This window comes from Rhinolophus ferrumequinum, chromosome 11 (assembly GCF_004115265.2).
Source record: "Rhinolophus ferrumequinum isolate MPI-CBG mRhiFer1 chromosome 11, mRhiFer1_v1.p, whole genome shotgun sequence".
In the NCBI taxonomy this organism is placed as follows: domain Eukaryota; kingdom Metazoa; phylum Chordata; class Mammalia; order Chiroptera; family Rhinolophidae; genus Rhinolophus; species Rhinolophus ferrumequinum.
This window is the reverse complement of record NC_046294.1, coordinates 83967303-84039391: the sequence shown is the minus strand read 5'-3', so window position 1 is coordinate 84039391 and position 72089 is coordinate 83967303. Positions and strand designations below refer to the sequence as shown.

At 37.6% G+C, this 72089-nt stretch overlaps 1 protein-coding gene across 1 annotated transcript; it reads left to right on the top strand.

The window, feature by feature from the left end:
- The first annotated feature begins 37506 nt into the window (after positions 1-37506).
- On the top strand, positions 37507-67913 carry LOC117029784 (NXPE family member 1-like). The gene is given in 13 exon segments (XM_033118961.1): positions 37507-37829; positions 37890-38014; positions 38385-38452; positions 45353-45708; positions 46349-46457; positions 51739-51781; positions 53222-53407; positions 53410-53929; positions 55873-55938; positions 60199-60407; positions 62882-63187; positions 63190-63353; positions 67851-67913. Coding segments are annotated over 13 exon segments (2538 nt in total).
- Positions 67914-72089: the final 4176 nt, after the last annotated feature.

Sequence of the window (72089 nt, the reverse complement as noted above, 5' to 3'; positions counted from 1 at the left end):
ATGTTACACCTTAAAGAACTAGAAAAAGAAGAACAAGTGAAACCCAAGGTCAGCAGAAGAAAGGAAATAACAAAAATCAGAGCAGAACTAAATGAAATAGAGAACAAAAAGACAATAGAAAAAATTAATGTGACAAAGAGCTGGTTCTTGGAAAAGATTATCAAAATTGACAAACCCTTGGCTAGATTCACTAAGATAAAAAGAAAGAAGACACTAATTAACAAAATCAGAAATGAAAAGGGGAAGTTATCACGGACACCACAGAAATACAAAGGATCATCCAAGAATACGATGAAGGACTACATGCCACCAAATTCAATAACCTAGAAGAAACGGACAAGTTCTTAGAAACATATAGCCTTCCAAGGCTGAACCATAAAGAACTGGAAAATCTAAACAGACCGATCACCAGTAACGAAATTGAATCAGTCATCCAAAACCTTTCCAAAAGCAAAAGTCCGGGACCAGATGGCTTCACTAGTGAATTCTACCAAACCTTCAGAGAGGATCTAATACCAATCCTGCTCAAACTCTTCCAAAAAGTTGAAGAAGAGAAAATACTCCCTAACTCATTTTATGAGGCTGACATTACCCTGATACCAAAACCTGGTATGGACAACACAAAAAAAGAAAACTACAGACCAATATCTCTGATGAATACAGATGCAAAAATCCTAAACAAAATTCTAGCAAATCAAATGCAACAATGCATTAAAAAGATTATTCATCATGATCAAGTGGGGTTCATCCCTGGGGCAAAAGGATGTTTCAACATCCGCAAATTCATCAATGTGATACACCACATAAACAAAATAAAGGACAAAAATCATATGATTATATCAATTGATGCAGAAAAAGCATTTGACAAGATACAACATCCATTTATGATTAAAACACTTAATAAAATAGGTATAGGAGGAAAATACCTTAACATAATAAAGGCCATATATGACAAGCCCTCAGCTAATCTCATAATTAACCATGAAAAACTGAAGCCCTTTGCTCTACATTCAGGAACACAACAGGGCTGTCCCCTATCACCTCTGTTTTTCAACATAGTGTTGGAAGTCCTTGCCAGAGCAATCAGGCAAGAGAAAGAAATAAAAGGCATCCAAATTGGGAATGAAGAAGTTAAATTATCACTCTTTGCAGATGACATGATGCTATATATAGAAAACCCTAAAGACTCCACCAAAAAGCTATTAGAAACAATCAACGAATACAGTCAAGTTGCTGGCTACAAAATCAACGTACAAAAGTCCATTGCATTCCTATATACTAACAATGAAATCTCAGAAAAAGAAATACAAAAAACAATTCCTTTTGCAATTGCAGCAAAAAGAATAAAATACCTAGGAATAAACTTAACCAAGGATGTGAAGGACCCATATGCTGAAAACTATAAGACATTTTTGAAAGAAATTGAAGAAGGCACAAAGAAATGGAAAACATTCCATGCTCATGGATTAGAAGAATCAACATAGTTAAAATGGCCATATTACCCAAAGCAATATACAGATTTAATGCAATCCCCATCAAAATCCCAATGGTATTTTTTAAAGAAATAGAACAAAAAATCATCAGATTTGTTTGGAACCACAAAAGACCCCGAATAGCCAAAGCAATCTTAAGAAAAAAGAACAATCCTGGAGGTATCACACTCCCTGACTTTAGCTTGTACTACAGGGCTACAATAATCAAAACAGCATGATATTGGCAGAAAAACAGACACGTAGACCAATGGAATAGAATTGAGAACCCAGAAATAAAACCACATAAATATGGACAGATAATTTTTGACAAAGAAGCAAAAAACATACAATGGAGGAAAGAGAGCCTCTTCAATAAATGGTGCTGGGAGAATTGGAAAGCCACGTGCAAAAGAATGAAATTGGACTGCTATCTCTCACCGTGTACCAAAATTAATTAAAAATGGATCAAAGATTTAAGCATAAGACCTGACACAATAAACTGCATAGAAGAAAACATAGGTACTAAACTTATGGACCTTGGGTTCAAAGAGCATTTTATGAATTTGACTCCAAAGGCAATGGAAGTAAAAGCTAAAATAAACGAATGGGACTATATGAAACTTAAAAGCTTCTGCACAGCAAAAGAAACCATCAACAAAATAAAGAGGCAATCAACTGAATGGGAGAAGATTTTTGCAAACAGTGCCTCTGATAAGGGGCTAATATCCAAAATATACAAGGAACTCATGCAACTCAACAACAAAAGACAAACAACCCAATTGAAAAATGGGCAGAGGACATGCAGAGACATTTTTCTAAATAGGACATAGAGATGGCAAACAGACATATGAAAAAATGCTCAACCTCACTAATCATTAGTGAAACGCAAATAAAAACCACAATGAGATACAACCTCACCCCAGTCAAAATGGCTTTCATCAATAAATCAATAAAAAAACAAGTGCTGGTGAGGATGTGGAGAAAAGGGAACCCTTGTGCACTATTGGTAGGATTGCAGATTGGTGCAGCCACTATGGAAAACAGTATAGAGGTATCTCAAAAATCTGAAAGTGGAACTACCTTATGACCCAGCAATTCCACTCCTAGGTATTTATCCGGAGAAATCCAAAACTCTAATTCGAAAAGTTGTATGCACCCGATGTTTATTGCAGTACTATACACAATAGCCAAGACATGGAAACAACCGAAATGCCCATTGGTAGATGACTGGATTAAGAAAATGTGGTACATTTATACAATGAGGTATTACGCAGCCGTAAAGAAGAAAGAAATCTTACCATTTGCAACAATATGGATGGACCTAGAGGACATTATGTTAAATGAAATAAGACAGAGAAAGACAAATACCATATGATCTCACTTACATGTGGAATCTAAAGAAAAAAAATGAATGAACTAATCAGAAACAGTCTCAGAGACATAGAGGAAAAACTGAGGGTTGCTAGATGGGAGGGAGGTGGGGAAAGCACAATCGGTAACCACAAGATTACCACGGGGATACGAAAGTCAATTTGGGGAATGTAATCAATGTTGCAAAGGTTTTGTAGGGTAACAAATGGACACTTGTCTCATTGGGGAGATCACCTCAGGGATGATGTAGATGCCTGATCACTGCACTGTACGTCTGAAGCTGAAGCTGAGCAATAATGAATGTCAACTACAATTTTATATATATTTACAAGAAGTGGAGTACAGCATTAGGAATAGAGGCAGTGGAAATGTAATGGCTGTATGCGATGTCAGAAGGGTAGTAGATAGGGGGGTTATCACTGTGTGAGGGATATAAATGATAAATGTTTAACTATTACATTGTTTTGTACACCTGAAACTAATAAAAAAAAGTTAATAAAAGAATTTTTAAAATTTTAAAAATAAATAAATAAAGGTACTGGAGGCAAAGTCTGGTGGCAACTATTTGGCTTGGTATCTTAGACTCAAGAGGTTATTAAAAGTTTAACCTGGAGATTCCTTAAGTAAAGTTCCAGCAAAGAAGATTTAAAAGAGCCTATATGATCAATTGCTATACTTTCTGCCTTTATATAAATAATCAGGCCAAGTATGTTGAAACTAGACTTAATTATAGTAAAACTAGTTTGTTCGTTTTTTTTTTCCAAATACCTTTGGTAAAAATAGTGATAATTGTAAAAAGAGAGAAAAATTATGTTTCAGTGAAAACTACAATACAACTTGTGGATTTTAGTTCTGTCTTTGAGTTTGTTTTCCATCTGTAAACCCTGAATTCATCTAGTTTCTTTAAACATTTGGCTACAACTCTCCAAACTAACATTTCCAATTTTTCTCCCACTTTGCCTTGGAATCATTGAGAACGAAAGCTGCACTTTTCACTGAAGCCCTGCAAACTGAATGTAAATGACTTGATATAAACTTTAGAAAAATCATCACAATAGTTGAAGCTTAGACAATATTTATTCTGTATAAGCCACTTTGAAAGTTTATCTGAACAACCAATGACATCATCCGAGACATTTCAAAGTGCAAAAGATGCTTTGACCCTGACCTCTAAAAATCTTCTTGATTGGTTGCTCCCTAGGCTCAGAAAGATTTCCAACATTTGTTTCCTTTTGTTTCCATGGAAATACCTCTTATTAAATACTGATCACTTGCACTGTAGGTCTACCTTTGGCGAAGTAGAGACAGAACTAGATAAAATCTGAGTGCAGGCCAAATGGGTAAATGCAATGCCCACTGACACTCCATGGTCCTTGACCTTTTTAGCTGGCTACCTTCAGGCATTGCCTCCTGCAAAGACCCTATTTCCAATTAAGGTCACATAATCTGAGGTCCCAGGTGGACATGAATTTGAGGGGAAATTATTAAACTCACAATCTTGTATCAAACAACTTGACCAACTTTCTTATTATTTCTAATAATTTGTGAATTATCTGTGTAGACTTTTACATCATCAGCAGAGACAATTTTCTCATTTTCTGTCTCTTCTTCATTCTTTTTTTCTTCTTAGGTTTTCTTACTTTTGCTACAACTCCAGAAAAATCTTCACTAAAAGTTACGAAGATAAACAATTTTAATTTGTTTCTAACTTTAGTATGAATTCTTCTAAAATTTTACAGGTAAGTGTAATGTATTTGATGTAGGGTTTTAATAAATATCTTTTATTATACTAATCAAGTTTCCTTCTATTTCTAGTTAGTTAAGAGGTTCTTTTACATTGTTTTGTTTTCAAATTATTAATGAGTGCTGCATTTTATTGACATTTTCAGCATCAATTGAAATGATCGATTTTTTTTTTCATCTAAATGTTAATGTAGCTGTCAGGGAGGAAAAAACTGTTCCTCTGCCCTCTTAGGTTCAGTACCTGGGACCCTGTGAATTAAACTGACAAAATATAGATTAATAGGAGCAAAAGGTTTATACGCATATGGGAGCCAAGAAAAAAATTATCTGCCTTGTGAAGTAATTAGAGTTTTACACATCTAATTTATTAAGGTAAAGGAAGTGGGGAGAAAAGGCTCTTGTAGGAAGAAAAAATGGGTTTCTTTAAGAAAGACAAACTGTTTTTTAGAACAAATGGAAGACAAGAAAATTTGTGATAATATTTGTTTATGCAGGTGCCAATCATCTTTCCATCTTTATGGCAATGAAACTTTCCCAGAGAGGTGATTTATGGTAACCTCTTTTCCCAGATATTGCTACTTTTACTCAGATATGTGAAGTTTCAAGAAGGCTTCTAGTTGTATCTATTGAATTTCAAATGTCTTCAGTTAAAATAATTTTCATCCCAACTATGGGGTTCTGAGTGGGTAATGCAGCGGATGTCCATCATTGTCTTTTCGGGACAAACATAACTTAGCCATGATGGTTTGCTTCCCCCATACACTGCAGAATTCAATTAACTAGTAATTTATTTAAGATTATTCACCTATGTTCCATGGTGAAATTAATTTTTCCATCCTTTATTTTCCTCATAAAACAGTTTGTATACTTTTCAGCCTTTTTCCATTTCTAAATATTTTATATAATATAGGTAAAATACAGTCAAAATTAGGTTAAATTTGTGTCTTGAGAGTAAAGGTTGAAGATTTTTATTTATTTATTTATTTGTATTATGAATTCACATTCTTTAACAACCACATTTTAAAAATTTTAATAGACTTTATGTTTAAAGCAGTTTTAGATTTAAAGAAAAATTGAGAAGATAATACAGCAAGTTCCCATATACCCTGCACTCTTCTATTATTAATACCTTATACTATTATGGTACATTTATACTACAATTTAAATGTATATATGTGGTATATATTACTATGGTAACACATATATTTTAGTACATTGTTATAATTAATGAGCCAATATTGACACATTATCATTAACTAATGACTATTTCTTTATTCAGATTTCTTCAGTTTTTACCTAATGCCCTTCTTCTGATCCAAGATTCGATGTTATATTCAGCTGTCATGTCTTCTTAGGCTCCTTTTGGCTATAATAGTTTCTTGGACTTTCCTTGTTCTTGATGATTTAGTTTGAGGAGTACTGATCAGATATTTAATAAAGAATGTGTCTCAATTGAGATATATTTGTCTGGTATTTTCTCATGGTTAGACTGAGGTTTTGAGTTTTAGAGAGGAAGACCACAGAGGTAAAGTGTCATTTTCATCACATTATATGAAGGGTATGTATTATTAATATGATTTTTCACTGTCAACATTGACCTTGATCACCTGGCTGAGGGAACGTTTGTCAGGTTTCTCAGCCATAGAAGTTATTCTTTCCCCACAATTTCATACTATAGTCTTTATTTTTGTTTTGTTTGTGTATGTGTGAGTCATTTAAAAAAAGATTTTTGTCAAAATATAGCTAATATACAACATTATATTAATTTCAGGTGTACACCATAGTTATTGAACATTTATATACCTAAATAAGTGATCACCATGATAATAAATCCAGCAACTATCTGACACCGTACCATGCTATCACAATATCATTGACTATATTCCCTATGCTGTACATTACATCCCCATGATTTGTTGGCTTTATACCTGGAAATTTGAACCTCTTAGTCCCCTTCACATGTTTACCCCATTTTTTAATTTTTCAATTACAGTTGACATTCAATACTGTTTTATATTAATTTCAGGTGTACAGCATAGTGGTCAGACATATAATTTAAGAAGTGATCTCCTTGACTAGTCTAGTACCCACCTGGCACTATTCATAGTTATTACCATATTATTGACTATGCTTTATTTTACATATGAATATACATATGCATATATATTCTCTATGCTTTATTTTACATCCCCATGACTATTTTGTAACTACCGATTTGTACTTCTTAATCCCTTAACCTTTTTCACCCTGTCTCCCAAACCCCTCCCATCTATCACCCTCATAGATCTAGTACCCATCCGACACCATACATAGTTATTACAATATTATTGACTATATTCCCTATGTTGGACCCTACATCCCCATGACTACTTTGTAACAACAAATTTGTACTTCTTAATCCCTTTCCCTTCTCCACTCACCCCCCTCAATGCCCCTCCCATCTGGCAACCATCAAAATGTTCTCTGTGTCTATGAGTTTGTTTCTGTTTTGTTTTTTTGTTTTGTTCTTTAGATTCCACATATAAGCAAAATCATATTGCATCTGTCTTTCTCTGTCAGACGTACTCCACTCAGCACAATACCTTCCAGGTCAATACATGCCGCTGCAGATGGCAAGAACCCATTCCCTTCCATGGCTGAGTAGTAGTATTTCATGTACCCCTCCTTTTTATCCACTCATCCATTGGGACATCCAGGCTGCCTCCACATCTAGGCTATTGTAAACAATGCTGCAACGAACATGTGGATGCACGTGTCTCTTCAAAATAATGAAGTGGGATTATAGGTTTCTTCTTTTTCTCTTGTTATAGCCTTTGTTTTAAAGTCTATTTTGTCTGGTATAAATATTACTACCTGAGCTTTTTGTTTGTTTGTTTCAGTTTTCATGAAATACCTTTTTCCATCACTTTGTCTTTAGTCTGTGTGTGTCTTTTGATCTGAAGTGAGTCTCTTATAGGCAGCATATGTGACAGTCTTATTTTCTTATGAGTCAGCCACCCTATCTTTTGATTACAGCATTTAATCCACTTACATTTAAAGTAATTGTTGATAGATATGTAGTTATTGCTATTTTATTATTTATATCTTTTATCTTTTTTTTCCCCATCTATATTTGTCCCAGTAACATTCCTTGTAATATTGGTTTGGCGATGATGAACTCCTTTAGCTATTTCTTGTCTGGAAAGCTCTTTATCTGTCCTTCAATTCTAAATGTTAGCTTTGCTGGGTCATAGGTCCTTGCTTTATCATCACTGTGAATATTTTGTGCCAATCCCTTCTGGCCAGCAAAGTTACTGTTGAGAAATCAGCTGATAGTCCTATGGGGGCTCCCTTGTAGGTAGCTAACTGATTTTCTCTTGCAGCTCTTAGATTCCCTCTTTGTCTTTAACCCTTGGCATTTTAATTATGATGTGTCTTGGTGTTGACTTCCGGTTTGGGATGCTCTGCACTTCTTGGCTTTGTATATCAATTTCCTTCACCAGGTTACAGATGTTTTCTGTCATTATTTCTTCAAGTAGGTTTTCAATTCCTTGCTCTCTCTCTTCTCCTTCTTGTACCTCTATGTTGCAAATGTTGGTGCAATTGATGGTGTTCCAGAAGCCCCTTCAACTCTCCTCATTTTTTGGATTCTTTTTTCTTTTTGCTGTTCTGATTGGGTGTTTTCTGATATCTTATCTTCTAAATTGCTGATTTGACCCTCTGCTTCATCTAATCTACTGTTGATTCCCTCTAATGTAGTCTTCATTTCAATTATTGTGTTCTTTATTACTGACTAGTTATTTTTTATGTTTTCTATCTCCATTTTTTAATTTCCTATCTCTTGGTTGAGATCATTGAGAATGCTTATAACTAATGTTTTCAACTCTGCGTTTAGTAGATTGCTTCTCTCCATTTTTTTCTCTGGAGCTTTCTTCTGTTATTTTATTTTAGATGTGTTTATTTGTATCCCCATTTGGAGTGCCTCCCTGTGTTTTTGTTTTTGTTTTCTTTTCCTATGTATTACGTAGGGTTGCTATATCTCCCAATCATAATAGAGTGGCCTTATATAGTAGGTGTCCTGTAGGGCCCAGTGGTGTAGTCTCCCTTGTCACCTGGTGTGTCCCTTGTGTGGGTTGTGTGTGCCCTCCTCATGTAGTTAAGCCTGGGTTACTGTTTACATATCAGTGGGAGATATTGACCCTCAGGCTGATTGGTTGTGAAGACTGGCCATGACTATAGTGGGAAAGTTGTTGTACAGGGGCTGACCCTATATGCAAGATTCACTTTAGCAGGGATTTTGTGCCTGCCCAGTTTGCCCTTTGGGGAGGATGGGTGATGTTCCAGCTCAATCTGTAGCTGGCCACTGGGCATGCCTACCCCAGGGCCTCTTGGGAGTGGCCCTGCTGCAGGCCAACTTCAGCCACAGCCTGTGCCCTTTCCTGGGCCACCCATCTGGTAGATCCACAAAGCAATTCACAGATGGCCCCTACTCACATAGGGCTTGGAGGTGCCTCCAGAGGTTAAGCCATGAACCAAGGCTGGCTACCGCTAGTGCCGAACTTGGGGCTACTCAGCAAGAGGACAGGACACGACAAAGTCAAATACTGCTTGTTTGGGTTTTGTGAACCTTTGAAAGATTTTAGGAAAATCTGCAGCATGAGCCAAGACAGACTATGTGTATAGAAAAGTCACTGGAATCTGCTTGGATGTGCCCGCAAATTACATGGGGCAGGTTCACAGGAAATCACCAGGGGTTGGTGAACAGTGTTAGCGAGGTTGATGGAGACTCAGATATGGTGGCCTCCTGCTTCTGCATGCTGGGAGAATGGGAAAGTTCAAAAAGGAAAAATAGGTTCTGCCAGCACTTCTGTCTGGGAGAAAGTTGCCTCTCCAGCCCTTGCCTTGGAGCCAGACATCTCAGTTCCTCCCTGTAAGTCCCTGGCTCCTTTCAAGCTGCTGCCCCTGTGCTGGAGCTCAGAGCAAGTGAATCTATCCATGAGTAAGTCCATGTGTGCGCCTTTCAAGAAGATTGCCAGGGACTCTAGCAGCCCTCCATCTCACCCAGCCACAATTTCTGCTGGTGTTCACAGCCAGATGTTATGGGGACTTCTCTCCCTGGTACTAGAACCCTGTCCTGGGGAGTCTTGTGTGGCACTGGGACCCCCTCATTCTTCTGACAGGGCAAGGGCCTCCACAGGCAAGATATCTCTCCTGATTTTTAGGAGATGTGGGATTTGTGGATGTGGGACCACCCCATTCCGCATCTCTGCCCCTCCTACCAGTCTCAAGTTTGCTTCTTTTGTATGTCTTTAGTTGTAGTCCTAGAACTTAGTTCAGTTAGACTTCAGGTGATTCTCAAAGATTGTTGTTCTGTAGTTTAGCTGTAATTCTGGTGTTATTATATCATGAGAGGAGGCAAACACAGCTTTTCCCTACTCCACCATCTTGACCAGAAGTTTTCCATGCTATAGTCTTTAGAAGGAAGTCACTATGCACATGCACAGAACAATTACTTTTTCTGGGTTTTCTATTTCTTTTCCCATCAACTATGGTGTAATATATTTTGAAAATATTTTTTCTTTATCAAACTTTGTAAATGTGTTGACATAAAGTCATACTAGTATTCTCTCATGATTTCAAAAATCTTCCTGCTATCAGCTGTGGTATACCTTTTTTTAGTCCCAAAATTAATTATTTGTATATTTTCTTTTTTTCTCTTGATCAAATTTACTGGAAAGTAGCTCATTTTTAATTTTGTTCTAAGAATTAGCTTTTTATTCTGTTGATCATTTCTATTGTTTCTTTGTTTAGCTCTTATTAGTGTCTGCTTTTATATTTACGATTTCCTTACTTTTACTTTCTCCAGGTTTATTATGTTGGTCTTTTTCTGTTCTTGACTTGGACATACAGCTCATTGTCTTAATTCTCATTGCTATTTAATACATGTATTTACAGTTATATATTTCCTCCTCTGTACAATTTGGTGGCATTTCAGTATGGTTGATACTTTCATTGTTATTTATTGTCAAATATATTGCAATTTCATTGTGATTTACATTTAAGTGATGAATTTAAAAGTTATTGAGATTTCTCTTGTGACCTAGTATGTTGTGTTTTTGATTTTCACATGTACTTGAAAAATTTCTGTTTCCTTGGTTTTTACCCTAGTTTTCTAGGATTCTTATTAAATATGGATGGTGATATTTTTATTTCTTTGCTGCCTGTCTTTTAACTTGTCTGCTGCATTCTTTCAACACTATTCCTTCTTGATTTCAGGGACAGTTCCTCAACCTGATATTCCAGCTCACTAATTTGATTTTTGTATGCATTCTATGCTCTTGCACCAGACTATTATCTTCCTCAATTATTACATATGGAGACCGAGAATCTTCAGCTAGTTCTTTATGACTGCTTATTTCTGCTTTACAATCAGAAAATTGGTATCTCCACTTTATCTCCCATTAATAATATGTATTATGCTTAATTCTAATTCTTGCTCTATGTGGTCTATTACTTTTTCCTTTCTTGTATAGTGGTTGTGCTCTTCAGATAGCTCATTATTATTTCCTGTGAGGTCACATTCCCCTTGCATTATCAGTTACCATTAATGATAATATCTCCCTAGGAGAATAGGCCAAATTTCAAGCCTTAACTTGTGCCCTTGGTATTGAGTTAACAGATTCTTAGAAGAATGCTTTAGTGCTAAGAGCCTGTTTTGATCTGTTCTCAACAATTTCCCATCCTCTTCCTTACACACATAATGTGACACTGACCTCAAGTGATTTTTCTGTACCTCCACTCATGCACACCTTTTCTCAAGAGCTGTTGTTCTCTTGGGATTTAACTATCTAAACCAGAGGTTTTCAACCGTAGGTGGTATTTGGAAATAGTGAGGGAAATTTTGGGATTGCTATAATGATGCTGTTACTACATGCATTTTGGGCAAGGAGATGGGGATACTAAACATGCGATAATGTATGGAAAAATCCCATGCAAGGAAGTACTGTACAAAAAAAAAATGACAGTAGAGCTCCCATAGGTTGCAATGGGAGAGGACTTAAAGTTTAGGACTAACTCATTCATTTGTACATGTAAGTTTTTCCTCTCTACCCACAGGGTTCTCTAGTGATACCTGATGCTACTACCCTGCCTCCAGCTTACGGTTTGGTAAATTATTTGGTAGATGATATGGGAAAAATAAGTCATCTCATGGAGAAACGTTATTTTCTTTACCTGAGAAAGTGTTCTAAACTTTTTATTTTGAAATAATTTTATAGTTACAAAAAAAGTTTCAAAAATAGTACAAAAAGTTCTCGTGGATCCTTTGTCGAGTTTCACTTTAATCAAGTGATGGTAAACATTTACCTTTTATGGTCATTTTTTACTTTGGGGAAGAGCCAGAAGTTGCACGGTGCCAGATCCAGTGAATAAGGTGGATGAGGACACACCATAATGTTTTTATTTGACAGAAATTGCCGTACCAAAGTGATGTATGACATGGAAGGAGTGCTGTCATGATGGAGGGTGAAAGCATTTGCCTATTTCATGTTGATTCATTGTTCATGATCCATGTTTTACAGCACACTTTAAAACACAGATTCTGAGCCTGCTCCAGCACCTACCAGAGCACCTGAGGTGACAATCCCACTCTCCTTCCACCTCACTTCCAATTTTGCCCAGGGCAACAGGGGCTAAGGACAAACCTCAGATCCAGTCTGCAGGACGGAGACCCTCCCACCTCTGCAAACTCCATCACCCCTCTCTCCCAGTGGGGTTTGGGTGGGGGAAGCAGAGTGAGGCCTGGGTTTATCTCCTCACAGGGGTGAGTGAAGGCCAATGAACAATCCAGAAATCACCTTCAGTCTCAGGAGAGAGTTTTCCGGGTAGAGCTGGGGTATGGGAAGGGGGCAGCCTTTTGGCAAGGGGACACAGCTGGCGGAGCTGGGAGGGGTGGTCGCAGTCCCAGCACTGTGTGGACAGAGAGAGAGCCTAGGGAGACGGAAGGGTCGTGCCGCGAGGGCCCAGAACTCACGTCCTCTTGAAGACGCCCCCGATGACGCTGCCCAGCAGGAGGCAGAGTTGCTGGGAGAAGAAGACCCAGGAGATCTGGGACAGCGAGCTGTGCGTCTGGCAGCGCAGGTCCAGCAGAGTGGGCCCCAGGAAGGCGATGCACAGGCCGAAGCTGAAGAAGACGCTCCAGTAGGTCACCTCTTCAGGACATTTCTTTGGCCTTCCTAGGGTCCCTCCTTGGGACTGCCATTCTAAACCATTGCCACTAATCTGTTCACTGCTGCTGTTCTAAGGCCAGAGCCATGGGTCTGTTCTTCACTGGGTGCAGGAGTTGATTCCTTGGTGATCTACATCCTGGAAATACTCAAGAAAGCAAACAATATAATACAGAGTGAAATATGAGCTATCTACCTTAACCATGATCCTTTACATGCATCGCAGCTGCCCAAATTCCTAAGTGTCTAAACCCATCAGGTAGCAGGACGGTGGCCATGGAAGTCGGAATCCGCTAAGGAGTGTGTAACAACTCACCTGCCGAATCAACTAGCCCTGAAAATGGATGGCGCTGGAGCGTCGGGCCCATACCCGGCCGTCGCTGGCAGTCGGTGACGCGCGAGAGGGACGGGAGCCGGGCGGGGCGTCCGCGCTCCGCCCCCCACCAAGAAGTTACTATGAGCAACTATATGCCAACAAATTTGACAATCTGGAAGAAATGGACAATTTTCTAGAGGCGTACAACCTTCCAAGGCTAACTCAAGAAGAAACAGAAAACCTGAATAGACTGATTACCACCACGGAAATTGAATCAGTAATCAACAATCTCCCAACAAACAAAAGCCCTGGACCAGATGGCTTTACAGGTGAATTTTACAAAACATTCAAAAAAGAATTATCACCTATTCTCCTCAAGCTCTTCCAAAAAATCCAGAAGGAGGGAAGACTCCCAAACACTTTTTACGAAGCTATTATCACCCTGATCCCAAAATCAGACAAAGACACCACAAAAATAGAAAACTACAGGCCGATATCTCTAATGAACATAGATGCAAAAATCCTCAACAAAATATTAGCGAACAGAATTCAGCAATACATTAAAAAGATCATACACCATGATCAAGTGGGATTCACCCCTGGTATGCAAGGGTGGTTCAACATCCGCAAATCAATTAATGTGATACACCACATTAACAAAATGAAAAATAAAAATCACATGATCATATCAATAGATGCAGAAAAAGCATTTGATAAAATCCAGCAGCCATTTATGATAAAAACCCTTAAGAAAGTGGGAATAGAGGGATCATATCTCAACATAATAAAGGCCATATATGACAAACCCACAGCTAACATCATACTCAATGGGGAAAAGCTAAAACCATTCCCCCTAAGATCAGGAACAAGGCAAGGTTGCCCACTATCTCCGCTTCTATTCAACATAGTGCTGGAAGTTCTAGCCACAGCAATCAGACAAGAAAAAGAAATAAAAGGCATCCAAATTGGTAAGGAGGAAGTAAAATTATCATTATATGCAGATGATATGATACTATATATAGAGAACCCTAAAGACTCCACCAAGAAGCTATTAGAGCTGATAGATGAATTTAGTAAAGTAGCAGGATACAAAATTAATATTCAGAAATCAGTTGCATTTGTATATACCGATAATAAAACATCAGAAGGAGAAATTGAAAAAACAATCCCATTTACAATTGCTCCAAGACTATAAAATACCTGGGAATAAATTTAACCAAAGAAGTAAAAGATCTGTACTCAGAAAATTATAAGACACTGAAGAAAGGAATGAAGGAAGATATAAATAGATGGAAACACATATCATGTTCATGGATAGGAAGAATTAATATAGTTAAAATGTCCATACTGCCTAAGGCAATATACATATTCAATGCAATTCCTATCAAACTACCAACGACGTTTTTCACAGAAATAGAACATATAATCCTAAAATTTATATGGGACCATAAAAGACCCCGTACAGCCTCAGCAATCTTGAGAAATAAGAACAAAGTGGGAGGTATAACAATACCTGACTTCAAATTATACTACAAGGCTACAGTAATCAAAACAGTATGGTACTGGCATAAAAACAGACACATAGATCAATGGAACAGAATAGAGAGTCCAGAAATAAATCCATGCCTATATGGCCATTTAATCTACGACAATGGAAGCAAGAATGTACGATGGGGTAAAGACAGTCTATTCAATAAATGGTGCTGGGAAACCTGGACAGACACATGCGAAAAAATGAAGCTGGACCACCTCCTTACACCATATACAAAAATAAATTCAAAATGGCTTAAAGACTTAAATGTAAGATCTGAAACCATAAAATACCTAGAAGAAAATATAGGAAGAAACTTCTCAGACATTACCCGGAGTAAGATTTTTACTGATATATCCCCTCGAGCGAGGGAAATAAGAGAAAAAATAAACATGTGGGATTATGTCAAACTAAAAAGTTTTTTCACAGCAAAGGAAACCATCAATAAAACAAAAAGGGATCCTACTGAATGGGAAAAGATATTTGCCAATGATATATCTGATAAGGGATTAATATCACAAATCTATGAAAAACTCACTCAACTCAATTCCAAAAAAACAAACGACCCAATTAAAAAATGGGCAGAGGACTTGAAGAGACATTTTTCTAAAAAGGACATACAGATGGCAAACAGACATATGAAGAAATGCTCAACCTCACTAACCATCAGAGAAATGCAAATAAAAACCACAATGATATACCACCTCACCCCGGTCAAAATGGCTATCATCACTAAATCAACAAACAACAAATGCTGGCACGGATGTGGAGAAAAGGGAACGCTTGTGCACTGTTGGTGGGATTGCAGATTGGTGCAGCCACTATGGAAAACAGTATGGAGGTATCTCAAAAATCTGAAAATGGAACTACCCTATGATCCAGTAATTCCACTCCTAGGTATCTATCCGGAGAAATCCAAAACTCCAATTCAAAAATCTTTATGCACTCCTATGTTTATTGCAGCACTATACACAATAGCTAAGACATGGAAACAACCGAAATGCCCATCGGTAGATGACTGGATTAAGAAACAGTGGTACATTTATACAATGGAGTATTACGCAGCCATAAAGAAGAAAGAAATCTTACCATTTGCAACAACATGGATGGACCTAGAGAACATTATGTTAAGTAAAATAAGTCAGACAGAGAAAGATAAGTACCATATGATCTCACTTATATGCGGAATCTAAAGAAAAGAATAAGTGAATGAACTAATCAGAAACAGTTTTGGAGACAAAGAGGAAAAACTGAGGGTTGCTAGATGGGTGGCGGGGGGGTGGGGGTAAGGGGGAAGGTGAAGGGATTAGAAAACAATCAGTAACCACAAGACGGCCACGGGGTTTGAAAATTAATCTGGGGAACGTAATCTAGTGGGTACCAGAGGGTAAAGGGATTGGGGGTGGGAGATGAGGGTAAGGGGGATCAAATATATGGTGAGGGAAGGAGAACTGACTCTGGGTGGTGAATACACAATGTAATTCATAGATGATGCGATACAGAATTGCACACCTGAAATCTATGTAATTTTACTAACAATTGTCACCCCAATAAATTTAATAAAAAAAAAAAATTCCTGGAAGGTTACGAAATATTCACTGAGTAGGGAGAACTAGATGGGGGGGATGAGTGAAATGGACATTTTCATATACACTCTTGTATCTTTTGAATTATGGAGCACACCAATGTATTGTCTAGTAAGAATAAATAAACAACCATTCTAACAGGTAAAAAAAAAAAAAAAAAAAAAAAAACACAGATTCTCTCAACCATAGCTCACACCCAACTGACTGCAGCAAACTAGTTGAAACTTGTCATACACTGTTACTAAGGTTCAACATGGCGCTTCCCGTATTGAAGATCCCTGCCTTTGTGTTGGATGGCACTTGGCAGCAGCATTCACCATATTTTTTTTATCACACCTCTTATATCTTGTCACACCAGTCTTTTGAGCAATTTGAAGGAAAACGTGGTAAAAAAGAAAAAAGAGCTTTTTATTTTGTGAATAATGGACACTAGATACATGAACCACAGGAGCTGCCTGAACTTGGTTATACCATATGTGTTAGAGTCACACTGAGTAGTGGAAAGCGCTCTTTTAACATTTTAATATTTTCTTCCAGGTCATTTAAAATGTCAAATTACTTAAACTTCCAAATCATTGAGATTTGATGTCAAATCATTTAAACCCTCTTCTGTTCATGCCCTCAGTTCTTTAAGTCAAGCAAATCTATTATGCCTACTCCATACAAAGATGCCAGGTTAATATTAAATATTAGTATCAATATGACAAAAGCAAATTAAAATCTATATATCTATGTATCTATAAGTAGATTGTGAAATTGAGTAGTTGCTGGCATCAGTCTTCTAAGGAGCAGTCAAACTAGACCCACTGCAAATATTTATCTTTTATGAGGGGTTCCCCAGGATAGAATTGAGCAATCCTGAACCCAGTCATACATCATTAAAACAGCTTTGCCAGCTGTCATCATGTCAAGATATAAAGAAGTATTGTTAAGAACCTTGTGAAAGAGATACTCATTGTTGTATATATACGGAAGGATTAATAGACATGTTTAAATATCTTTAACTTCCTGTATAGGACAGAACAGATGAAACTGTGGAGGGATCCAGAATGTGATCACCTACTGCATCCTGTGAGCACTGGTGCATTTATCCTGGGCACCTGCTCTTTCTAGCACCATTTCTATCAGGTCAAGGATACAAATTCCAGATGGATTCAAACTCATGACTGTTAGCTATCACTCTGTTAGTCTGAGATTTAATCAGTATCATTGTCTTGCCTACATTGCATTTGAGATCTTTTCAGTTCAATTCAGCAAATTTTATTACCTACTATCTATGAGATAATATGCAGTTGAATCCTGGCAACTGGGTCTTGATGACAAGGCTCAGATGGAATGTAGGCAGTTCAACTTTCCCTGGATGACTAGCTACTTTTAACTATTCCAACTTCCAGCTGTATTCACTCATGTTCTTGTTGGGTACTTACTGTACACTTACTGGAATTAGACTAATACAGTCATAGGACATTAAAATTACCTAATGTACTATCTAATCTACTGAGAATTTTGTTTTTCCTCTCCACATCTGCATGAACTGATAACTGTAGTTTGTGATCCAGGCCCCTCTTTAAGGTGGAGCTGGCATGCCTAACACTCACCTTAGGTGAAACAAACCTTAGGTGAAGATTATGGTTCCAAAGTAAAAGCATGCAGTCTGCAACTCACACCTGTGATTTGTTTTGGCACAGAGGGGAGGTACACCAGTAGTGTTCTGATGGCTTCAGAACAAAGCCTCAACACCCAGCTTACCATAGTTTCTAGACATAAGATGGAACAAACTCTAAAAGTATGAAAATATTTGCAAAATTGGGCAGGTGGGGGGAAGAAGTAACATTTATTGTTCTAATGTCTACATCTAAACTAAAGATCTAACGTAAGAGGTGCTTCTAGGGGAGAGTAAATTTCAAGAGATGAAAAATTTTTAAGGGGCAACGTTCAAGCAATCTGACTGTAAAAGACAATTTGAAATTCTAAGACAAAGACAGAAAGTAAGATATAATCATAGAAAACACTGATACAGACTAAACATTTTTTAAATAAAGAAAGAAATCTGTGTTTTAAAATAATTATTTTCAAGTTTGAGACATGCTAGAAAGACTGGTAGGACAAGAAAAGGAAGCACATTAAGAAATTTGGAATAAGAAAACTGGAAAAATCAAGTTACATTAAAAGGGCCCTGAGATTATGTGATTATCAGTGTCAATATTCACTGGGATATTTGTGTCTGCTCTTTGTGTTTAAGGAAAGAGAATTAGAAACCTGTTAGGTGACACAGTCTGGAGACTTCACCTAGAAATGAGCAACACTATCCTTTAGGCCCTTAGCATCTTAATTTCTTGGAGTCTATGGTGGGTTCCGTATCTTGGAATAGCACTTTTATTGAAGGTACAAGCTCATAGCCAAAGATAGCACCTGGGAAGACCAAGTTCTATTTTGGGAGTAACTTATCTGAGGACAAAAAGAATCAGGAGGTATAAACTTTTCATGTGTTTATGCATTTCTTTTCCATTTCTTGTTTTGCTCTGTTGTATTTGTGTTAGTTTTTGTATTGTCTCTTGTAGAATTCTAATCATGACAATGAGTACGACAAACCATAAGCCACTGTTGGTACTGTTGTTTATATTAGCTTGCTGGATCACTTTTACAGTTTTCCAAAACTCCACAAAGGTAGGAATTGCTTTCATTCTTTGTGTTTCATAAAAGTATATTTTTACTTAATACTTCACCTGTTCCAGTCCAAATGACCAAACCTAGAGAGTACAGTAGGAATGTTCCAACAGCTTACACATACTTTAAGAACCACCATACTTGATAATAATTATGCAATATGGGAGAGGGGAATATTGTGTGTGTATGTGTGTGTATATGTACACAGATATTCTTCTTTTGTCACTTATATAGACAACTATCTTCTCCCACTGTTTAGCTTGTCTTTCCACCTTCTTTAAGAGATCTTCTGAAGAGAATATTTTCATGTTTACATAGCAAAATTTATCTACAATTGCTTTTATGGTTAATGCTTTTTGAGTATTAATAAACCCTTTCCTGCTCTAATGTCAGATTATATTATCTCAATATTCTACTTAAACTTTGCAATGTACCTGGATTTTTTTTTCTGATTTTTCTTTCATTTTCATTTTGGATAATCACTTTGTACACTCTTTCTATTTTGCAGTTCTTTCTTTCCATGTTGATTTATCATATCATTTTTTGTTGCTAATCAAAATTTTTAATAAGTCCCTTTCTGTGTTCTTTTTCTATTCCATTAATCAATTTGTCTTTGCTGTACCAATGCCACATTGCTATAATTAACAGAGCTTCATAATTTGTCTTGAAAGCTTCTAGGTCAAGTTACCATTGTTTAATCTATTTCAAAAGGTTCTTAGTCAATCTTGGCCCTTTACTCTTTCTCATATATTTTGGAGTCAGCTTGTCAAATTTAATGAAAAATCCTACTTAAATTATATGTGCATTACATTAACCATATAGATCAAGTGGAAAAATTGACATGTTTATAATATTATTTTGCTGTTTAGCAACATGTAATATCTCCCTATGTATTTAGATCTTCTTCAAGATCTTTCAATAAATTTTATAATTGTTGCATATGGTCTTATATATCTTGTATGAGATTTACAACTAAGTACTCTGTAATTTTTTTCTTGCTACTGTAAATAGTGTCCTTTTAAATACATTTTCTAATTGCTTATTGCTGGTATAGAGGAATGGAATTGATTTTTTATACCAAACAGCAAGATTTTACTTTCCAAGATCTCTAAATGATTCATTAGTTTATGGATACAATATCATCTAGCATCTCTCTGAGGATAGAAAGAATACTTGTTCTAAAATTTTGTTTTGTTTTTTTCTATTGATTCTGTTCCTTTGGGTATCTTCTCTTTATTGAACTTGATACCTCTCTTTCATGAGTTGGCTGTCATAAAATTTTTGTGAATTCTTGGTTGTGTGGACATCCTTATACTTGGGTGTCTGTGGTAGCCAGTTTGGAGTGCTGTTATCTATTTTCTCCAGCATGTTTATAGCAGAGGCAAAAAGTACTGCAGGGCAATGTATGCTCCCTATTTTTCTCAGCTGAAGTCAGGCTTCTCCAACTTAAATTCCTACAGTTTTTACTCACATCTAAGTACAGAAGTCCCCATTTCTAGCCACCTGGCCCAGGCAAAGGTAGGGGAAAAAGGAGGTTTGGGGCTACCATTTTGCCCCTTCTTATTCCAGTTATCAACCCCATCCAAGTTTGTAGTGTCCCTGGAGTGGCTTCCATCTTTTTGCAGAATCCTCATCTACATGCATTTGGAGCCATGGTTTTCTTCCTAGATTTAATCTCATTTGCCTTTTATTTTTCAGGAGATTCTCTATAAGTTCTGGTCCAATTACAGTGTCTCTCCCTATTTCCCAGAATTGTTTTTTCGAGTTCTTTTCTGTCTTTTACATGATTTTATGTTGGGAAATTGAGGCTACAATATGTACTTAGTATTCCATCTTGAATCAGAATTTCCCTGTTATATTTCTACCAAAAATTTTTATGCACAGAATATTATTCCACCATACTAAAAATAACTTTTAATAAAATCACTTGAAATTATAGCAATTTAAAAATATCTGGTAATGTACTGTGTCAGTTAAAAGACATTACTATGATAATGTTGTTCAGATCCTCTAGGTCCTTACTGACTTTTAAAATCTAGTTCCTGTATATATATACACAATGGTATATATACACAATGGAATACTATTCGGCGGTAAGAAAAGATGAAATAGGACCATTTGTGACAACATGATGGATCTTGAGATTATAATGCTAAGCAAAATAAGTCAGACAGAAAAAGCAGAGAATCATATGAGTTCACTGATGTGTGGTATATAAACCAAAAACAAAAGAGCAAGACAAACAAATGAGAAACAAAAACTCATACATACAGACAATAGTTTAGTGGTTACCAGAGAGTAAGGGGGGACGGGGTGGGAGATGAAGGTAAGGGGTATCAAATATATGGTGATGGAAGGAGAACTGACTCTGGGAGATGAACACACAATGGGATTTATAGATGATGTAATACAGAATTGTACACCTGAAATCTATGTAATTTTACTAACAATTGTCACCCCAATAAACTAAAAAAAAAAAAAGTTAAGACTGTGTATTTTAATTCCTAGAGAAAACAGTCTAAAAAAACGACTTAGAGCTATCAAAAAGATAGAGAAATTAAAGGGAAATACTAAAAAAATAAAAATAAACTCAGTTAACCCAAAATAAGGCAGTAAAGGGGAAAGAGGGAAAAAAACAATGGAGGCACAAACAGAAAACACATAGCAAAATGGTGGCACTAAATCTACTCATATTAATAATTCCATTAAAAATAAGTAGACTAAATATACCATTAAAAGGCAGAGATAAAAATGCAAGATCCAACTCTTTGTGACTTATAAGGAATGCAGTTTAAGTATAAAGATGCCTATACATTAAAAATAAATGGATGGGAAATGATAGGTTATGTAAGCATAAAAAAGCTAATATTAATGTCAAAGTAAACTTCAAGATAAAGAGTATCACCAGAAATAAAGATGGACATTTCATAATGATCAAAGGGTCATTGTGTCAGAAAACATAGTAATCATAAATGTGTATTGGCCTATACATATATGTATTTATATGTGAAACAAAAATTGACAAAACTAAAGGGAGAAATAGTAAAATCCACAGTCATAATTAGAAAACTTCTTATCCATTCATCTATCGAAGGACATTTTGGTTGTTTCCATGTCTTGGCCACCATAAACAAAGCTGCAATGAACATTGGAGCACACGTGTCTTTATGGATAAATGTTTTCAGATATTTTGGATAGATACCCAGGAGAGGGATTGCTGGGTCATATGGTAATTCTGTTTGTAATTTTTTTTTTTAACGTTTAAATGAGATTTCTTTTTTTTTTTTTTAATTTATTGGGGTGACAATTGTTAGTAAAATTACATAGGTTTCAGGTGTGAAATTCTGTATCACATCATCCATAAATCACACTGTGTGTTCACCACCCAGAGTCAGCTCCCCTTCCATCACCATACATTTGTTCGTAATTTTTTGAGGAACCTCCACACTGCCTTCCATAGCGGCTGAACCAGTCTGCATTCCCACCAAAAGTGTATGAGGGTTCCTTTTTCTCCACAGCCTCTCCAACACTTGTTATTGTTTGTCTTGTTGATGATAGCCATTCTGACTGGGGTGAGGTGATATCTCATTGTGGTTTTTATTTGCATTTCTCTGATGATTAGTGATCTTGAGCATTTTTTCACATGTCTATGTGCCATTTGTATGTCCTCTTTGGAGAAATGTCTCTTCAGGTCATCTGCCCATTTTTCAATTGGGTTGTTTGTTTTTTTGTTGTTGAGTTGCATGAGTTCCTTGTATATTTTGGATATTAGCCCCTTATCGGAGGCACTGTTTGCAAAAATCTTCTCCCATTCAGTTGGTTGCCTCTTTATTTTGTCAATGGTTTCTTTTGCTGTGCAGAAGCTTTTAAGTTTGATATAGTCCCATTCATTTATTTTAGCTTTTACTTCCCTTGTCTTTGGAGTCAAATTCATAAAATGCTCTTTGAACATTCTTAACTTTTAAAGTTAATAATATACTAACCATTGTCACCCCAATAAACTTTAATCTTTTTACAAAACTTAATAATGTGCTACTTCATGTAATCTATAACAACCTTTCAACCATTTAGTTCCATTTACCCCTCCACCCGATTCTTTATGCCATAGTTCTCATATTATTACAAAATTATAGTTTTTACTTCAAATAATTACAAACACTTTGAAGAAATAAGGAAATAAACACAGTATTTTATATTTATTCATTTATCTACCATTTCTAGTACTTTTCATTCCTTACTGAAGATCTGTTTCTATTTGATGTAACTTCACTTCAGCTTGAAGAATTTTCATTAGCCCTTCTTATAATGCAAGTCCAGTGCTGTACCTTCTTCCAACTTTCTATTCCCCTCCAATGTCCATCTGCTTGTGGTCACTCTCCACTGCTTTTAGAGAAATTTTGGGGGTGGGGAGGTTAGAGTTTATTGTTGTTATCTGCAGGAGAATTGGTTCAATACAAGCTACTCTGCCTTTGTTGGAAATTCTGAGATACAGATATGATTAATGTTATTAGTTTTATGATTTGACATGTAAAGATTTTTTAATAAACATTTTTATTTATAAAATAATAGAGATAGAAATAACAAACAGTATCTGCCATTCTAAATACTTTTCATATGTTAGCAATTAATCCTCACAGTAACATACAAGTGTTTATTTTGATGACCTAATTTTTAGATGATGAAACTGATTCACAGAGAAGTTAAAGAATTTAACCAAATTTGCATAACTAGTCAGTGATAGAGTCAGGCTTTAATCCCAGGTAAATACCTCTAAAAATGAGCTACTCAGTGTTGCAAGTATGAAGTAAGGCTAGAATTCTCATTCACTGCTGGCTTAGGTGCAAATTGTCATCACATTTCTGGAAAACATTTTCACAGCACATATTAAGACTTTTAACAATGTTCACCTCATTTGACCAATAATTCTATTTCTGAATTCTCAGGAAATAATCTAACTTGCACAGAAACATTTATACCAAAAGTTGTTCTTTACAGAATTATAAGTAATAGAGAAACACTGAATGCAATAAATGTCCAAAAATATTGAGACAGGTAAAATATTAAGCTATATACATTGGTTGGAATATTATGTAGGCCTTTGATATATGTTTGAAAGTTTTTTATGATACTGTTTTTTAAAAAGTCAAAATTTCAACATCACAGTTTAGGTAAATGCTGTGCCTGCTGCCTCCCAGGATCACACCAAAATTATGAATAAATTATAGAATAAATCAACCTCAAGAATCACCTGAAAACTAGCTGAACAGAACTCCTATAATTAAGGATTTAAAGAAGAGGGCCCATTGAGGCTGGTAGAAGGGGCGGAGAAGTGAAATTGGTTGACCCCAAACCCACAGATAGTAGTTAAATACCAGGAGAGACACCTCTTTGGAGGGGTCCCCCCAAAGGAGGGAGGGGTTCCAGCTCCACACCAGGCTCCCCAGCCCAGAGGTTTGTGCTGGGAAGAGGAATTCCCACAACATCTGACAGTGAAACTCAGCAAGGATACTGTCTGTCCGTCCCAGTGAGACTGAAGGCAGCTGGAAACCCAGATGCCCACTTAGAGAGACTGCACAAAGACTCACCTTCTTGCAAACACTCACCTGGTCTCTGGTAGAGGGGCACCAACTCAAAAGGCACCAGAGACACACAGAGAGAGACTGAGTTGTGTGGCATCAGGCTGGAGGGACCAGCCATTGATCCTCTGTGGAGCCTGCCTCACATGTAGCCTAAAGGAGAGTGCAATCTTTTCTATGTTGAACCCTCCCCCAAAGGGCCAAATCTGAGATCACATTGGTTTGGTAAAAATCTGTACATGTGAACCACCTTGGTAATGCCCGAGGTCCCTGCCCCGCACAGCTAGCATCACCAGGGACACTCTCAGCTATGGAGTGGTTGGCCTCACCTCATGAGCTGTGGAAACCTTTTACAGCAGTGTATGGCCTTTTACAGCCCAGACAACTTTTGGTGCTTGGCAGTGACCCAAAAGCTGTGCCACAGCCACTCTTGTGCAGCTTTCAAGGATTTATGAGCCCAAGGCAAGTGATGGCTTGCTGCAATGTTTTCAGGGTGTTTTTGCAAAGTGGTCCCAGGTCCAGCACTAGTGCAAAAACTTAAACTGCATTAACTTTGTAAAAACTACTGCCCACAGCACATAACTCCCTGAACCCCAGCCCCACCCACTTAGGGCTGCATTACTGGGGTACTCTCAACACCAGGTCAACCAGCCTGTCCCATGCAACCTAAGGAGATTGTTTCAACTGAGGCTTACGGGCAGCTGGCAAGTGGCCATAGGCACAGGGAACCCTGGGCCTTTTGCTAAGCTGCCCCAGGCCCAATACTGGTGGAAGCTGGCCTCAGTTCACAGTAAAGTCACCCCCGCATGCCTCCAGGTTCAGCAACCAACCACACATAGTTGTGTAGTTCCTACCAGGTAGCCCCCAGCTATTATTCAGAAAACTGATTCAAACCAATCACCCTTGCCTGCAAGCAGCTGGAATAGAAAGTCCCATGATGTCTTAATGATTGTGTTATGTGCCTCCCCAGGGACAAAATCTTTATTCTGAAACTTATTGATAAGAATAGAAGGAGAACTGATGTTATCACATCATTGAATCACTTCCCAAGCAGATTGTGGGAAGGAATACAGCCACAGAGGCAGAAGTTCTCCTTAGACGGGGGAAGGTGGGGTCTATGCCCACCTCTATCGACCCCGTGGGTTCTTCTGTTGGTCCCCATGCAGATGCGCCTGGCTTAGGTTGTTCTCCCCATGGGGAATCTTACCCGTCATTGACTGACCAGCCATCCTTTGGGGCCAAACAGGGAGACATAAGATGTAAGCACAAAAGTGAAGCAAAGTCCCTGAAAGGATCAGTCTCACAGACTCTTCTTTCTTTAGGGGTAGGCACGAGGGGACAGACGGTTAGGCTGAATTGACAACAATTCCAGGTATGCAAGGTTGGTTCAATATCTGCAAATCAATTAATGTGATACACCACATTAACAAAATGAAAAATAAAAATCATATGGTCATATCGATAGATGCAGAAAAAACATTTAACAATATCCAGCATTTCTTTACGATAAAAACTCTGAGCAAAGTGGGGATAGAATGTATCTCAACATAATAATGACAAACCCACAGCTAATATCATACTCCATGGGGAAAAGCTAAAACCATTCCCCTTATAATGGAAGAACAAACAAAGTTGCCCACTTTCGCCACTTTTATTCAACATAGTTCTGGAAGTCCTAGCCACAACAGTCAGACAAGAAAAAGAAAGAAAAGGCATCCAAATAGGAAAGGAAGAAGTAAAAGTGTCATTATTTGCAGATGACATAATACTATACATAGAGAACCCAAAAGATTTCACCAAAAACTATTAGACCTGATAAATGAATTCAGTAAAGTAGCAGGATACAAAATTAATATGCTATCGTGTAAATGTACCACAGTTTTTTAATCCAGTTGTCTACTGATGGGAATTTCAGTTGTTTCTAAGTCTTGGCGATTGTACATAGCACTGCATTAAACATAGGGGTGCACATTTTTTTAAAATTAAAGGTTATTGGTGTGACAATTGTTAGTAAAGTTACATAGATTTCAGGTGCACAAATCTGTATTACATCATCTATAAATCCTATTCTGTGTTCAGAGTCAGTTATCCTTCCATCACCATATATTTGACCCCTTTTACCCTCCTCTACCACTCCCTTCCCCCCTTACCCTCTGGTAACCACTAAACTATTGTCTGTGTCTAGCTGGGAAAAAGAAAGCAGGAAAAACCTTAATACATGGATATTAAACAACATACTTTTAAAGAATGACCAGGTCAAAGAAGAAATTAGAGGAGAGATCAAAAGATACATAGAAACAAATGAGAATGAAAATACATCCTACCAAAATTTTGGGGATGCAGTGAAAGCAGTTTTAAGAGGGAAATTTATATCATTACAGGTCTATCTCAAGAAACAAGAAAAATCCCAAATATATAACCTCACGTTATACCTTAAAGAACTACAAAAAAAAGAACAAATGAAACCCAAGGTCAGCAGAAGAAAGGAAATAATAAAAAAAAGAGCAGAACTAAATGAAAAGAGAACAAAAAGACAATAGAAAAAAATTAATGTCACAAAGAGATGGTTCTTTGAAAAGATTAACAAAATTGACAAACCCTTGGCTAGACTCACTAAGATAAAAAGAGAGAAGACACTAATAAACAAAATCAGAAATGAAAACGGAGAAGTTATCACGGATGCCAAAGAAATACAAAGGATCATCCAAGAATACTATGGAGGAGTATATGTCACCAAATTCAACAACCTAGAAGAATTGGACAAGTTCTTAGAAACATATAGCCTTCCTAGGCTGAACCATGAAGAACTGGAAAATCTAAACAGACTGATCACCAGTAACAAAATTGAATCAGTTATCCAAAACCTTCCCAAAAACAAAAGTCCGGGACCAGATGGCTTCACTAGTGAATTCTATCAAACCTTCAAAGAGGATCTAATACCAATCCTGCTCAGACTCTTCCAAAAAATTGAACAAGAGACAGTACTCCCCAACTCATTTTATGAGGCCAACATTACCCTGATTCCAAAACCTGGTAAGGACAACACACAAAAAAAGAGAACTACAGACCAATATCTCTGATGAATACAGATGCAAAAATCCTAAACAAAATTCTAGCAAATCGAATGCAACAATGCATTAAAAAGATTATTAATCACGACCAAGTGGGGTTCATCCCCGGGGTACAAGAATTGTTCAACATATGCAAATCCATCAATGTGATACATCACATAAACAAAATAAAGGACGAAAATATATGATTATATCAATTGATGCACAAAAAGCATTTGACAAGATACAACATCCATTTATGATTAAAACACTTAATAAAATAGGTATAGAAGGAAAATACCTTAATATAATAAAGGCCATAAATGACAAACCCTTAGCTAATCTCATAATTAATGGTGAAAAACTGAAGCCCTTTGCTCTACGTTCAGGAACACAACAGGGCTGTCCCCTATCACCTCTGTTTTTCAACATAGTTTTGGAAGATCTCGACAGAGCAATCAGGCAAGAGAAAGAAATAAAAGGCATCCAAATTGGGAATGAAGAAGTTATATTGTCACTCTTTGCAGATGACATGATGCTATATATAGAAAACCCTAAAGACTCCAACAAAAAGCTGTTAGAAACAATCAACGAATACAGTAAAGTTGCCAACTACACAATCAACATACAAAAGTCCATTGAATTTCTATGTACTAACAATGAAGTCTCAGAAAAAGAAATAAAAAAAAAACAAGTCCTTTTGCAATTGCAGCAAAAAGAATAAAATACCTAGGAATAAACATAACCAAGGATGTGAAAGACCTATATGCTGAAAACTACAAGACATTTTTAAAAGAAATTGATGAAGACACAAAGAAATGGAAAGACATTCCATGCTCATGGAGTGGAAGAATTAACATAGTTAAAATGGCCATATTACCCAAAGCAATATACAGATTTAATGCAATCCTCATCAAAATCCCAATGGCATTTTTTAAAGAAATAGAACAAAAAAGTCTTCAGATTTGTTTGGACCACAAAAGGCCCTGAATAGCCAAAGCAATCTTAAGGAAACCGAACAATGCTGGAGGTATCACACTCCCTGACTTTAGCTTGTACTACATACAGAGCAACAATAATCAAAACAGCATGGTATTGGCAGAAAAACAGACACATAGACGAATGGAATAGAATTGAGAACTCAGAAATAAAACCTCATAAATTTGGACGCATAATTTTTGACAAAGAAGAAAAAAACATACAATGGAGAAAAGACAGCCCCTTCAATAAATGGTGCTGGGAGAATTGGAAAGCCATGTGCAAGAGAATGAAACTGGACAAAATTAATTCAAAATGGATCAAAGACTTAAGCATAAGACCTGAAACAATAAACTGCATACAAGAAAACATAGGTACTAAACTTATGGACCTTGGGTTCAAAGAACTTTTTATGAATTTGACTCCAAAGGCAAGGGAAGTAAAAGCTAAAATAAATGATTGGGACTATATCAAACTTAAAAGCTTCTGCACAGCAAAAGAAACCATTGACAAAATAAAGAGGCAACCAACTGAATGGGAGAAGATTTTTGCAAACAGTGCCTCCGATAAGGGGCTAATATCCAAAATATACAAGGAACTCATGCAACTTAACAGCAAAAAAACAAACAACCCAATTGAAAAATGGGCAGACGACCTGAAGAGACATTTCTCCAAAGAGGACATACAAATGGCACATAGACATGTGAAAAAATGCTCAAGATCACTAATCATCAGAGAAATGCAAATAAAAACCACAATGAGATATCACCTCACCCCAGTTAGAATGGCTATCATCAACAAGACAAATAGTAACAAGTGTTGGAGAGGCTGTGGAGAAAAAGGAACCCTCATACACTGTTGGTGGGAATGCAGACTCATGTAGCCATTATGGAAGGCAGTGTGGAGGTTCCTCAAAAAATTACGAATAGAATTACCATATGACTCAGCAATCCCTCTCCTGGGTATCTACCCAAAAAATCTGAAAACATTTATCCATAAAGACACGTGTGCTCCAATGTTCATTGCAGCTTTATTTACGGTGGCCAAGACATGGAAACAACCAAAATGTCCTTCGATAGATGAATGGATAAAGAAGTTGTGGTATATATACACAATGGAATACTATTCGGCGGTAAAAAAAGATGAAATAGGACCATTTGTGACAACATGGATGGATCTTGAGAATATAATAATGCTAAGCGAAATAAGTCAGACAGAAAAAGCAGTGAACTATATGATTTCACTGATATGTGGTATGTAAACCAAAAACAACAAAAGAACAAGACAAACAAATGATAAACAAAAACTCATAGACACAGAGAATAGTTTAGTGGTTACCAGAGGGTAAGGGGGGAAGGGAGTGGTAGAGGAGGGTAAAAGGGGTCAAATATATGGTGAAGGAAGGATAACTAACTCTGAACACAGAATAGGATTTATAGATGATGTAATACAGATTTGTGCACCTGAAATCTATGTAACTTTACTAACAATTGTCACACCAATAACCTTTAATTTTTAAAAAATGTGCACCCCTATGTTTAATGCAGTGCTATGTACAATAGCCAAGACTTAGAAACAACTGAAATTCCCATCAGTAGACAACTGGATTAAAAAACTGTGGTACATTTATACGATAGCGTATTACTTGGCTATAAAGAAGAATGAAATCTTACCATTTGCAGCTATATAGATGGACCTAAAGAACATGATGCTAAGTGAAATGAATCAGTCAGAGAAACACAAGTATCATACGACTTCCCTTATATGTGGAATCTAAAGAACTGAATAAATGAGCAACTTAAACAGAAATAGTCTCAGAGTTATAGAAGAAAAACATTGCTAGATGGTTGCTAAATGGGAAGGGGTGGGGATGAGGGAGAAGGGGAAGGGATTAGACAGCATAAATTGATGACTACAATATTGCCACTGGAATATGAAAGACAGTTTGGGGAATATAATCAGTAATGTTGTAAAGATTTTGTAGGGTGTCAGATGGGCACTTGTCCTATTAGGGAGACCACTTCGTGGATGGTGTAGATGCCTGATCACTGCAGTGTACACCTGAAGGTGAAGCTGAATAATATTGTATGTCAACTATACTTTTATATATACATATATATTTATAAATATATATATATATATATATTTATATAAATATATTATATTTATATTTATAAATATAAATGCACTTTATATTTATAAATATAAAGGATACGGAGTGCAGCATAGGGAAAAAAGTCAATGGAATTGTGGTAGATATATACAATGTCAGAGGGGCAACAGATTGGGGGTGGGGGGTTATCACTTTGTGAGGGGTGAAATGTCTATTACATTGTTTTGTACACCTGAAACTAATTTGTTCAATGAATAAATGCTATTAGACAATCACAATAATATTAAATAATTAGGCAAATTTTTTAAGAATTGAAATAAATACTAGATAAAGCAATAAAATAGAATGTAGTAGGAGTTATGTGCTCCTTTGTACGGAACAGGATTAGCAAAAGATACAGATTGATTTTAAGTATTGTTAAATATGTGTATTCAACTTTTTAAAGTTCCAATAGCCATATATGTCTGTATGTGTGTATATATACACACAAATCTCTGCACTTCCAAAACTATAAAGGGGGAAAAGGAAAATAAAAATATAATCATCAAGGGAATGAAAAGACAAGCCATAGACTGGGAGAAAATATTTGCAAAAGATATCGTTGATAAAAGACTGTTATTCAAAATAAACAAATAGTTCTTAAAATTCAACAGAATTTCAATAAGAAAACAAACAACCCAATTTAAAAATAGGCAAACACCTGAGCATATATCTTACTAAAGAAAATATACAGATGCCAAATAAGCATATGAAAAGATGCTCAAAATCATATTTCATTAGGAAATTGAAAATTAAAATGAGATACAACACACCTATTAGAATGGCCAAAATCCAAAACATTGACAAAACCAAATGCTGAGGAGGATGTGGAATAATAAGAACTTTTATTCACTGCTGGTAGGAATGCAAAATGGTACAGCCACTTTGGAAAACACTTTGGTGGTTTCTTCCATAACTAAATATAACTCTTACCATATGATCCAGCACTTACACTCCTTGGTATTGACCCAAGTAATTTGAAATCTTACATCCACACAAAACCCTGCACACGGATGTTTACAGCATCTTTATATATAATTGCCAAAGTTTGGAAGCAACAAAGATGTCCTTCAGTAGGTGAATAAACTGTGGTACAGACAATAGAATATTACTTACAGATAAAAAGAAAAAAGCTGTCAAGTCATGATGAGACATGGAGGAAACTTAAATACACGTCGCTAAATGAAAGAAGCCAATCTGAAAAGACTAAATACTATGTGATTCCAACTATAGGACATTCTAGGAAAAGCATAACTATGGAGACAATAAAAAGTTCAGTGGTTATCAGGAGTTAAGAAGGAGGGAGAGATTAATAGTTGGAGCACAGAGGATTTTTAGGGCAGTGAAACTATTTTGTACGGTAGTATAATGGTAGGTACATGTCATTATACATTTGTCCAAACCTATAGAATACAACTCCCAGAGTGAACCCTAATGTAAACTATGGACTCTGAGTGGTAATGACGTGTCACTGTAGGTTCATCAGTCATAACAAATGTACCACTCCAGTGCATGATGTTGATAGTTGGGGAGTCTGGGTGTATTTGTGTTGTGGGGAAACAGGAGAAGACACAGAAAATATGGGGACTCACTGTCCTTTCCAATCAGTTCTTTTGAATCTAAAACTGCTCTAGAATATAAAGTCTATTTTATTAAAAAGTCATCATTCAATGAGGACAGGAAAAAGGGGGGAAAAGAACATGGTAAATATAAAGCTAACAAAATAACATGATGGGAATAAAGCCAAACATTTTAGTAATCACAATCACTTTAAATAGACCAAATTCTACTGTTAAATGTCAGTGATTTATAAATTAAGATTTAAAATAAAATCACTCTTTAAACTGTTTAAAAGCTATATCTAAAACATAATGACACAAAAAGGTTGAGAGTTAAGGAATGTGATAGTGACTATAAACACAGGAGACACTGGAATATCTATTTTAATATAAAATAAAGAAATGTTGGGAGAGCATAGTCACTAATTTTGCTGTCATCTAACAGCTTCTTCTCCCCAGACTATATTCCTGAATCAAGAATCAAGCTTAAGATAATTCCATTTTGGATCTGGCACCTGAAAGTTAAGTCACCAGAAGGGTATATTGTCCTCAGGGAATGTCTAGACACAGGAATACAGTGCGTTTGAGGTAGATGAAGTTCTGGGTAGGATGGAATGTTCTAGGAACAAGTTTGTTAATGCTTTAAAGATCACAATCTTAGGGTCACCAGACTATGAGATCCCTAAGAGCAAGGCTCATACTTTATTATTCATGGTTAAATCACTAGCATCTAAAACATCATAGGTACTACATAAATGATGAATGCATAAATGAGTGAATTAATATATGCACATTGCTGAGCGTAATGACTTAATTCTTCATTATCATACACATTATCAAATTCATTAATACATTAAGTTGTGGCTCTCTCTCTATGACAAAGGCAGGCCTGTGATATGCAAAGGGAATATAGGAATATCAGAATGCCCAGATCAGCCCTGCCCTGGCTTCACATGCTCCCCACTGAAGACCTTTCTGCTCTAAGCTCCTGTCCTGGAGTGTATTTCTACCACCCTCTTTTTTTGCATACCCTTTCCTCTATAGCAGTGCTTCTCAAAGTGCAGTCACAGACATACATGTGCCAGTCTATGGACTGCTTGTTACCGGTCCTCATCAAGATATGTACAGAAACTGAGAGTGTTTGGAACTTTCTAGACAGTTTCACAATGCCATGACATTCACATGGATTTGTGTGTGTATGTGTATGTATTTTCCTAAGTTATGGTAGGTGACCATTTAGAAATAAACAAATAAATAACTTGTGTTTTTCCCGAGTGTTTGAAAGACTTTAAACCAGGACTGTTTGCTTGTTATCTTCCAAATTAAATCTTAGAAATTGGCACAGGGTTTAGGCATCCAGGCACAGAAAAGAAATGAAGTTGGATTTATGTTTCAGAGATGAAGTAACAGTCTTGAGGAAACTGAAGGTTCTAGTCAGGGAAGTCCCTGATGCAGAGGAGAAGAGCCTCCTAAGCAGAAAAATGAACTGTACCCCCTTTCTTTATCCTACAGAACAAATAATCCTTCCCCTTTTATTAGCTCCTTTTGAAACTGGTAGAAATATCTCAACTGCTCATCAGTTTTCTGCATACTGTCCACTGACAGTATATCTTCTTATTTGGAGTTGTCTGGAAATCCCAGGTTTTCAGAGGAAAAATCTACCCAGACAGTAGAACCATTTGGGTTATTTGGGGGTATTTTTACACTTATGACCACAAGGACCTCAGCTGTCTTACAAGTAAGAGATTTCCATTCCCAAGGGTCTCTGGTAATATATGGTGACAGAAACAGGGCTCTCAAAGAATTTCTGGGAAACACAGGCAGCAGATCCTGTGGAAATATACCACCCCCAATTGCACTATCCTTTATTGCCCCCTTTAAATCTGCTCCCCAAGATAATAATAGGCCAAGCGACAGTGAATACAAATAGATGAAAATGAATGTCTTCAAAGGCAAGAAAAATGAGTTTTCCAGAGCCACAAGAGCCAGTTGAGAACTCACAAGAACTTTTCCAACTACCCAGGAGGAGAAGTCATTAAAACAAGTGAGAAACATGTACTTCATAAAATTATCACTGAGGTAGAACAATTCTGTTAATAGGAAGATCACAGGATATATCCGTCATATTTTTTAGGACAGTTTTTACTGTGGAGCAAATAGGTAAAAGTTACACTGTATGGTAATTGCATTTAGGTTCTAAAGAAAAGAATCTGCAGAGAAATCTATGCAATATGTCCAGATTAATTTTTATTTGGGGAAAGAAGTTCTGAAGTATCCCCAAAGCAGTTTGCTCATCAATTGAAAGTCCTCCAAAAACAGAACTATTGGGAAACTGTGATATATGGGGTGAAAGATAAAAGCTCCCTCAGCTTCCTGTGGCTAAGTTTACTTGGTGCAGTTAAGAATTAAACTTGTTTGGGTGGTGAACACACAGTGTGATTTATGGATGATATGATACAGAATTGCACACCTGAAATCTATGTAATTTTACTAACAATTGTCACCCCAATAAATTAAAAATAAATTAATTAAAAAAAAAGAAAAAAAAAGAATTAAACTTGTTGATTTTAACATTAGTGTTACATCTGAAATAAATCATGCGATATTCTGGTTAAAAAAAAAAATCCCAAATGAGTAAGCAAAACTTTTTTCTGTCTCTATTTTGCCTGGGATCAGTGAAGGAGGGGAAAAAAATAAGCAAAAAGAATTAGAAACACTCTCTCTGCCAAGATCTTCTCTCAAGTAAGAGAAAGAGAAGAAAAGGGGGAACGTTCAGAAGAAAAGTGTGGGAAACAAACAAAAAGCAGTAATGAGAGTCTTTTTTCCTGACAAGGACAGATTAACGTGACATGAAGATAACATATTTTTCTAATAACCAACCAGCCAAAGTACCCAGTACTCCATGGGGAGCAAGCATATATAGCCACTTAACCTAACATCTAGTTGGAGAAAGAAATAAACATAAATATAGAGAACAAACTGATGGTTGCTAGGTGGGAAGGGTGTTGGGGGACAGTGTGAAAAAGGTGAAGGGAGAAAGAAGTACAAATTGGTGGTTACAAAATAGTCATGGGAGTATAAAGTGCAGCATAAGGAATATAGTCAATAATATGGTAATAACCATGTATGCTGCCAGGTGGGAAGTAGACTTATCAGAGGGATCACTTCATAAGTTATATAAATATATAGCCACTATGCTGTGCACCTGAAACTAATATAAAGTGATATTGAATGTTAACTGTAATTGAAAAATAAAAACATTTTTTAAAAAGTATGTCAAAAACACCTGCCTACAACCAATAATATTTTTGCCTTGTTTCATATGTGACGTTGCCTGGGTGGAAAAGGTACAAAATGCCGCAGGAATGCAGAGTATGGGAGAGATCAATGTAGTCTAGAGTTAGTCTGAAAAGGTTCCTGTAAAGGTGGGTCCTCAATGGGGGACTGACTGACTATAGAGTTTAGATTGGTGTAGGGGCAAGCCATCCCAGGTGGGCAGAGGATGTGTCATAAACAGAAGAGCACGAAGATTTTCTAAATTTGTGTCTCTGAATACGTGTGTATCCTTGTGTTGCATTTTTGTGTATGTTTTTAATTTACATAAAGAATTATGTGATAAAGTCTAGTAATATTTCTTACGTTTTCTACTTAGCACTGTTTTTAAGAGCCCTGCATGTTATATGTAAATGTAGTAAGTCGCATCTTTCTACCTGCTATATAGTATCTATTACACATCCACTACATTTTTGTAATCATTTCCTAACAATACATATTAAAGTCTATTTAATTCCCCACAACTATACGCCTAGATACACAAGCAACTACAACAAAATTTATTCTATGTGATTTCTTATGTACCTGAAAGAGAAGTTTTCTGTACAACCCCAATTTGGATTGCTTGAACTTAAGACCTAGGTATGCACAATTTAAAAAAAGAAAAAACTGCTGCCATATTTCTTTCAAACATAATTACATGCTTTGTACTTTTATGTGCAGCAGACTTATGGAGCAATGTGCAACATATATTATAACACAGTTGTGTGTTTAAGCCAGTAAGGTAGGGTAGTTTAGCTTTAGAAAACATTTAGAGATAAGGAGAAAAATCATATAACCACTCCAGTCAATCAGAAAAAGCCATTGACAATAATTCAACTGCCATTAGTGATGAAAAACACTTAGCAAACTGGTTTTTAGAAGAGAGTTTTCTTAATCTAACAGAAGACATAAAAAACAGCAAATATCATACATCAAGCATCATACATTTAATCAAATCTGGTGAGATATTTAAATTAACAATGGAAACAAGTCAAAGTTGCCCATATGGGCTCTTCTAATTATCTTGGTTCTGGATGTGTGCAGATACCAGAACACGATATGTGAAAAGAAGAAAGCACAGTAGGGGGAAGAATTGACTGGGAAATGGCAAAAGGAAACTTTCCGGAGTAATGGTAATATTCTATATATTGATACTATGCAGGTGTGTACATTTGATAGTACATACTCATAAAAATGCACTTGAAATGCATGCTCTCTTATTGTATATAAATTATACCTCAATAAAGTGAAACAAATACCTGTACCAGGCAGCAATAATGATTAGGGAAAAAAGACTACAGAGTGAAGAGATACTTAACGGCAGATGTGGGCAGGCTGAACTTCTGGAAAAGACAAAACCAAATAAACACAAAACTCCGAAAATGCAGTGATTCAGAAAAGATAGGGGTTTATTTCTCTCTCATGTAAGTGTCCAGGCAGGTTCTGCCTCTTGAGGTCACCAAGAAGCCAGGCATCCCATCACAGAAGCTCTGTCATCCTCTGTTAACCTGGGGTCCATGGACTCCACCCCCAAACCCCCAATGCTACCCCCACCCCGCCCAAATAGGCCAAGGAAAGAATTTGGGAAGTCTGTAAACTTGAATGGGAAAAAAATTACATCTTCATGTTCACTAGCTTCTAAACAAAGTCTAGTAATCTCTTCACGTATGAATAGAGTGGACAAATCATTCAGTACCTGTGAACCATTCAGTACCTCACCAACTGAAACCACAGATATTTTCATTTCACAATACTTTTACGGAAGCTGGAATTATCACTCAAGCTAAACATCACTTTAAAATTATTGTAAAATATTAGACCTGCCTGCTAAATCTTATTTAGTGTGTCAATAAAGAATTGCTATACAACTATGTAACAAATGGGTCATTTAAAATGTTGACAACTATGTCAACATAATATCCTTGTTATAATTCTATATATGTGTATTATGTATTTCAAAACATTATTTCGAAGCCCAGAGATGAGATGAGGGAACGGGTACAACTTTTCTTTTCTCCAGATTCATCCAGAGAAGGACAGATGGCAGCTCCGGGTCCAGATGCAGCTCCTCCGGGTGGAGAACCGGGCCCTCCCTGCCCGGCGCCACCAGGCAGAAGAGCCACTGCCCTTGGTCCAGCTCAGGCTTTCACCTGCGGGGTGTGGCCCCAGAGCAAAGTCCGTGGTGCCAACCCAAGGAGGCGGAAGTCTGCATCGCAGCCGGCGCTCGGCATAGACCGGCGGAGCGTTTCTCCAGCATCCAGGAGCTCTACACCAAGATCGCGGGCGTGTATGAGATCTCGCCATCCGAGGTAAGGGCCAGGTGCTGGGGCTCAGCCTCTCCGCCCTCTCCGTTCCTCTTCCGCACACAGCGCGGCAGAAGCTGACCCAGGACCGTTGAGAGGCGCTGCCGAAGCACCACGTCGGATCAGTTCGGAACTCTGCAGGGAGCGCCCCAGGGGGAGTGAGAGGGTGGGTCTTCCCTGGAAGGGAAAAGGTAAGTCCCAGTGTTGCAGCAAAAGGAAAGAGTGTCCTTGGTTTCACATAGGAGAGAATTCAAATGTGAGCCCATGAGGAATTTAAAGTAAAAGTTTATTTATCAGAGAGTAAGTAAGATAACAAAGGCCACTCCATAGACAGTGGTGGTCTCTAATCGCTAGTGGAAGAGAGATCCCCGCCAGCCCCGGGGCTAGGGATTATGTTTTCTGCTTCCCTGGAAAATTCAGCGATATGGGGGGAAGGAGGATAGAAGAGCAAGAGTAAGTTTATCTTTGACTTCAGTGAGATGCAAGAAGAATAGGGGCAGGTTGGTTTTTAACTCTCGTAAAGCACAACCTGCGTTTAACTTCCCATGGGCTTAACTACAGGGATGGTCCTAATGGAATCTCTAGGCTTCCGGACAGACTGCTCTGTGCCACTGACAACGTGGGCCTTGGTAGGTGCGTTGGAGAACGTAGGCAGCCGGCTTGGAATCCAACCTCTTAGTTTCTTTTGCTGTAAAAATAGTCCTCATGTCCCTTCTCAATATTACCGGGACCAGAGAAAGTCGCATTCACCACGCTCCAATCCGGCTTTTGGCAAACCCAGGCGGGGTGGAGAGGTGGAGGGGTGGGGCTAGGTGGTGACCTTTCTTCCTCAGGCAAAGGAGTGTGCTTTAGTAGTCCAGGATGCAGCTCTTCCAGGCCTGAGTACCTTCCCAGAGTCGTGATCTGGCTGGGCAAATGAACAAGCTCCACTTCATCTGGACGTTACCCTCTTGCTTATGTTGGAGGGGTGAGAGGGCCATGGCTGAGCTGCCAGGTTAAGAGGGAAGGGGGGGAGCAGCCACAAGGAACTGACCTCTAGGGGATACCAAACAGAGGCACACTTTGCCCCTTATTTGTCCTGTCCAGCGCCAACACCAGTGCATATACGTTATGTTTCCACTAATCTGTTAAGTGTGCAATAGCATTATGTCTATAAAAAAGAAAACGTGCAGATTTTAATTAAAAAACAATTGACAAAAAATGATAACCATCATCTGAGCCATCAGCTAGTCATAACCTTTTTGCTGATGGAGGGTCTTGCCTCGATGCTGATGGTTGCTGATCGATCAGGGTGATGATTACTGTAGGTCGGGGTGGCCGTGGCAATTTCTTAAAGTAAGAGAACTACCGTGTTTTCCCGAAAATAAGACCTAGCCGGACAAAGAGCTCGAATGTGTCTTTTGGAGTAAAAAATTAATATAAGACCGGGTATTATATTATACTATACCCGGTCGTATAGTAAAATAAGACTAAGTATTTATTACATTATGTTATGTTATGTTATGTTATGTTATGTTATGATGTTATGTTATGTTACATTATACCTGGTCTTATATTATAGTAAAATAAGACCAGGTCTTATATTAATTTTTCCTCCAAAAGAGTCATTAGAGCTGATTGTCTGGCTAGGGCTTATTTGCGGGAAACGCAGAATAAAGTTTCCCGATTGACTCTTCTTTTCATGAATGATTTCTCTGTAGCATGTGAAACTATTTAATAGCATTTTACCCAGAGCAGAACTTCTTTCAAAATTGGAGTCAGTCCTCTCAAAACCTGCTGTTGCTTTTTCAACTAAGTTTATGTGATAATCTAAACCCTTTGTTGTCATTTCAACAATCTTTATACCATCTTCCCCAGGAGTAGGATCCATCTCAAGAAATCACACTCTTGAGTCATCCATAAGAAGCAACCTCATCCATGAGTTTTATCGTGAGAGTGTAGCCATTCAATCACATCTTCAGGCTCCACTTCTAATTCTAGTTCTCTTGCTATTTCCATCACATCTACAGTTACTTCCTCCACTGAAGTCCTGACCCCTCAAAGTCATCCATGAGGGTTGGAATCAACTTCTTCCAAATTTTTGTTAATGTTGATCTTTTGACCTCTTGCCATGAATCACAAATGTCCTCAATGGCATCTAGAATGATGAATCCTTTCTAGAAGGTTTTCAATTCACTTTGCCCAGACGCATCAGGGGAATTACTATCTATGGCAGCAATAACCTCATGAAAAGTATTTCCTAAATAATAAGACTTGAATGTTGAAATTACTTGTTGATCAATGAACTGCAGAATGGATGTTCTGTTAGCAGGCATGAAAACAACTTTAATCTCATTGTACTTCTCTATTAGGATTGGATGGCAAATTTCTGAATATATTTCATAATTTCTAGAAGTATATGCTTCCCTATAGTATAACTTTTCAATGCTTCAATGCACAAGCCATGTTTACTAACAGACCCAAATATCTTTAGTTCCTCTGTAATTGGAAGCCCACATGGGTAAACTTACGTTCAGTAATTATTGTTTCTGTATTTTGTTATTTAGAAATGATCTAGATATTCAATGAATTTCCATAATTTAATATAACTTAGCAAAACTCTAAGGGTGTGAGTAACCAAATCATGTGAGGAAGTATTTAAGTGGACATTGTATTGTTGAAAAGTTTGTTTATAAAAGTTGTATGTCTGTATGATATTTTATGCTGATAACTGTGAAGAACTGCCCATTTTAATTAAACCAACAAATTTAAACTTCCTCTTATTTACCACAGATTATGCCAGGTCACATGAACTTGAAAACCATCGGGGTTAATTTCTATATTTCTGAGAGTTTTAGGAACATTTACTTTATATAAGTGCTTATTTTTCTTTAAGCCACTTAGATGGAGCTCTTTTACAGTTTAATTTTGGCAATATTATCCAAAGTCTTAAAAATATCACATGTGGGCCCGACCTGGTTGGAGCACCGTGCTCCTAACGTGGAGGTCGCTGGTTGGATTCCCACATGGGCCAGTGAGCTGCGCCCTCTACAGCTAAGATTGTGAACAACAGCTCTCCCTGAGCTGGGCAGCTGTGAGCAACCGGCAGTTGGCATGAGCTGCTGTGGGCTGCTGAGGGCTGCTGAGGGCTGTGGTGGGCTACTGTGTGCCTCCATGAGCGGCCGGCGACCAGTGTGAGTGGCCTGCAGCCAGCATTAGTGGCCTACTGCCGACTGGCGACCTACAGCCTCAGCTGGGCAGAACGCAAGGCTCATAATACCAGCATAGGCCAGGGAGCTGTGTCCTGCACAACTAGACTGAGAAACAATGGCTTAAACCGGAGTAGGGCGGGGAGGCGGAAGAACGGGGGGAGAAATAAATTAATAAACATAAATAAACAAATAATGCTTTAATGAACATAAGAAAAGTGCGTGTATCTTAAAAAAAAAAATCATATGTACATATCCTACATCCATAGACATATAAACAGAGAGACAGATGCAAAGACCTCGTAGTTTTCATTCCCAAATTTTAGCCATGAGTCAAACACAGTGACACAAAATTCACTAGTTTAAAAATAACAGATGCATCCAAATTGTGTTTCAGACAAAGTGAAATTTACCTGCTCAGACAGCTGAAGCTTTTTCACTAATGTATATGGAGAAGACTTTTAAGATTGTTATTCATCCTTCCCGAATAACCTTTTTTTTTATTCATTCACTATAGATTTTTTTAAATTAGATTTGTTGGAGTGACAATGATTGGTAATATTACATACGTTTCAAGTGTACAATTCTATAATACTTCACCTATGTATCACATTGTGTGCTCACCACCCAAGTAATCTTATGGAGGCTATGGACAAAATTTTGGGTGAGGGAGCTTTTATAGCAGTTCATATTTTTAAAAGCCTCTTTTTTCTTTTTTTCTTCATTTTTAGGAGGTTGAGGCAGTGTTTTGGCTATCTCCTGGGGTGCTTATATTTCAAAAACTTGGTATCTTCAAGGGACAGGAAAAGAATGTTTTCCCCTAGGGACTTTGGGATAAATTTGTCTATTATCAGAAGTCTAGGGTAATTACTATTTAAATTTTTCTTTTACTTAAGTATAGGACAATTCTGTTTCCTGATTCTTTATAATATTTACAACATTATGAGATAAATAGGGGAGGTTTGGGGGTTGGTAAAGTTAGGTGGACTTTGAATTGCTTCTAGAGCCACATTTCTGGTTTTGTAAAGTCTCGATTTGTAGGATAAGGACAACTACTTTAATTCCTCAAAGAACTGGGTTTTAGCCTGAATGATATCAAGGGTGAGACCTGCCCATCCAAAAACATTTTCTTCAATCTGCTTCTTTATATCAGGGAGAAGATTTCCAACTAGGATGGAAATTAAAAGATTCCTGTGTTCCAAATTTAAATCCATGTGTCTTTGGAACATTTTCACCAAACCTTCCACAAAGTCTTCAGCATGTTTTCCTCTCCTATGAGTACATATTTTTGTTTTAGCTTGGGAAAGGAGGCCTTTAAAAAATGTTCCTATCATGAATATCAGCCTTCAATTTGGCCAAATTCTGACCCTGACCATCGCGCTCCTTTAAAAAAAATCCTTTCCAATATCTTAAGTTCAAACAAGACAAATAGTAAATAATCCTGGCAGTATTGAGCTCCTTCTCCCCCCCACTTTCTCCTTTAAACCTTTGGTGTACCTCAAGTGACTCAACCCAAACCAATAAGCCTTTTGTGACTTAACTGCTGATGCAAGAGGCAGCCCCAAAGAGGGTGCAAAGATACAGTCACCCCAAGATCCTGAGCCATTCCCAAAGACAACCAAAAGAAAGAAACACTTATTCCCCTAAGACCTGGCAACAGTTGCTAGGACATTAGCTGCAAATAGCAAGCAAGCCACATTTCTATCCGGCCTTATTTTCAGGGCCCCCAACCAGACAGTTGAGCTGCGTACACACACAGAACTGACAACCTGCAATTCCTGGGCAGGCAGAAAGCCAAGGCAAGTTTTCAGAACATACACTAAGACGAACAGAAAAATAATAGCTGTCACTGGGAGGGAAAGAATCAGTGACCAGTGAGTACCCCAAACCAAATTTTAAACAGTCACTATCCAAAGAACAAATTCTTACAAATGCTTTTCTCCTCCTAATCTGAATTTGGAAAGAAAGAGACAACTAGATTTTTACCTTCCTCTCTCAACTAGACACTACAGACAGAGATCTAAGAGAGCAGACTTTGATAAGAACTCTTACCCTTAGAGCGCTTCTGCCAGTCTTGCAGAAATCCATTTGCAGGCTCCAGAGCAAGTAGGGTATCTCAGCAAGTCCGTTCATGGTGGCCAAACTGCATGGAAGGAAAGATCATTTTTCCTCTACTCTTCTAGGTTCTTGACTGAGACCCTTCTGTGATAAAAAGACATTAAAATAAAAAATAAAAATGTTTTTAAAAAACTAATAGGAGAAATAAAAAAATAATTCTAACTACGTATATACAGGAACACCACAAAGATATGAGACTCAAAGTGCAGCCGGGGAATTGAGACTTATATACCATACTGAACTAGGGAAAGGATAGGGACCTGGAGTTTCAAATGAGGGCAGGAGTCAATTCACAGGAAGATGACACAAGGAAATATATGGTAAACAACGTTTGCCCTGCTATGCAGATAAGTCTCTACACTGTTTTCAGAGGCTCTCCTGTATCTGCAGTTTCTCAAAATACTTAGTCAAAATACTTAGTCAAAGAGGCATTTTTTTAATTATTTTTTAAATTTATTGGGGTGACAATTGTTTGTAAAATTACATAGATTTCAGGTGTGCAATTCTGTATCACATCATCTATAAATTACATTGTGTGTTCACCACCCAGAGTCAGTTCTCCTTCCATCACCATATATTTGATCCCCCTTACCCTCATCTCCCACCCCCCAACCCCCTTACCCTCTGGTAATAAAGAGGCATATTTTGAGGTATCATGTTCTGCTACCTTTCAATAACAAAGGTATGTGTAATGGGCAATAGGAGCACAGAGGAATAAATTACTAACTAGAACTTGTGAGGAAGTATCAATTGGTACTCAAGCTTAAATTCAAACAATGAATAGAAATTTTCCACGTTTATCAGAGAGCATGGTGGAAATGGGTGGGCCCGGTATCAGTGTGCAGTGAGGGAGGCAGTGATTTGAGTTTCAGGCAAAGACTCAGGAGCATGAAGAGTGTTTATTCAGAGACCAACAAGAACTTGGTATTTCTATGTAATCTTCATAAATGTTTATTTATTTTGTTGATTCTCTATCTCCAGTACATTTCATGGTATCTTACACTTTTTCTGTAAGTACTCGATATTTTTTAAATAAATACATGAACAGAATAAACTTGAAGATCTACAAGAAAGAGGTTGAGAGTCTGAGATTCGCAAATGCAATTGTATCCATACTTTTTAAAGATTGCTGAAACTTATCTATACCCTATACTTTCTAGGTAAGAAAAAAGAATCAGACCGTGCATCGCATGCTACAGAATTCACTTAAAAATGAGAAGACCTGGGTCAGTCTCTGCGGTGGTGGTAGGGGGAGTCAGAGTAACCCCCTGAATCTGATTTTTTGCCCTGTTAAACATGCTATGCGTATATTGTGAGAAAATACAAAATTTCAGTGGATAGAAGTTGAAGTTGGTCTGAAAATCAGGATTTGGTTTTAAAATTATTCATTCAACTATGCATCAGACACTGTGCTAGGCACGGGACATACAACGCTGACGTAGACATTGCTCCACTTCTTTAGTAATTGACAGTCTTTTGGCAATCACAAAGTAAAGAAACTATTGCAATAAAGTGTGTGACACAGATTAGAGCTGCCACCATGTCCTTTCTCCTGCATTCATTTTCCCCCCATAACAATCTGGACCCAGAACTCAATAACTCTACAGGTTTCTCCACACCATGTTTCAGTAACAGGGAGAAGTCAGAGTTCCGTGTGAAGGTAGTGATTTCATGAGTTGTGGTTTGTACTGGATCTTGTTTGAAACAATTTCATCGCAGACTCCCCAAACGTTAACCAGTTATAAGCTGACCCTTTATTGTCTAGCTTCTGTTTTTTGTGTGCAGTCCCTATTTTTGCTCTGTACCACCAGATTCGACCATAGAACCTCTCTGGATTCCATCAAATGACTCCAATCCCACACAAGTATATCACACAATCCAGATTTCACTGAGAATTGGTAAGGGACAGAGAGGAGGGGTTTACATCTTGCACCCCAAAATAAGCTTTTTAAAAAAATTATTTATTTTTGTTACTTTTAAGGAAACGGTTTATTAACCTGCAAGGGGCATTAAGTCTGTTGAATCATACTGTCATTCAAAGCATTTTCTACCTACAAAAACCATTTCCGTGATAGTGAGTGGGTTCTAGTTTCCCACTAGGTTTCCCAGGCCCACCAACTCAGTTTCAAGCAATCACAAAATATAATTAATGAAAACAAAACCCAGAAGAGGGAAGGGAGATGAGGAAATATTTATAATTTATATGGCCTTGGGCTTTCAAAGCCCTTGTCTCCTTTCTTCCTGTTCATTCTGGCGGGCTCTAAACCAGCGGTGGTCGTGAAGGACTCCCGCGGAGCCTGGTTTCCCGGCTCCCGGGGGGCTGCGGGCCTTACCGGGCTCGGGCACCGCACACCCCACACACCCGCACGCTCAGAGCCACGTCCCGCCGCCGGGGGGCTCCCTTGTCGCCCACGCCCAGCCCTGCCTGATCCGCTGCCTGAAACGCGCTCTCCCAACTCGGCTCCCTCCAACCGCCTCAGCGGAGCTCCTGGCACGAAGATACTCCTCTCAACCACCTCTCAGGGCGACCGCCAGCCGACATCTTGCCTGTCACCTCCCCAAAATAAGTTATTTAAAATGTATGTAATCTGATATGGAAAGGAGCTTCTCTCTCTCCCTCATCCCTTCTCCCCTTTACCACGTCCTTCCGTCTCCTCTTTCCCTTTCTTCATGCAGTACCTAGGTTTGTGGGCTGATCTCTTCTTTATTAAGCAGAGTAATTCAGTCCTGAAGGAGTTTCTACTTCTGAATTTCATACATGGTGCTCAGCCAAACAAAAGCCACCAGTTAACATGACCATTTTTCTTCCAGACCATTTTACAGGTTATGTTAAGTAACATGAGAATATTCTTATACACCCATCAGCTATCCTAAGTCTTCCCCCAAAAGACAGGTTGATGTCTTAATTTTTCTGCTTCTCACTTTAATTGTGATAAGTGCTATAACAGAAGATAGAGTGCAGTGAGAGAACATATAAGGGACATCCGACTTCCATTTCATGGAGGGAAGAAGCACTAATCCTCACTAAAACTTGGATGAGTAACCAACAGGTATGTGAAAGTGTTGGCGGTATGAGTTGTTGGTTTTGAGAAAAAAAGAAGTAAGTGGTTCACAGAAGAGGAACAAAATCTTAGAGGCAAATTACAGGTAAAAATAAAACTGAGAGAATACAGAGATTCACTTCTTACATGATTCCTTCTCTTGTGTCATTTCTCCTAGGGCACGCATCACGTTCTCAAATATGATGGTTCGAAAAATGCTGCTGATGTTGATGTCTTTTTTAGTAGTTGTGTGGATTAATTATATAATATCTCAAAACTCCACAAAGGTAGGAAGAGTTTTCTCTAATTTGACTTGAAGCTCCCTGCGTGAGCTGTCTCATGTCGGTCCCTGTCAATCCTTTCCCACTGAGTCTCTGCTCTTTCCTCTCCCCTTCTCTACCAAATTTGTTAGAGGGATTGTGACTATCTCCATTTCCTCACTTCCCATTCATCCTCAATCCATCCTAAACAGGATTCCACCTCCAGTATGCCCCCAGAATGAACCCTATGGCCACTAATGACTTTCTTCTCACTAAATCCAGGGGCATGTATTACGTGACCATGTAAATCTAGTTTTTCATTCTGGGGGTGGAAGGTAGGGGTGGGGAGATATCTATGGGGTTTTTTCATGCAAAAGTGATTTTTAAAGTAATCCAATTTCCCTTATTTCTGGATATTACATCATAGAAAAGTTTTCCCAATCAAAAGTTATATAGGAATTCACCCATGTTTTATTTTTCTACTTGCAGTTTTTATATTTGAATATCTGATCCACTTGGAATTTATCCTGTTGCATGGTATGAGGTATTGATCTCATTTCACATCTTCGATGTGACTGTCCAGTTATTCTAATCCCCGACTAACAATTCCGTTTTATGCCCCATGGTTTTGATTGCTGCCTCTATAGCATATGAAGTTTGTATAATAATGAGGTCTAGTTCTGATTTTCAATTCTGTTCCATTGTCTTTTTATTCATTCACCACTCCACCTTATTTTAATTATATAGATTTTACAAGTAAGTTTTAGTATCTAGTAGGACTAACCCTGTCGACACCCTACTCCTCTACTTTTTTTATCCTTCATATATTTTTGACTATGTTTTCTCCTTTGTTCTGTCAAGTGAATTCTCTAATTGACTTGTGTAGCTCCAGAAAAAAGGGATGGTTTTTATTGTGATTTAATTAAGTGTATAAATTAACCTTTGAAGAAACAGCATCTCTATGTTGTTAAGTTTTTCTATCTGAGAAAATGGTCTCCATTCCATTTGCTCAATTTCAATTTTGTTTCCTTCAAATAAGTCTCTTTCGAGTTTTCCTCAAATAAGTCCTGAACATTCATGTTAAGTTTACAACCTAGGTATTTTACTGTCATTTTGCTATCATGTATCAGGTCATTTCTTCCACTTTATCATCTCTCTGGTTTTTGTCTATATACATGAAGGATATGGAGTTTTTTTATTTGTTCGTTTGATTTGTGATGTTTTGATCTTAAAGACTTTATTTTTAATAGCAGTTTTAGGTTCACAGCAAATTTAAGAGAAAGGTACAGGAATTTCCCATATACCCCCTGCCCCCACTCATGGATAGCCTCCCCGATTATCAACATCACTCACCATAGTTAATATATATATATAATTATGCTATATGAGGTCTGAAAATTAAGTCTGGAAATATTGCAACGATGTTGCTAAACTTTTTTGATATCAGAGAGATTACTCATTATGAATTTGTACCAACTGGACAAACAGTTAACCAAGTTTACTATTTGGAAGTGCTGAAAAGGCTGCCTGAAAAAGCTTGACAAAAATAACCTGAACTTTTCACCAACAATTCATGGCTCTTGCATCACGACAATGCACCAGCTCACATGGCACTGTTTGTGAGGGAGTTTTTAGCCAGTAAACAAGTAACTGTATTGGGACACCCTCCCTACTCACCTGATCTGGCCCCAGTGACTTCTTTCCTTAACCGCAGATAAAGGAAATATTGCAAGGAAAACATTTTGATGACATTCAGGACATGAAAGGTAATACAATGACAGCTCTGGTGGCCATTCCAGAAAAAGAGTTCCAAAATTGCTTTGAAGGTTGGACTAGAGCTGGTGGCGGTGCATAGCTTCCTAAGGGGAGTACTTCAAAAGTGACCACAGTGATACTCAGCAATGAGATATGTAGCACTTTTTCTAGGATGAGTTCGCGAACTTATTGTCCGAACTCATATATAGCATAGTTGTAATCGCTGTTTCAAAGTCTTTGATTATTCTACCACCTAGGTGATCTCCAGATTGTCTTCCATTACTTGTCTTTTTTTGAGTTGGATTACATTTCCTGTTCCCCCAGTGCTGAACAATTTTAAATTGTATCCTGGACACTATGACTGTTAATTATGGAGATTGGAGTTTGTTTTACTCCTCAGAAATGTGCTGATATTTTTGTTGTGGCAGGCAATTAACTTGATTCAACTCAAACAGTAAATTTGGTCTCACCTATAATTGAAGTCACTCAAATCTCAGTTGAGTTCTTTCAGCTTTAGCTGGAAATTGCTTTGTAGCTACCTCGCAGGTGTGCTTGAGGGGTCAGTAGAGAGGTCATCAGGGTTCATACTCAGAATTTGGGCATGCCCTTCTCTGGCTATCTGTTTCAGGATTTCACCCTCTTTCAAGTGTCACTGCTGACTCAGCTCCTGGATTGTTGAAACCATTTTTTTAAAGTGGTGGGTTTCTATCGCATTTTAGGTACTCCGTGCTTCTCTGTGGACTGCCCTCACACTAAAACTTCAAAAACAGGAAAGTTGCCTCTTGCTGGCTCCTTCTTCCAAGTTGCATCTTGCTTCCAACATGTGTCTGCTTTTGTTCACTCTCCACTGCCTTCAGATACCACTTGGTTTTGGTATTATATTCAGAGTTGATCATTGTTTTCTGAAGAAGAATCAATCTGTCACAAGTTACTTGGCCATATATGAAACAGAGCTTTTTTGTTTTACTTTATAAGTTTGTTTCATTCTAACCCCCCCATACTCTCATTCCCTTTTTCTCATAGTCACCTATTCCGTACTATTTTTCCTCATAGTATTCCAGTTCTTATTCAATACATCTATTTAGACATATGTGTGACCTGTAAAGGTATATAGTATTGTTGTTAGTGTATTTAATTCACACAAATGATTTCTTAGTTTTTTCAAAATTATTTTTTGATATCTTATCCTGTTGCTATTTGTGAATCTAGTTCATGATCACTGAGAGCTGCATGTATTCCATTATATGAATATACAAAGTTTAACTCATCTACTCTCCTAAATAACTTGCATCTATCTCTTCCCTAATGTGCTTAATAATGTGATAAACGTTTTTATAATGTTTTTATTGTGTATTCTTTGTCTATTTTGGGGTTTACTGACATTTTTATTTTTATTTTCAGTAGTAACATTTGTATTTCACATAAGAATTCTTTACTAGTTTTAGATGTTGCATATGTATTAGCTCAATCTGTCATCTGTTAACTTTGTTTATGGTGTCCTTTATTGAATAAAACTTCTAATTTTGAGTCATTGATTATATAAACACTTCCTATAGTTTCCACTTTTGAGGTCATATTTAAGAAATAATTCCTGATCTGAGGTCATAAAGAAACCATAAATTTCTTTATATCGCATTTTCAGTTATAATATTCATATTTAGGTCTTTAATTCATTTGGACTTTTTGTATGGAGCGTGAGATACAATCTTTTTTTTCTTTCAATCTTTCACAATTTTACAAATACAATTTACCTAATTGTATTGATTTGTGATGATTTCACTAACATATAATATAATAAACTGTCATATGTAAAGTGGTATGTTTCTAGAGTACCTATTCTATGTGATTGGTTTATTTGATAATGTAATTGTACAATACTATTTCAGTACTATAATTTATGCTAGGCTTGGTATTATGTTTTAAACAGTTCCCAGCTATTCACAGACTATTATGTTCCACAAAATTTTAGAATCAGTTAATCACGTTCTCTCTCCTAAACCCATTAAAATCCTCTTGAAAATTTAATTAGAAATACATAGAATTTTAAAATTGTTTGAGAGAAAATTAACAATTTTATAACATTAAGCTTTCCAACTTTGCAAAGTGCTATAGCTTTTCACTCAGCTCTTTTAAAATGTCTTTAAAAGAGTTTTCAAAGTGCCTTCATAAAGGTCAGAGCTTATCTTCTATTGTATTTTCTGGTAATTATTACTGGTATACATAAATGCCATTGATTTTTGCAAGTTTATTTGGTATCCAGCTCCTTGCTGACTCCCTTAAGGCTAATAATTTGCTAATTCTGATTTTCTTTGTAGACAATTACATCTGTAAAAAAATAAAACACAAAAGAGAAGAAAGATGAAAAAAAGCCTGTTTTTTCCTTTATAATTCTCATAACTCTGGTTTTTGTTTATATGTTTGTTTGTTTATTCTAATTTATTGTTCAGGACTTCTAGTGTGGCTAACATTTTTTGTCTTCTTCCTGATCTTGAATGGAGAATGTTTAAGGTTTTCTATTTATTGATTTTAATGCTAAATAAACATTGAAATACATCAAATGCTTTTTTTGGCAACTGCATTCCAAATCAGATAAATTTAATAACAATAAAAAACATGAGATTTTTGTAATGAAACCACTAAGATATATTTAATGATTTTTCCCTCTGGGGCCATCTTTTCAGTTCTACATTAATACATAATTAACTGTGACTAACATACATACACATACACATAACCATATCTATGTATCTATATCAACATAGATAAATAAAGAAAATTTTAAAGCCATGTTCATGAATGAGATAGGCTTATATTTTTCATGTATTGTGCTTATCAGGTTTTAGTATAAAGCATGTTTCTATCTCATAAAATTAACTGTACAGTTTTTCCTCATTACGTAAGCTAGGGATATCGATACCCACCAATGAAAACATCTCAGCCTGGGACTTCTGGAAGTGGGAAAAATGGTCACAGATTACCATCATCGTGATTGCATAATTATTACTGTAATTAATATTATTATTTATATGAGTGTGTACTGAACGGTTATTTTCTATCCCAGTTTCCTATTCCCTTTCATGCAAATTCAGTTTTTTTAATTTTCCAGAAACATATTAAAAGACTCTTATTTGGAATTTTATTTATTTACATCTCTCTATATTTCTGGGTTGACTTTGTAAAAAGTTTGTCAATCTCATATGATTTTTTAGATTCAACTTGGGTTCTCCTAATCTTTAAATATCTCATTGCTTTGTCCCTTTTGGTTTACTCTACTGCTTTGTACCAATCATGAGGGTTTTACAGATTGATACTGGGGTACAGTGAAGCCATTTTTTGTTTAACCTTTATGTGTGTTCTAAAGTATGAGGGTTTGACAACAACCAATCTATAACCATTGTCCTCATACTTATCTGATCACAGGATTACCTGTGAGGCTTTGAAAAACATACACTCCTGGTAAGGCATTTAGTGATTGTGACTCAGTGTATTTGGGCTGCAGCTTGAGAATCCATATTTTTAGAAAAGTTTTTAGGTACTTCTGACTATCAACAAGATTTGGAAATCATTAAATTTGAGGACTTATAAAACACATTTTAGTGCTAAAAGGATAAGAAGGGACCTCTAAGGTTCTAATGTTTTCTTAAGTTAGAAATTAACAGAAGTTTAGGTCGTTTGGGGGGAAATGTGGAGGTGGCAGCAATCTAGGAAGATGAAAAAGTAAAGAGGAAGAGCTTAGAGAAAGGAAGGTCAGCTCATGAAGATAAAACCAGTTGTTCTTATTAAAACATAGAGTGCAAGAGAAGGAGTGCCTGGGATAAGACAGTTAAAAAGAGGCCACAGCCATATTATAGCCATATTAAGCCATATATTATAGCCATATTAAGATTGGACTTTATCCCAAGAGTAATGAGAAGCCATTGAAGAGGTTTAAGCAGGGAGAAGCCAAGAATAGTTTTGTTTGAGAAAGACCGATTTAGCTGCAGTGGAGAAAATTAATTGGAGAGAAAGCAGGACTGACGGCTGTCTTCACCCTTCGGATGACTACTATAAGCCAGAAGATAAATGATGATGGCTTGAGCTACAATACAGTTGGGAGGAAAAGACTATTAGACACAGGTAAAAGATATAGAAGTAATACCAACAGAAGTTAGTGATGACTGGATATAAGATGTTTAAGAAAAGAAAGAGTAAATATATTAAATCAATTCATTACTTGTAAGTATTCTCTGAGCTATATACGAAGGTCGGACAATTAAGTTTGCGAACTCAGCCTAGAAAAAGTGCTATATATCTCATTGCTGAATATCACTATGGTCACCTTTGAGGTACTCCCCTTGGGAAGATATGCAATGATGCCGGTGCCTAGTCCATTCTCTAAAGTAATTTTGGAATTCTTTTTGTGGAATGGCCATCAGAGCTGTCATTGTATTACCCTTCATGTCCTGAATGTCATCAAAATGTCTTCCGTTCAATATTCCCTTTATCTTCGAGTAAAGAAAGAAGTCACTGGGGGCCAGATCAGGTAAGTAGGGAGGGTGTTCCAATACAGTTATTTGTTTACTGGTTAAAAACTCCCTCACAGACAGTGCCATGTGAGCTGTGCATTGTCATGTTGCAAGAGCCATGAATTGTTGGTGAAAAGCTCAGGTCATTTTTGTCAAGCTTTTCAGGCAGCCTTTTCAGCACTTCCAAATAGTAAACTTGGTTAACTGTTTGTTCAGTTGGTACAAATTCATAATGAATAATCCCTCTGATATTAAAAAAGATAAGCAACATTGTTACAACAAGTTTATGAACTTAATCGACAGATCTTGTATTTCGTATTTAATATATTTATCTACAACTCTTTAGGCATTCTTTAAAACATTGAGGTTAAAAGATAAATGTTTACATTTTATTCAAAATTGTCAGAGAATTTAAAATATATTGATTATAATATGTAAATCAATATTCAAATTCAAAATAAATAAAAATGACTTGGACATTTCATACTAATGTCACATTCCTTGCCATTTCAGTTTTGTTCTGATCTAAAGATACCCACCTCCCTCCATCTCTGTGGAACACTTCCTCGAAGTCCTCATACATTAAAACACCACTGAGTCCATTAAAGCCACCAACAGAAACTGAGCTGAGAATAAAGGGAATCATGGAGAAACTAAACCAGCTGATCCCACCCAGACCCTTCACCGACATGACCACCACCAGTGCCGCACACAGCACATCCTCACCCCTTAAGACACATACAGCAAAGGGGATCAGCTAGACATCCCGGTGGAGATGAGGGACCACTTGGGACACAGGAAGGAATATGGCGGGGATTTCCTGGGGGCCAGGATGTCCTCCGCAGCCCTGAAGGCAGGCGCTTCAGGAAAGGTGACAGACTTCAACAATGGCACCTACCTTGTCAGCTTCACTCTGTTCTGGGAGAGCCAGGTCTCTCTGTCTCTCCTGCTCATCCACCCCAGTGAAGGGGTGTCAGCTCTCTGGAGGGCAAGGAACCAAGGCTATGACAGGATTATTTTCAAGGGTAAATTTGTTAATGGCACCACCCATGTCTTCACAGAATGTGGCCACACCTTAAATTCAAGTGCTGAACTCTGTGAATACCTGGATACTTGAGACCAAGAAGCCTTCTACTGTGTGAGACCTCAACACATGCCCTGTGAGGCCCTTAATCACATGACTACCAGGAATCGAGACATTTCTTATCTTACTGTCAAGGAAAAGAGTCTTTTTCACAGGTAAGTATACTTTTAGATACCCTGAGAAGTGCCCACAGGCAGAGCTACATTGCCCTTCTCAATTAGTATTCAGAATGACCCTCTCTGACCCTCTTTTACTCAAACTCTGATTCAGACGTGTGGTGTTTTCATGAGCCCCCTGTTCATGACTCCCTCTGCCAAGGTTGGCATTGTCACCAAAATGTTCAATGAAAGAGGACAACCTATGGTGTAACTCTAGTTATATATGTTGTACTTCTCCATGATGACTACCATGTTTCCCCAAAAATAAGACCTAACTGGAAAATAAGCCCTAGCTTGATTTTTCAGGATGACATCCCCGGAACATAAGCCCTAATGTGTCTTCTGGAGCAAAAATTAACATAAGACCCAGTCTTGTTTTCAGGGAAACACGGTAGTACTCTCAGAATCAGTTGTCTATTACTGTAGACCTAGGTTTTACAAAACACGTTCAGTGGAAAAGTATTCTGCTATATGTTAATTGATTGTATATAAAAAAGGATTCCTTGATAAGTGTATGATAACATCCATGCTTCTTCATTCCCCATATCATATTCTGTAAATTCTGCCTCTTAAATATCTTGTACATTCATCCATTTCTCTATGCCTAGTACTACTATCTAAGTTCAGATCATCATCTCATCTAGAATATTTGTCATAGCTTCCCTCCTGCCAATCCTACCTTCTCTAATCCATTGTACACAAGGTAGCCTAAGTAATCTTTTCAAAAACCAACCTTTACTGGTCATCTCCAGTTGATCTCAATATCAGATAATTCTTCAGTATGTACTTCAAAGACTGGAGGAGTCCTTCATAATCCCCAAGTTGTGATCTAGTGATTCTTAGAAGACCCTGGTTGAACAGGTCTTCAATAACTGGGATATTATCATGTTTCTCCTGTCAATCATGGCTGTATCAATGCCATGCTTTTCTCCCCTTGCTCACAAAAAGGTGCTCATTCCTGGTCTCCCAGTTCTCCACTAAGTTGAAAAACACTTCACTGCTTAGAATGATAGGGTCTTTTCATGAGCCACTTTGAGAATTGGCAAAGAAAGGGTAACTATGTGCCATCACAAATTCCAGAAACTGTAGGCCAACCACTGAGACAATCTGTCAGTTCCAGATTCTTTTGCTCCTTAGCTAACTTTCTATAAGTCTCAGGGGCTCAGTTCATTTCCTTTTCCCTTTCCATTCTGTTATTATCCATTTTTCCCCCTACAGATTCTCTTTCCCTAAGCGTGGTGACAGACAGGAATGCTAGGTCCTCAGCAATTCCTTTCTTAGCAGTATTCAAGGTCAAGCACTGTGAGCCCCAGTCTTTTTCCCTTTAGCTTTCAAAAACTATGCTAAGAAAAAGTAAAGTTTGGATAACAAACATAGAAAAATAACATAGTTATCCATGACCTATAGTCCTTGGCTCCCTTCTATAATAAGTAAAAGCACAGTTGGTTTCTGTTCTTTCTCTTTGATCTTTGATGGTGCAGATCTCCTCCTACCCACTAACCATCTTTATGCCTAAATCCCAGTAAAGATGAAAATATGCTGATCCCTTCTCTGATTGACCCTGAAGAGACAAGTAACTCAGCCTGTGGGCACTTCTCAGTTATCTAAAAGCAGATAATACCACTCATTTACTTGAATAAATGATGTGGACACACAGAGAGAAGAGAACTTGCAGATTAGATAAGTACTTTGAATCTAAATTTCCAGGACACACTGCTTGCATGTGGCAGATGAGCGCAACTGCCCTGGACTTCACGTGCTCTTAGAAAGGTTGACAGTTTTCCAAAATTCTAATTCATATACAATGCCCAATACTATACACAAAATTTACTACAACAATAATAGTTTTCAGTTGTAGAAATTTTTAAATTATCCTTCCCTGACTTCCATTACCTGTATTATGTGGACAGCAGGCTAATTTGTTGTCTTATTTTTTGAAGGTCCAGTATGGGAGTTGAAATGATAAAACATCTTAAACACATTAATGGCTCCCGATGTAACACTAAGTTTGCCCTGTGCTGTGGCAGGTGGTGCTTGGCATGAGTCTTGTAAGAGACAGTTTTATGCAGAGGGAAGTTTATCAGTATCAACCCTAGTGATCATGGTTTTCCTGGAGCGCAGTTCCTAGCAGGTGTCTATGGCGTCAATCACCTTGAATTTTAAATCAATTCAAGGAAATTACTTCAAACTCTTTTTTATAACAGAGTTCATCTCAATTTATACAAAAGGGGAAATTATTAGTATCTTACATTCATATTTAAACCTGGGAGTGCATCTCCTAGAGTCAGTGATTCCGTCGAGGGTATCCACAGCTTCAGAGTAGAAATGTTTTGGTTGGGTTGTCCTAATTCTCTGTTGGCATAACTTCCTGATCTTTAGTTGATGCACGGAGCAATTATATATGGAGTTTCCATTTTATTAAATGTGTTTTAGTGGTAAACAGAAAGCTATGTTAAAGAATAATGTTTATGCTTAGCTTTAAAATAACTTTTTATATAGCTTATCTGAGTTTACCAATAATATGCATTTTGAGATTTACTTCAATTAATGATTTATTACATAATATTCATTTATTCAGCAAATATTTATTGAGGTTATAATAGCTATGAGGCATTATGGGTAAATGAAGAAAAATAAATATTCAGCAAGGTTGCCATCTGAAAGACATTTAACTTATCAATTCTATATAGAAAGTAAAAAGGCAAAAGTGCATATGTTAAACTTGGTATTTGACTTGGCACTGAAGAGTATCTGTAGACTGAGAATTAGGTGAAAGTGAAAACTCGTAAAGATTGTGAGTAGGGTTGCCAGGTTTAGCAAATGATAATACAGGATATCAGTTAAATTTGAAAAATTTCTAAATGCTTATGTATATTACATGAGGTAAAGGGAAAATATTACATGGGAAGTGCTTACACTAAAAAATTATTCCTTGTTAGAAATAATTCAAATTTAATTTAGTATCCTGTATTTTTTATCTGATAACTCTAGTCATGAACAAAATTAGCCAGTGGAGTGAGAGCATTTGGTGAAATGTAGCAAAGGATGGGGCTAGAAATAGAGGAAGAAACTAAAGCATAGAAATTCTCATGTACCATGCTCAGGATTTTAGTGTTTACTTAGTAAGCTTTTGGAAGCTACAAAAACTAATTAAGAAAGAGAGTGAAATAATCTACTTTGTGCTTTAAAAAGCTAATTCACAGTTTAACAAAATGTGTATGATCTATAGAAAGACAATTTGAACTGTTACTAAGAGATGTAAAATAAAATTTATATAAATAAAAGGAAAACGCTGTTGTTTCTGGATGGGATGACTTGATATTGAAAAGATGTAAATCAAGTGGCTTAAAACACAAATATATCATCATGCAGTTCTGTAATTCAGTAATTTAACATGTGTCTCACTGGGCTGAAATCAAGGCGTAGCAGGGCTACATTCCTTTCTGGAGGCTCTCAGGGAGAATCTGTTTCCTTGCCTTTTCCTGCTTCTAGAGGCTGCCCACACTCCTCACAGTCCCCTTCCTCCACCTCCAAAGCTGCAAAGTGGGTGATTCCTCCAGTTACATCTTTCTGACCCATTCTTCTGCCTCCCACTTCCATTTTTGAGGACTAATGAGATTTAAATTGGTCCTACCTACATAATCCAGGATAGTCTCCCATTTCAAAGTCCATATCCTTAATCACATTTGGAAAATCCATTTTGCCTTAGAATATAACGTAGTCGCAGGTTCCAGGGATTAAGACATGTATACCTTTGGGAGGCCATTATTCTTCCTACCACAATCTCTAAAGTAGTCAATAAATATAATGGAATTTTAATACTATTATCAGCATACTGTTAAAAACACTCAAGCCTATTCTAAAATTATATAAAATAAACATGTAAGACTAATCATCAGAGAATGTGTTATATATTTGGAATGGTCCTACAGAGTGCTGAGTTTGACACTTGGCAAAATGAATACCCTGACACATAAATATTATAAAAGATATGGTTTTCAATAATAAGCTCAAAGGCTATTTTCTCACCAAAGTATGCCAGTACATTATTGGATGGGAATGTTTAATAAGCATGGATTTTAAGTTTCCAGCGTTATAGTATTCAACCATCAATGGTGCAAAGTTATCAAGCCTCATAGAAACCCAACCATGTCACAGTGAAATTCCAACATAATCATAGGTTTATGAAAACTCTCTTTTTTGGCAAGCCAAATCAACAAGACTTAGCTATTCCAGGTAATAGCTATTCCAGAATTTTCCAATTCTGCCACCAGCACCTCTTTGCCACTTTGTCCGCAAGTTACCAGCATAATATAATCATGTTGATGACTGTTCTGTGGACATAGGCAACCAGAAACTGTATTGGCATAGAATTAACTCCTGGTTATTCACAGAAGGTGAAAGCATTCATGAAACTCTACAAAGTGGGAGAGCAAGAAAGCTTGATTGAAAATCAGGCAGAGAGAGAGTTCTGTTTGGAACTGGCAAAAAGAGTTTTGCCAGAGCAGATTCTGATGGAGACAGCTGCTGAGACAGAGGGGTAAGAGAAATACTGGCAAAAGGCGTTTTGCCAGGGCAGAGTCTCATAGGGACATCAGCACTGATGAGGCGTGCTGGGGTTTTATATTTTTCCATGCAGGATGTAGGGTGCTTGTCAACTTGCAGTGAGGCTGCCATTACATTTGTCTTCTCCTGGGAACTGTCCTATTTCCATCTATGATGGATGTCAGCTTGCAGGGGGTTGCAGTTGCGATTGAGAACTGTTCTGTTGCCAGCTATGATGGATGTAAGGTGCTTGTCAACTTGCAGGTGCAGTGCTAGCCAGGGCATTCAGAGCCAAGCAATTAATTTTTAAGCTCATTCCTGCTAACTCACAAGCTCGCTCCTGTTAACTCTTTACTTGTCTCATCAGAGACTACAAGTGAAGCACAGACTGACTGTGGGTAGTCTCCCACTATCCATTACCCATTCTCTCTTTAGTAATAGGACACCATAATTTTAGCTGGGCCCATGATCATCAAGCTAAGTTGTGGCCATGACTAGATTTTTGCCAGAATTGTGAGTGGAAGTGATACAGGAAACTTCTAAGTCACACTTCCATTTCTCCCCTTCCTAGTGACTGAACTGTAGATATAATGGTGAAAGGTGAAAGAGCCATGTTAGAACATGAGATTGAAGTTAAGAATAGCACCTTAATTGTGGTAATGGTATCATGGGTGTATGCATATGTTCAAACTTATCAAACTGTATGCATTTAATATGTGCAATTTTTGCATACCAATTATACCTCAATAAAGATATAAAAAAATAAAGTTAATATTATACCGCCCCAAGAAAAAACAAAGGAAAGAAAAAAAGGCAGAACAATAAGAGTCCCTGTCAACATGCAATATCATATTAGTCTGGCCTGCTCACTCTAGGACTGCTGTATGAGGAATAAATTTATATTTTTAAGTCATTATTATCTGCTTCCTGTCTAATGTAGAATGTGATGTTAGTACAGAAGTGCTGATGTAACAAAACCTAAAATATGAGGCATTGGCTCAGTGGTGGAGGAGTGGCATAGTGAGTGAAAAGGAAATATGACAGGTAAGAAACCTGATGATCTTTGTTATGCCACAGCAAAACTTTTGGAGCTTTGCTACCTGAAATAACTTGGAAGGCAGGCCATGTGCCAACAGAGCCTGTAATTCTAATAGGACTTATTGGGAAGTCTCAGAATATTGGTCTGTGTCAGCTGCTTTATGTCACTTTTGGCAAACTCCTACTTAAATTTTCATTCAAACTAGGTACTTTATACTGTTTGAAGTTTTTAAAAATGTGGACATATTTTAAGCTATTTTTAACTTAAAATATTTCTATGAAAAAAACTCATAGAAAAGTAAGATTATTGCTTCATTAATGGAACAAAGGTAAGTGATTTGATGCAAGTACACCAACTGGTACACCACTAGTATTCACATTTGAATAAAAAGCCTAACTCACCACAGAATCACTAGGGATGACAAAGAAGTGAGAGAACTTCAAGACTCAGTCAAAGACCAGATTTGGGAGAAAATACACAGGGAGGAGTCAAGATGACTCAAAATCTCTCAAAAGAACAAGTAAAACAAAACTGGTGGTCAAAGAATAGTACTAGGGAGAAAATGAATCAGGAAAGAGAGAGGAAAAGGGAAAGAAATCCAGAAAGGGAAGAACAAAGAAAGAAAGGTGAACATTTAACTTACGCCAATGATCATTTACCACAACTATCTGTTACCAGAGAGTGAAAAGATAAAAGAGAAATGCCAAGTTGGAATGAAGATTCCTGTTCCTGGCGGTTATACTTTAGATGGAAGGTGGATTACAACATTTTGCAACCAGATTCAGTTAAATACAATTAAGATAAATGGCTGTTTGAAAGGAAAGCTCATTTACCTGTTAGGAGACTCTACACTGCGTCAGTGGATCTACTACTTACCCAAGGTTTTAAAAAGTATGTAATTATTTTATATCTTTTTTAAAAATTCAGGCTGTTGTTTTACTAAATGTATCGGGGTGACATTGGTTAACAAAATTATACATGTTTCAAGTGTACAATTCTATAACGCATCATCTCTCTATTGTATTGTTTTCACCACCCTGAATCAGTTCTTCCATCACCATATATTTGACTCCCTTTACCCTCTCCTACAACCTGCCTCCCCTCACCCTCTGGTAACCACTAAACTGTTGTGTGTGTCTATGAGTTTTTGCCTGTTTGTTTGTCTTGTTTGTTTGTTGCTTTCAGTTTTGTATCCCACATATTATAGAAATCATGGTTCTCAACTTTTTCTGTCTGATTTATTTTGCTTAGCATGATAATCTCAGGATCCATCCATGTGGTTGCAAATGGCAGTATTTCATCTTTCTTATGGCTAATATTCCATTGTATATATGTACCACATCTTCTACATCCAATCACCTATCAAAGGACACTTTTGTTGCTTCCATTTCCTGGCCACCGTAAATAATGCTGCAATGAAGATAGGGGTACATATATCTTTACGGATAATTGTTTTCAGATTTTTGGGATAGATAGCCAGAGCAGGGATTCCTGGGACATATGATAATTCTATTCTTAATTTTTTGAGGAACCTCCATACTCCACATTTTTCCATAGTGGCTGTACCAGTTTACATTCCCAACAGCAGTGTATGAGGGTCCCTTTTTCTCCACAACCTCTCCAACACTTGTTATTACTTGTCTTGTTGATAATAGTCATTCTAAGAGGTGTGAGGTCGTTATCTCATTGTAGTTTTGATTTGCATTTTCCTAATAGCTAATGAAGTTGAGCATATTTTCATATATCTTTTGAGTGTTTGTATGTCTTCTTGGGAAAAGTGTCTGTTCAGGTCCTTTGTTCTCTCATTTTGGCTATTTTGTTTTCAACTTCGTTTAGCTTTCTAGATTTGAGCCTTTTAATTTAAAATATATTTTATTCCCGCTTTCATAAGAAATGTTGTCCCTCTTATAAATTCCAATGAAAATTTTACATATGCATAGGTACATAATCTACGCTAGAGTGTAGAAATTCTTCAGTCAGAAATAATCTAGGTGGGTACAGGTGTGATCAAAAAATATGGTGAATGTTTAAATTTTAAAAATATATTACAGTAAAAGACACATTGCCATTAATCCCCCTCAAAATACTCCCCCGCACTTCAAACATACTTATCCCATTGTTCTTGCCACTTTCTGAAGCAGTCCTGGAAGTCCTCTTTCGTGAGTGTCTTTACTTCATCCTCCATCATGACAACGCTCCATGTCACACATTGTTTCTGGTACGGCAATTTCTGTCAAATAAAAACATTATGTGAAGCTGAATGATAATGAATGCCAACTATGATTTTATATATGTATATATGTGTATATATATGTATATGTATATACTTACAAGAAGCCGAGTACAGCATTAGGAATAGAGACAGTGGAAATGTAATGGCTTTGTGTGATGTCACAGGGATGGTGGATGGGGGAGGGGGGTTCACCCAGTGTGAGGATATAAATGATAAACGTCTCAGTAGTACTTTGTCTTGTGCACCTGAAACTAATTTAAAAAAAAAAAAAAAAACCATTATGGGGTCAGCCCGGTGGCTCAGGCGGTTAGAGCTCCATGCTCCTAACTCCGAAGGCTACCAGTTCGAGTCCCACATGGGCCAGTGGGCTCTCAACCACAAGGTTGCCGGTTCAACTCCTTGAGTCCCGCAAAGGATGGTGGGCTCCACCCCTGCAACTAAGATTGAACACGGCACCTTGAGCTGAGCTGCCTCCCGGATGGCTTAGTTGGTTGGAGCGCAGGCTCTCAACCACAAGGTTGTCAGTTCGATTCCTTGAGTCCCGCAAGGGATGGTGGGGTGAGCCCCCTGCAACTAGCAATGGCAACTGGACCTGGAGCTCAGCTGTGCCCTCCACAACTAAGATTGAAATGACAACAACTTGACTTGGAAAAAAAGTCCTGGAAATACACACGGTTCCCCCAATAAAGTCCTGTTCCCCTTCCCCAATAAAATCTTTAAAAAAAACAAAACAAAAAAAATTATGGTGTGTCCTCATCCACCTTATTCACCAGATCTGGCTCCATGTGACTTCTGGCTCTTCCCAAAGTTAAATGACCATGAAAGGTAAACATTTTGAATTGATTCAGGACATCAAGGCAGGCACAACAGCACAACTAAAGACACTCAAGAAAGAGGACTTCCAGAACTGCTTCAGAAAGTGACAAGAATGATGGGATAAGTGTGTTCAATATGGGGGTAGGGGGTATTTTGAGGGAGATTAATGGCAATGTGCCTTTTACTATAATATATATTTTTTTAATTTAAACATTCACTATTTTTTATCACACCTCATATTTTAAATCATAAGATGTTCATTTAAAAATATTTTTCGTTGCCTTCTAGTTAAAAGATTTATTTATTTTTTTATCAGCACTAAAATTTTTTGATCTTCACAGAACTAGAGTTTTTAAGAAATGTTTCCTTCTGGATGCAGAAAAACATATAAAAATTCAGTGGGAAAAACATAGCCATCCTTTTGTCAGTCTCCAGCTCTACTCTGTGATAGATGAGAAGTATATACCTTGGATAATTGACCGGATATCAGGTGACAAAAACACAGCTATTGTCATCACCCTTGGCCAGCACTTCCGACCCTTCCCCACTGACATTTTCATTCGCAGCGCCATCAATATTCGAAAAGCTATTGAACGACTGCTCCTAAGAAGCCTGGCCACAAAGTGATCCTTAAGATGGAAAACATCAGGGAAATGCACATAGATACAGAGAGGTTTGGAGACTTTCATGGTTATATTCAATATCTTATCATGAAGGATATTTTCAGTGTTCTCAATGTAGGTGTCATTGATGCCTGGGACATGACCATTGCATATGGCACCAATACTGTCCACCCACCTGTGGGGAGCCATAATTTCCTGTTATTCTGAAGCCTTGCAAACTGGCTCAGTTGTTATCTTTGCCTGCAACTGGTGGATGTTTACAAGTTGCTGAGGAAGGTGGTGAGAATGGCCAGTTTCTCGGAAACAGATCACTGATGGCTATCAGGATAATTGATAGGCTCTGTTATGGGATAATTGGTTTGGGGAGTTTTTAGTGATTTGTAGTGTCAATGTTAAAGTTAAAAATTTACGTTCAATGATGTAATGCATTCCACTGTTTGCTGACTAGTAGTTGTGCACGTACTCTTAGGGTATATAAGTAGTGAAGGTGAATAAAGCCGGTGCTTCAGCATCACTGGAGACCGATCGATCGCATCATCAACATTTGTGTAAGTGTCTTTGTTCATTCCCACTCCCCCTTTCGGGCTCTTCGTTGATTTGTGGCTGCTGGTCAGCCTCATTTGGCGCCCAACGTGGGGCTCGAAAACGGGGGATTCAGTGAGGAACACCGTACAGCTTGGGCCCAGCTCGGTTAAAGAGCGCTGATGGTACGGTGAGTAGGGCACTATCCCCTCGGTCGAATGAGTGTGTGAGTGAGTGATAGCTCCACGACCTCGTGTTACGGAGCTTGTTTGGGCCCTAATCTGAGGTTCCGGTTCTGTCATATGGCATAACGGCGATCAGAACTTCGGTTCTGCCTGGTCGGGGAATTGTACCGTCACGCCTTAGCCACAACAGATTTGGTCCCATAAGGGGCATGGCCAGACGGGCATCTGATTGAATTATTTGTGTGAAAGAAGGGCCGAGTCAGGGAAAAGAGAAATAGGTCACGCTATCAGCAAGGACCGTTTGAAGAGAAATAGGTCACGCTATCAGCAAGGACCGTTTGGAAAGAAGTAGGTCTCGCTATCAGCTAGGACCGTTAGAAAAAATGGGTCTTGCCAGCAGCAAGGACCTGTATGTTAGAGGCCTCAAAAAAGTTCTTGCCGCCCGTGGCAGCAGGGTGAGCAAAGAGCAATTAGATAAATTCTTAGAATTTGTAAAAGAAGTTTGCCCATGGTTCCCAGATGAAGGTACCGTCAGCTTGGAGACTTGGGAAAAGGTTGGAAAACAATTACAAGGCTATTATAGTGTCCAAGGACCTCTGCGGGTCCCTGTAGAAACATTTGGATTGTGGACTTTAATCAGAGATTGCTTAGATCTTAAAAGGGAAGGCTGTAAGTTAGAAAGAGTAAAACAGGCAGGGAATGAAGAAACCCTTCCGTTTGCCGCTTCACTGGAAGAGCTGGGAGAAAGGGAGGGGGCTGATTATGCTGAGAAAACTCTTCCATCTGCCGCCTCTCCGGAGAAAAAAGAGGAGGGGGAAGAAGTCAGATATGCAGAGGGACTTGCTAAGCATAATAAAGAGCCTGTTAGCCAAAAACCTCCAGATAAACACTGGGAAGATTTAGACCCTCAAGATCAGAAAGATTTAGTGGTGGCTGCAGCTCAAGAGAGCAGACGGCTTGCAGATCCTATGTTTACACTCGCAGAACAGATAAAGATAACTCAGAGACAATTAGTAGAGCTTAAAGTTGCTGTGAGTAAAGAAAATTGTCCTCTGGGTCCCCAGATTTCTTTAAGAAATCAGTGGGATCCTCGGGGTAAAGACCCCCCCGCCAGGATATGTTAAGCCAGGATCAGATTCTGTTGTACGCTCCCCTCTTCAATTGGCTTACAAAGAAACTCATAAACAAAAAGAGTCTTTAAAACAATTTGGAGTATATCCTGTTTTTGAAAGGCTTGACCAGACAAAAAAAAATGTGTTTAGAGAATGGAGGCCTTTTCAATAAAAACAAAAAAAAAAAAATCAAAGAAGCTTGCGCACAGTACGGTCCCATTGCCTCTTTTACAATGGCAATTTTAGATGCTTTGTCTAGTAAAGCATTGGTGGCTCAGTGGTAAAATTCTCACCTGCCATGCAGGAGGCCTGGGTTTGATTCCCGGCCTCCCTGTTAATCTTTTAGTACAGAAACAGCTTGATAAAAGCCATATAATTGAATCTACTTCACCTTAAAATTCGCCCATTTTTGTAATTAAGAAAAAATCGGAGAAATAGAGATTGTTACAAGATTTTAAAAAAGTAAATAAAACTAGCCTATAAAAAGATATCAGTGGCGAGTCTTTCCTCAAGACATGACAAATAGCCCCAACTTGTGTCAGAAGTTTGTTAGTAAAGCAATTGATAACACCAAAAAACAGTTTCCTTCTGTTTACATCATTCATTATATGGATGACATTTTGTTGGCCTGTAAGAAGGAAGGGGTGTTGTTAGCTTGCTTTGTAAATATAAAAGAGAACCTTCTGGCCTCGGGTCTTATTATTGCACCCGAAAAAGTACAGAGAAGTGAGCCTTATTCTTACTTGGGATTTCAGTTGTTTGCTCAGTATTTCACTCCACAAAAAATAGAGCTTAGAAAAGATCATCTTAAATCTCTTAATGATTTTCAAAAGTTGTTGGGAGATATTAATTGGCTGCGCCCTTCTTTGGGATTAACTACTGGAGATCTTAAACCACTGTTTGAAATTTTAAAAGGAGATTCTGATCCGACCTCCCCCAGATCTCTTACTGAGCCTGCACGAAAGGCTCTCTCTAAGGTTGAGAAAGCCATTCAACAAAAAATTCTCTTTATTTTGCCAGCAATTCTCTATCAATCATGTTACTGGCATTCCTTACAATCCCCAAAAACAAAGGATTGTTGAACGTACTCATGGCACATTAAAAGTCAATTTACAAAAAATAAAAAAGGGGGAGTCATATCCCCTGACGCCCCATAATTACCTGTCTCATTCTCTCTTTATTCAAAATTTTTTGACCTTGGGTGCCCATGGTAAGAGTGCTGCAGAGCGCTTTTGGCATCCTTCTACTGCCACTCAGGCTTTGGTCAAATGGAAAGACCCACTTACTGGATCTTGGCAAGGCCCAGATCCAGTCCTCATATGGGGCCGAGGGCATGTTTGTGTTTTTCCACAGGATGCAGAAGGCCCTCGGTGGCTGCCAGAACGATTGGTGCGACATGTGGACCCTCTACTTGCTGATGACATTGATGACCCTCAACAATGCAAAAGAAGACCAGACGTATTGGGCCTATGTACCTGATCCACCAATCCTCCACCCTGCTGTATGGGATGGTCCTGAGATTCCAGTTTATGTCAATGATACTCACGCCCTAGGATTGCCTTCTAATGGACACATAAAACAACATTTGGAAAGTTTTGTAAATCAGACACTCCCTGCAGTCAGGTGACTGATTTACAAGACGGGACTAGAGACTGGTCTAAAAAATCTGTTAATGTATCTGCTTGTGTTCCTTCCCCATATACACTTTTGACTGAAAATATTAATGTACACTTTGTAGAAAATCAATTTAATGCTTCCTGTAATAATTGTTCTTTAACAAATTGTATTTCTTGGGTGCCGTTAGGAACTAATGTTATGATACTTAAACAACCATCTTTTGTTATGCTTCCTGTTGATATCTCTGGACCTTGGTATACTAAAAGAAATTTGGCATGATGTTAATGTGTCTTTAGATATGTTTCAGCTTCATGAGAAAATTCAAAATATGAGAGAAGCTGAACCCTTGAAATTTGATGCAGCCCAGGCTGCTTCTGAGTTTATTGATGCTCTTAGAAATGCTATGCCATCTATGCCTCATATTACCCATTCTGTTGTGATTTTTCTTACATTGGGCATCTGTGTCTGTGTGATTCTGTGCCTACTCCCCATCCTCATTAAATGTTTCATCAGCAGGATGTTAGACTTGCGAGCTGACATCCATCAGCTTGAGCTTAAGACAAGGCCTTAAGTCTCTCTCTCCCCCTTGTATATATTGGGACGGGTTAGCCAATGACGGGTAAATCCTGGGAGGTCCTTCAACACCTAAGACAGGGCTTGTATTAAAAAATACAAGTTCCAAAGACGGGTTAATTGATGAGACGGTCCCGGGGTGCCTAAGACAGGCACCGTCACCTTATATCTCCTGTAATATGGATTTTGCTTCAATAAAATAAAAAAGGGGGAGATGTGGGGAGCCATAATTTCCTGTTATTCTGAAGCCTTGCAAACTGGCTCAGTTGTTATCTTTGCCTGCAACTGGTGGATGTTTACAAGTTGCTGAGGAAGGTGGTGAGAATGGCCAGTTTCTCGGAAACAGATCACTGATGGCTATCAGGATAATTGATAGGCTCTGTTATGGGATAATTGGTTTGGGGAGTTTTTAGTGATTTGTAGTGTCAATGTTAAAGTTAAAAATTTACGTTCAATGATGTAATGCATTCCACTGTTTGCTGACTAGTAGTTGTGCACGTACTCTTAGGGTATATAAGTAGTGAAGGTGAATAAAGCCGGTGCTTCAGCATCACTGGAGACCGATCGATCGCATCATCAACATTTGTGTAAGTGTCTTTGTTCATTCCCACTCCCCCTTTCGGGCTCTTCGTTGATTTGTGGCTGCTGGTCAGCCTCACCCACCCGATCATGTGATTGGAAATCAGATTGACCTGTTCTTCAACGACATTTACTAAAGCCTAAATATAGAAAATCCCTAGGGACCAATCTTTGCCAATAATTCAACTTGTATTGTTAGAGAAGTTTTGTTTACTTTAGGGAATAAGAAAATCAAATTTAAAAGAATCTGGCTAGGCAGGGAGGACACTTAAGAAGAAAGATAACCAGGTCGGCCGGGTGGCTCAGGTTGTAGGAGCGCCCTGCTCCTAATGCAGAGGTGGCCAGTTTGATTCCCACGTGGGCCAGTGAGCTGCTTCCTCTACAGCTAAGATTGTGAACAACGGCTCTCACTGGAGCTGGGCTGCCCACGTTAGCAGCCTGAGGTTGGCATGAGCTGCCGCAGGATGCTGTGTGCTGCCGTGGGCTACCAGGAGCAGCCAGTGGCCAGCATGAGTGGCCAGCAGCCGGCAAGAGCTACTGTGAGCTGCTGTGGGTGGCCGACAGACAACTGGCGACCGACTGCCTCAGCCGGGGGTAGCTCAAGATTCATAATACCAGCATGGGCCAGGGAGCTGTATCCTACACAATTAAACTGAGAGCAACGGCTTGAACTGGAGGGCGGGGTGGGGGGGGGATGGGGAGGTGGAAGAAGGGGGAAAAAAAAGGAAAAAGGCAACCAATATAGGATACAAACCCAAGAGAATCAGACATGAAGAATGATTATAACATGTCTGGTGCTTTTCTATGAGTGATAATAAATGTTTGTATTCCTTAAGCAAGTCTGGGTCATGATTTCTGTTACTTGTGGCAAGGTAAAGGTAAAAGAAAATAAACATGATTGTCATGATGGTTTAAAATACTGGCCATCTAACTTTTTCTGTAAAGGGATAGATAGTAAATATTTCAGGCTTTGCAGGCCATTTGTCTCTGTCACAACTGCTCAACTCTGCCATTGTATGTGAAATCAGCCATAGACAACATGTAAATGAATATGATTATGTTCCAATAAAACTTTATTTGTGGACACTGAAATTTGAATTTCATATGGTTTTCACATGTCAAGAAATATTATTCTAGTTTAATTTTCTCCCATTTTTATTAAAAAAGCAAAAATTATTCTTAGATCATGGACCTCCCAAAAAATGTGGTGAACCACAAATGACCTCTAAGCTATAGCTTGCCAAAACCTAGTTTAAAACAAAAACTTGGTAGAATTTAAAACAAATTCCTTGGAAGTTGAGGAAAAAACTAGTAACTAGAATAGAAGAAACTCTTATAACTTGAGAAAGTTAATCTAGCAGAAAACTACAGCAAACATCACTTAATGAATGAAACATAACAAACATTTGTTACTAACATCAGAAAGAAAACATGAATGTCTGTCATTACTTCTATTCAACAATGTACTGACAATACATGTCAGAAAGGAACAGAAGTAACAGTACCTGGTTGTTTAATCATTCTCTTCGTAAAAACTAAGAGGCTAAATCTGACAATTTAGAAGGTGATCTAACACAAGCTCAACATACAAAAGACGATAATTTTACTAATAATAGCAATAGATAGTTAGACAACATAGTTAACATTGTATGGTAGCTCTACATAAAGAGTGTGCATATGTTTCATTATATTTAATCCTAGAAATTTAGTACTTTTGATTTAGTAAATGTATCTCTTAAAATTGTTACTATATAAAACATGCAATGTTTAGAAATGTGCACAAAACTTAAAAGAACCACTCAATGAACTATCAAAAACATTGGGTAACCCAATAGTTCGGGATAAGTAAAACAAATAATGTGCAAGATCACACACACACACCCTGTTCAGATTTTGGTTGGAATTGTGTTGAATCTATATGTCTATTTAGTCTTTAAATTGTGGAATATGTGTGTGTGTGTGTGTGTGTGTGTGTGTGTGTGTGTGTAATTTGACAATATGATTCTAAAATTTGTAAGGAAATTCAAAAGGTCAAAAATAATCAAGACACATTATTTTATTTTTTTATATTTTTATTAGTTTTAGGTGTACAAAACAACATAATGATTAGACATTTATAGCCCTCACAAAGTGATAACCCCCACCCAATCTACTAACACTCTGACATTGTATATAGCTATTACTATACCATTGACAGGTGTATCATTGGCAACTATCTTCTCCCATTCAGTAGAATGTCTTTTTGTTTTGTTTATGGTTTCCTTTGCTGTGAAAAAACTTTTTAGTTTGATGTAATCCCATATGTTTATTTTTTCTTTTGCTTTCCTTGCCCAAGAGGATATATCAGTAAAAATATTACTAAGGGTAATGTCTGAGAGTTTACTTCCTATGTTTTCTTCTAGGAGTTTTATGACTTTGGGTCCTACATTTAAGTCTTTAATCCATTTTGAGTTTATTCTTGTATATGGCAAAAGAAGGTGGTCCAGTTTCATTTTTTTACATGTATCTGTCCAATTTCCCCAGTACCATTTATTAAATGGACTGTGTTTACCCCAATGTAAATTCTACTTTTTTTAAATTAAAGTTTATTGGGGTGACAATTGTTTGTAAAGTTACATAGATTTCAGGTGTACTGTACAATTCTGTAATACATTATCTATATCTCACATTGTGTGTTCACCACCCAGAGTCAGTTCTCTTTCCATCACCATATATTAGACCCCATTTACCCTCTTCTAGAGCACCCATCTCCCTTGCCCTCTGGTAACCCCTACACTATTGTCTATGTCTATGAATTTTTGTTTCTTCATTTGTTTGTCTTTTTCTTTTGTTATTTTCAGTTTTATATACCACATATCAGTGAAATCATATGGTTCTCTACTTTTTCTGTCTGACTTATTTCACTTAGCATTCTAATCTCAAGATCCATCCATGTTGTCACAAATGGTACTATTTCATCTTTTCTTACCACCAATTCCATTGTGTATATATCCAACAACTTCTTTATCCATTCATCTACCGAAGGCCACTTTGGTTTTTTTCCATGTCTTGGCCACTATAAATAAAGCTTGCAATGAACATTGGAGCACACATGTCTTTATGGATAAATGTTTTCAAATTTTTTGGGTAGATACCCATGAGAGAGATTGTTGCGTCATATGGTAATTCTATTCTTAATTTTTTGAGAAACCTCCACACTGCCTTCCATAGCAGCTGCACCAATCTGCATTCCCACCAACAGTATATGAGGGTTCCTTTTTCTCCACAGACTCTCCAACACTTGTTACTATTTGTCTTGTTGATGATAGCCATTTTAACTGAACCCCAATGTAAATTCTTGCATCCTTTGTCACAGATTAAATGGCAATATAGGCATGGATTTATTTCTGGGATCTCTATTCTGCTCCATTGACCTATGAGTCTGCTTTTATGCCAATACGATGCTGTTTTGATCACTACAGCCTTGTAGTATAATTTGATGTCAGGTAGCATGATACCTCTTGCTTTGTTCTTATTTCTCAGGATTGCCATGGCTATTCGTGGTCTTTTATGGTTCCATATATATTTTAGGATTATTTGTTCTAGTTCTGTGAAAAATGTCATTGGTATTTTGATAGGGATTGCATTAAATCTATATATTGCTTTGGGTAGTATAGACATTTAAACTATATTAATTTTTCCTATCCATGAGCATGGTTTATGTTTCCATTTATTTGTATCTTCTTTAATTTCTCTCTTTCAAGACACTTTTTAAAAAGAAGGTTGCAGAACTTACTTTTCCAGATATCAAGACTTATTTTAAAGCCATATATATATTCATACATATATATATGTATGACAGTGTAGCACAAGGCTCAAAAGAAAATTAAAGACCAATGAAACAGAATATAAAGAATACAACTTTTTGTTCATGATAAATAAACCACGGAAAGCGAAAGCAGGATACCCATATGGAAAACAAATAAAATTGGACCCCTACATTGCACTACAGAGAGAGAGAGAGAGAGAGAGAGAGAGAGAGAGAGAGAGAGAGAGAGAGAGAGAGAGAGAGAGACCTGGGAGACCTAAATGTGAAATGTAAAGAAATAAAGCTTCTCAAAGACTACATCTAACACTATCTGTAGTAAAGAGACATTTTAAAAATATATCTAAACTTTCAAGGACCCATGCTTGGTCCTACTGCACATGAGTAGTACACAGCTTGTGACACCTGACTCAACCACATGAGTTCAACAACACCAGAACTATCAACAAGATGAGCCTGTTAGTCATACACTTGCATGCCATGACAATGCCACATTCTCATAAAAGTT